General features: G+C 38.7%; 2 protein-coding genes across 4 annotated transcripts in view; both read left to right on the top strand.

Moving 5' to 3' along the window:
• IARS1 (isoleucyl-tRNA synthetase 1) overlaps nucleotides 1–25,913 on the top strand; it is an 81,127-nt gene extending 55,214 nt beyond the window's left edge. The window contains exons 23-34 of one of the 2 annotated variants that reach the window (XR_005721838.1): nucleotides 1–96; nucleotides 533–635; nucleotides 884–967; nucleotides 3,956–4,130; nucleotides 6,681–6,793; nucleotides 11,762–11,857; nucleotides 12,650–12,826; nucleotides 13,556–13,661; nucleotides 15,621–15,772; nucleotides 18,155–18,298; nucleotides 18,985–19,137; nucleotides 24,327–24,915. The exon at nucleotides 1–96 is cut by the window's left edge and continues 26 nt beyond it. Coding sequence is in view for 1 of the 2 variants with exons in the window: in XM_040245571.1 (XP_040101505.1) it covers nucleotides 1–96; nucleotides 533–635; nucleotides 884–967; nucleotides 3,956–4,130; nucleotides 6,681–6,793; nucleotides 11,762–11,857; nucleotides 12,650–12,826; nucleotides 13,556–13,661; nucleotides 15,647–15,772; nucleotides 18,155–18,298; nucleotides 18,985–19,137; nucleotides 24,327–24,409 (1,456 nt within the window). In the remaining variant the exon portion in view is untranslated. Of the gene's footprint in view, nucleotides 97–532; nucleotides 636–883; nucleotides 968–3,955; nucleotides 4,131–6,680; nucleotides 6,794–11,761; nucleotides 11,858–12,649; nucleotides 12,827–13,555; nucleotides 13,662–15,620; nucleotides 15,773–18,154; nucleotides 18,299–18,984; nucleotides 19,138–24,326 lie in introns of both variants that reach the window. The other variant, XM_040245571.1, reaches the window with a different exon arrangement.
• Nucleotides 25,914–40,057: 14,144 nt separating this feature from the next.
• On the top strand, nucleotides 40,058–67,224 carry ZNF484 (zinc finger protein 484). 2 transcript variants are annotated; one of them, XM_040245505.1, is made up of 5 exons: nucleotides 40,058–40,363; nucleotides 46,406–46,450; nucleotides 57,533–57,659; nucleotides 57,917–58,012; nucleotides 64,426–67,224. In XM_040245505.1, exons 1-5 carry the CDS (start codon nucleotides 40,349–40,351, stop codon nucleotides 66,741–66,743), a joined length of 2,601 nt encoding a protein of 866 aa, XP_040101439.1. In that variant the 5' UTR covers nucleotides 40,058–40,348; the 3' UTR covers nucleotides 66,744–67,224. The 2 variants fall into 2 exon arrangements, with proteins under 2 accessions (XP_040101439.1, XP_040101446.1); XM_040245512.1 differs by lacking the exon at nucleotides 40,058–40,363 and adding an exon at nucleotides 44,559–44,717.
• Nucleotides 67,225–72,089: the final 4,865 nt, after the last annotated feature.

Here is a 72,089-nt window from a genome sequence, read left to right as displayed (position 1 = left end):
ATTGATGTATCAGAATCTGAAGACACTGATTGACCCTGTTTCTGTCCAGGACAAGGACACATTAAGTATTCACTACCTCATGCTGCCCCACGTTCGGTAAGAATCAAATACACCTAAGCGTCACCTGGGCCATGGGAAGGAGAGTTGCTAGAGATGCACTCATGTGGGGGCCCCAGCTCCCTGCTCCAGCTCACCCATGCCATACCTTCCAGTTGAGCTGTTCCTCAGGCTACAGAATGAGTATAAGAGTATAAGAAGGGGGAATCCCCTGTAGAGCTGTGGCATGTAGGGTGTGGGTAGGCCTTTGGTATCGTTTGGGGGAGCTGGTATGCACTGAACATCAGGCTCAAGCTTGCCTCTCACTATAAGCCCCCAAAACAGTCATGCTGTGTTCCCAAGAGCCTCCCTTGGGAAGCCTAACCACACCATCACATCTCTCGTCCGACTTTCTTCCTCACTTAAGCATGTTTCTTCTTTGAGATTTTCTCTTTTTAAATCTAACATCTTTTATGTTCCTACATCTCCCAACCAGTGAGGAATTGATCGACAAGAAAACTGAGAGTGCAGTATCTAGAATGCAGTCTGTGATTGAACTTGGCCGAGTGATTCGAGACCGCAAAACTATTCCAATAAAGGTTTGAGATTTTATTTCTATTTTACATTGCACAGACCTAGAGAATTATGTCTTTGGAGTATTTTCTTAATATAAAGGGCTTCCAGCAGTGGCATAAATTTCTTTTTGCAGTAAGGCTGTGAATGACTTAATACTAGTTAAGCCTGCTTAGTCTAGAGCTTGAAATTCAGATAGAACCTGTAACATTTATATTTCTGCAGTGTAGAAGACTGGGTGCTTAGTGAACTTTCCCTTCCCTTTTCTTTCTAGTATCCTTTGAAAGAAATTGTTGTTATCCATCAAGATCAGGAGGCTCTTAATGAAGTTAAGTCTTTGGAGAAGTATATCATTGAGGTAAGACAGTTGATTTGTGTGATTTGGTCCAAACAGGCTTCTGTCCTTGGGAAGATTATTTTGATTAGTATTCTTTATCAGTATATACATAAATGTAAACTTCTGTGAAATTTTATGGTTTGCTTTTAGATTCATCATGAATTTTTTGCAATGTAATTAAGAAAACATTTTTTTAAGAATTTGTATTTATTTTTTGGCCATGCTGGGGGCATGTGGCATCTTAGCTCTTCCTACTGGGGATCAAACCCACACCCCCTGCATTGGAAGCACAGAGTCTTAACCAGTTGACCACCAAGGAAGTCCCTGTAATTATAATTCTTTAACAGTGATTTCAAGGTCCATGAATTTTTCACCTTCATTGGATTATTTATTCCTTCATCCACTTTTCTTCCCCAAGGTAATTTTTTATAATTAACAAAAAGAAAAAGCTTAGTTCCTTCAAATTACCCAAGTATCAAGTAAACACTGGTTGTAAGTAAACACTAGCATTGGGTACAAGACAGAGTCTCTTCTCACCCTGGCCACTCTGTGGTGTCTCATTTTCCACTTGCAGGGATGTTCACTATGGTATATCCTACTGGGTTGTTCTAGCATTTTACATAGACACATTTGTACATACATCTACACCCATGCAGGCTTCCTAGGTGGCCCAATGGTAAAGAATCCACCTGCCACTGCAGGAGACTTGAGTTTGATCCCTGGGTCGGGAAGATTCCTCTTGATAAGGAAATGGCAACCTACTCTGGTGTTTTCCCAACCTATGCCAGGATACTCCCATGTACAGAGGAGCCTGGCAGGCTACAGTCCATGGGGTTACAAAGAGTCAGGTATGACTCAGCAACTAAACATCAAATACACACATCACTGGTTTTATTTGTGAATAGAGATGATCATATATGTAGTTTTATACTTATTGTTTTCACTTTATAGTATTACTTAAACAACATTCCATGTTAAAACAGAGAGACCTAGAATTTGCCTGATGGTCCAGTGGCTACGACTCCACACTCCCAGTACGGGGGCTCAGGTTGAATCAGGGAATTAGATTCCATGTGCTGCAATTAATGATCCTGCATGCCACAAAGACCCAGCACAGCCAAATAAATAAATAAAATTTTTAAATAAATATTTTTAAAGAACTCTTCCTTTAAAAACAAAACATTAGAGATCTAATTTATTCTTTTTGCCAGCTTCATAGTGTTCACTTTCTGGCTGCATCATTATTTATTTAGTTACTCTAGTATTGTTGGAAATTTATGTTTCGGATTATAAATAAAAGTTGTGTGTGTGTGCGCGCTTGTGCAAATATGTTGTTAACTGTAGACTTAAAAAATGCAGAACATAAGAATTGCAAAGAGTTAAGTTTTATTTGGGGCAAAATGAAGGGGGAATACATGTAGTCAAGTACATTTTTTTCCAGAAGGTTTCTGCTAGTCTTGTGAAGCTTTGCTAGTCAGAAGGAACAGTTACCACCATGAAGGATTTTGGGGCCTTTCCATGGGGAGACTCAAGAATTGGGCTTATAAAATCAGCTCCTGAAAATACCTATGTGAAGACCTGTCCTGCCAGTTTTCCCCCAAGCACAGTATGTCTCATTTCTGCTGTCCACCCTGAACTCCTTTCAGGGGTTATTGAAGGTCAGCAACTGCAGCAACACGATTTAATCCTTGTACAGGTACAGGTAGATGCATGTGTGCTAAGTCACTTCAGTCATGTCCCACTCCTTGCTACCCTGTGGACTGTAGCCCACCAGGCTCACCTGTCCATGGGGTTCTCCAGGCAAGAATACTGGAGTGGGTTGCCATGCCCTCCTCCAGAGGGTCTTCCCAAGGGGATCGAACCTGTGACTCTTATGTCATCTCCTTTGTTGGCAGGCAGGTTCTTTACCACTAATACCACTGTGAAGCCCAGATAAGTAGATGGCAAGTGCCAGTTGCTAGTTGACAGTGTGGATGTTGGATAGGTCCTTAAAAGTGGAGTTTTGAGGTCAGAAGTTTAAACTGTCTTGTCAGTTGTCCTCCCAGAAAGCTTTATCCTGTGGTCTTTTTAAATGAAATATATATTTCAAATTTCATTTTTATTCCTTTCACAGATAATATTTAAGGATAGAAAATAATTTCTATATTTGGTTTTGAATTACTTGAGAATTCTGGATAAGTAGTGTTTATAAAACTCTTCAGAAATTTAAGAGGTTATAACTAAGGAGATATAAATTATGTAAAAAATGCTTAAGATATGGATAAAAATAGAATATACTTAAATATCTTGAGCACTCTGAGATCAAATAATATAGTAATGTATAATGGCAAAACATTTCCATATAATTTGCTTCAGTTGGCAGTTCCATGATACTTCATTTTCTTATTTCCTACTGTGTAGTCACCATTTCCTACTACATTAGTAATCCTTAACTTGCTAGCATGATGGAGACATGAAATACTATGATTAACTGATTCTTCTGGTTAATTGATAGTTAATTTGCTCGAGCAAAGGTTACCCCTGAGACATGAAGTCCGTATTTCTAATGCTACGGTCCTTGTTAATTGAGTTAGGGTTGTGCAGTCATCACCACAATTTTGTAGAATTTTCATCACCCCAGCTAGAGACCCCAAATTATCATTCATGCATCATTTCCCCTCAGGATCCTACAGTCCCCTGGCAAATACAAAACTGTTTTCTGTCTCTGGGTGTGCTCACTCTGGACATTTTCTGTAGATGAAGTCATACAATATGTGGGCTTCTGTGTCTGGCTTCTGTGACTTAGCACCAAGGGTCATTCATGTTACAGCACGTATTAATGCTTCTTTCCTTTATATTGCTAAATGATAGTCCACTAGGTGGATATACCACGTTATTTATCCTTTCATAGTCGATCAGCATTTGGGTTGTTTCCAGTTTTTGGTTATTGCTATAAATATTTGTATTCAAGTTTTTGTGGACATATTTTCATTTGTTTCATTTTTGTTTTTGTATGTCTATCAAATACAGGAGTTGAATGTTCGAAAAGTTACATTATCTACAGATAAAAACAAATATGGCATTCGCCTAAGGGCAGAGCCAGATCACATGGTCCTGGGGAAGCGTCTGAAAGGAGCTTTCAAGATGGTAATGACATCCATCAAACAGCTGAGCAATGAGGAGCTGGAGCGGTTCCAGGAAAATGGTGGGCATCTGTTTCATTGTGGGCACCACTTGTGTCCTCAACCTGCTGGATATCTCGTACTTAGCCTCCTCTTTGATTTCTACTGTTACAGCCTTCCCTTAAATTAGAACTTTTTTTTTCTGTTCATAAAAATATTTATGAATAATTCTGCTAATTTATTTAAAATGACCCATAACCCATCACCCATCCCTTTAATGTAGATTGAAATTCTGATTTAGTTCACTGTTAAAATTCTGATTTAGTTCCTCCTACATACATATGTAGTCATATAATTATAGCTTTACAAAATGGAAATCACCCTATAATTTATTTCACATTTTTCATTTTTTAATATTTACATTATTTGGTTTTCATTTACCTTTTTATTTTGCATTTTCACTTTACATTATAAACATTTCTGTGTTTTGTCAGTCTTTAAAATGCTATTTCAATAAGTGTTGCAAAAATTTTCCTTCCTGTGGATACCTGGTATTTTTTTAACCAGTCTTTTATTGTTGGTGCTTTCAGTGTTTCCATTCTTTTAACAGTATAACTAATATTTCAGTGAATGTTTTCACACGTAGATGTTTTGTGGAATTGATTCATTCTAGCTAGGTTTAGGGGCTTCCCTCATGGCTCAGTTGTTAAAGAATCCGCCTGGAGTGCAGGGGACCCCAGTTCCATTCCTGGTTCGGGAAGATCCACTGGAGAAGGGATAGGCTACCCACTCCAGTATTCTTGGGCTTCCCTTGTGGCTCAGCTGGTAAAGAATCGGCCCGCAGTACGGGAGACCTGGGTTTGAACCCTGGTTTGGAAAAATCCCCTGGAGAAGGAAAAGGCTACCCACTCCAGTATTCTGGCTTGGAGAATTCCATGGATTATACAGTCCATGGGGTCTCAAGAGTCGGACACAACTGAGTGGCTTTCACTTTCACCTTCAGCTAGGTTTGTGCTTGAAATCATTGAGTCAGATGGGTAAATTGTAAGTTACCATTAAATTCTATAAGTGCTAATATGGGCCTGGAAAAATCTACCCTAATGACAGAGCAAAACTCTTCAGATTCACCAGCCAGTGGTATAGAATGTTAACCCTTGTCAGATGCTGCTTGTAGAGAAAAAGATGACTAGAGTTGCCAGAATGAAGACCAGAAGATATTCAAAGAAGAAAGTTATGTTTTAATTTTAATTCAAAATTTTAATTTTTAAATACTTAAGTATTTTTAATGAAAGGGATTTAGCATTGAGGTTTGGAGCTTCTTCCAAAACTGTGTCAGAACTTAGAATGTTTCTCTAAAATATCTACATATTTTGTTCTCAATTGAGCAAGAGTGGAGTCATTCATTCAGCAAATATTTTTTAAAGCCCTTCTGTTTTGTTGACACTGAGAACACAGAGTTGAATAAGACAGACATTGTCCTTACCCTCATGGTGCTGGTAGACGCTAAAGATGTATGGATATAATCATATTTTTGATAAGTGTGCTGAAGGAAGTCTTTAGGAAGCTGTTCCAGGTGCCCAGGAGTTCTGACCTCTGCCATGATTAGAATCATATATGGTCTAATTACAGCTGTTTGACTTCCTGCAGCAATCCTAAGTTACAAGGTGTTTGATTGTTTGAGTTCCCTCTGAAATTGAAAATCATAAGCATGGAAGTGTCATGAAGAAAGATTTAAGGATTCATAACTCAGATGAGTAGTTATGGAAACTAGGGGAAGTGTCCATAAGATTCCCCAAATTTTTAGATATACAAAACATTAGAGACTAGCAACTAAAAGTTGAATCAGTACTAATTCAGCTTGATTTGTTAAATTAACAAAATCTTTGATCAGCCGTCAGATCATAAATCTCAAGTTGTTTCACCAATTAGGCAAAATATTAAAAAATTCCTGAAATAAGCTTTATTTGAAACTGAAAGCCTGTAGTTTTTAAACTGTAGTTTCTGAGTGAACTGTTCCATATTGATGGAAGGCAGTTTTTAGAATACAGAGACATAAAGTGAAGATGACAGCCCATTGCTCAAAGACCCAGAAGATTGTTTTGTGAATTACTATAGTAAATGGTATGGGAAATGGGAATTGCCATCCTCAGCTGTTTATATGTTCTGCCTACCATGAGTAGGTATGATGCTCAGACCTTCACACTGTCTACCTCTCTTTACCCTGACTGTACCTGGATAGGCAGATAGAAGAACACCAGGGTTTTACCACCTTTGAGTGGTAGGCCTAAGTCTAGTTTGACTCTATAGACTGTGCTTTCTTCATTATAGCTTGCTGCTTATGTTTATGATGGGGATTCATTTGTTGCCTCTGGCACATGTTTTTGAATCTAGGAGCTTATATACAGCAGTAGATATTGATGATTTAAATGGTCTTAAGATGGCATGGTGTAGTCTAAGGAAAGTTTATCTCATGCTTGACTACAACAGTGACATGAGTCAGAAAGACATAATCTCTTAAAGACTGTAGCTTGATGGTTTGAAGTTTTTATTAGAGTGTCACAGTATATTGGTAGCAGGGCAGCTTGAGGAGTGGGTTACTGATTGAGTAACAGTGACAGTTGCTTTTCCAATAGGGACCATTGTTGTGGAAGGCCATGAATTGCATGAAGAAGATATCCGTCTCATATACACCTTTGATCAGGCAACAGGTGGAACAACACAGTTTGAAGCACACTCGGATGCCCAGGTATTTTTCTAGTCCCTAGAACATTTACCAAAAGATAAGATCAGAGGAAAAAAATACTCACCTATGCTCCTCCTGACAGTATTGGCAGCTTGTCTCAGTGTAAAATAGCTTTTATTTTAGATTGGCCTTATTAAACTTCTCTATTACAGCTTCTTGACATATACATTTCTTTAATGGATATATAAATAGATATTTTGTGACTTTGCATGCCAATAAGTGCCAGGTCATACAAAAATGTGGAAGATGTAATCCTACCCTTCAAGGAATGGGTCAGTCATGGAGATAGAAAAGTTAAGTTTGTTCTTATTATTCTACTTGGTAAGTTATCTGGTAGAAATAAGTACAGGGAAGGGCTAAGTCTGGAGTAGAAGTGGGAGTGGTTAGAGAGCATCCCTTGAAGAGGATGCACAGACAGTTATGGATTCTGGGGTCTGGGTTTTTTTGTTGTGATGGATCACAGCATCTCTCTTCACTCTTGACCACTTCTCACTTCTCACTCTTCACTTCTCCAGACAGATAGATTTTAAGATCTCTAATGTGAGAGTAAGGGATCTGCTGGAGTTCCTCTGTGCTTAATATTCCACATATGGTGGATGATGGGAGAATACCTCGTATGAGTTTAGTCAGCCTTTACATGAGGTCTTTTTTTTTTTTGGCCGCACTGTGCAGCTTATGGGATCTTAATTCCTCAACGAAGGATTGAACCTGGGCCCCCAGCAGTGAAAGCACTGAGCTCTAACCACTGAATTGCTGGGGAATTGCCATACACAGAGTCTTAAATATGATGTAGACAGAACTCCACGTGGGCAGGCAATGTAAGGAGCTAAAGGTGAGAAAACTACAAAAGAAGGAATTGGGGCCAAGGAAGAAGTTTTGTAACCAGCAAGAAGATGTAGTCTGTTCTGATCACAGCCAAATACGAGAGGCCTGAAGAGATTGTCTGTACTTAAGGAAATGTCTTGTGATGCTTTTGAGTTTCTTAATGTAATTTGTATATTGTGGGCCATGGTTACCCTGCCGTGATTTATCCATTTTCAGTTTACCTCCTGTGCGTCTTCATAAAATGGAGCAAGTTTGTTATCTTTGAGTGTCCTCAAAAATGTAAATGGGGATGGTACCTAATTCATATATATATATTCTCCTCTATAGTAGAAGTGATACTGTCATTATTACCACATCATCATTGACAACCTTTATGACAGAGAAGATGAAATAGTGGATAAAGTTGACAGGAAGGTGGCATTTTAAAAAGTGTTGTGGCCCATTATAGAAATTGTGTCTTGAACTGCACAAACAAACCAGTGGATAGAATAGGTCATGGTTAAAGAAAACAACAGAGATGGCTGCTTTGAGGTCTTCAGTTCACTTGTTTGTGGTGAATCTATTATGAAAAGTTACGCTGCTGTAATAGCTTCATGATTGGTGATTTTATTTATTAGCAGAGTTGATATTACTTATTAGACAGAAAGCAGAGTTACATGTTGTTATTGTTGCTCAGTTGCTAAGTCATGTCTGATTGTTTGCAACCCATGAACTGCAGCATACCTGCTTTCCCTGTCCTTCACTGTCTCCCGAAATTTGACCAAAGTCATCTCCATTGAGTCAATGATGCCATCCAATCATCTCATCCTCTGTTGCCGATTTCTCCTCCTGCCCTCAACCTTTCCCAGATTCAGGATCTTTTCCAATGAGTAGGCTCTTTATCAGGTGGCCAAAGTACTGGAGCTTCAGCATCAGTACATTCAGTGAATATTCAAGGTTGATTTCCTTTTGGATTGACTGGTTTGATCTCCTTGCTGTCCAAAGGACTCTCAAGAGTCTTCTCCAGCACCACAGTTCAAAAGCATCAATTCTTTGGCACTCAGCCTTCTTTATGGTCCAGCTCTCACATCCATACGTGACTGCGGTCCAGCTCTCACATCCGTACGTGACTGCTAGAAAAACCATAGCTTTGAGTATACAGAATTTTGTCAGCCAAGTGGTGTCTCTACTTTTTAATATGCTCTCTTGGTTTGTCATAGCTTTTCTTCCAAAGAGCAAGTGTCTCTTAATTTTGTGGCTGCTGTCACCGTGCACAGTGATTTTGGAGCTCAAAAAAATAAAATCTGCCACTCTTTCCACTTTTTCCTCATCTGTTTGCCAGGAAGTGATGGGACTGGATGCCATGATCTTTATTTTTTGAATGTTGAATTTTAAGCCAGCTTTTCACCCTCTTTCTCCATCATTAAGAGGTTCTTTACTTCCTCTTTTTCAGCCTTTACAGTGATGTCATCTGTGGTTGTTGGTATTTCTGCTGGCTATCTTGATTCCAGCTTGTAAGTCAGCTGGCCCAGCATTTCACATGATGTACTCTACATAAGTTAAATAAGCAGTTTGACAATATATAGCCTTGACATATTCCTTTCCCAATTTGGAACCAATCCACTGTTCCATGTCCTGTTCTAACTGCTACTTTTTGACCTGCATATAGGTTTTTCAGGAGGCAGCTAAGATGGTCTGGTAGTCCCATCTATTTAAGATTTCTCACAGTTTGTTGTGATAAACACAGTCAAAGGATTTAGCATAGTTAATGAAACAGAAGTAGATGGTTTCCTGGAATTCCCTTGCTTTCTTTATGATCCAGCATATGTCAACAATTTGATCTGTTGCTTCCTCTGCCTTTTCTAAATCCAGGCTGTACATCTGAAATTTCTTGGTTCATATACTGTGGAAGCCTGTCTTGCAGGATTTTGAGTATTACCTTTCTAGAAGAGTCGGACACGACTGAGCGACTTCACTTTTCACTTTCATGCATTGGAGAAGGAAATGGCAACCCACTCCAGTGTTCTTGTCTGGAGAACCCCAGGGACAGTGGAGCCGGTGGGCTGCCATCTATGAGGTCACACAGAGTCGGACACGACAGAAGCGACTTAGCAGCAGCAGCAGCAGCATGTGAAATGAGCACAATTGTATGGTAGTTTGAACATTCTTTGGCATTGCACTTCTTTGGTATTGGAATGAAAACCGACCTTTTCCAGTCTTGTGGCCACTGCTGAGTTTTCCAAATTTGCTGCCATATTGAGTGCAGCACTTTCATAGCATCATCTTTTAGGATTTGAAATAGCTCAACTGGAGTTCCGTCACCTCCACTAGCTTTGTTCTTAATGATCCTTCCTAAGACCCACTTGACTTCACACTCCAGGATTTCTGGCTGTAGGTGAGTGATCATACCATCATGGTTATCCAGGTCATTAATATCTTTTTTCTATAGTTCTTCTGTGTATTCTTGCCACCTCTTCTTAATCTCTTCTGTTTCAGTTAGGTCCTTACCATTTCTGTCCTTTATTGTACCCATCTTTGCATGAAGTGTTCCCTTGGTACTTAATTTTTTGGAGTTCTCTAGTCTTTCCCATTCTATTATTTTCCTCTGTTTCATGGTATTGTTCTTTTTTAAAGGCGTTCTTATCTCCATGCTATTCTTTGGAATTCTGCATTCAGTTGGGTATATCTTTCCCTTTCTACTTTGCCTTTTGCTTCTCTTTTTCTCAGCTATTTGTAAGTCCTCCTCAGACAACCACTTGCCTTCTTGCATTTCTTTTCCTTGGGGATGGTTTTCGTTATCACCTCCTGTACAGTGTTACAAACCTTCATCCATAGTGTATGAGGCACTCTGTCTACCAGATCTAGGCCCTTCAATCTATTTGTCACTGCCACTGTATAATCATAAGGGATTTGATTAAGTCATACCTGAATGGTCTTGTGGTTTTTCCTACTTTCTTCAATTTAAGTCTGAATTTGGCAATAAGGAGCTCATGATCTGAGCCACAGTTTACTTCAGGGCTTGTTTTTGCTAACTGTAAAGAACTTCTCCATCCTTGGCAACAAAGAATATGATTAATCTGATTTCAGTGTTGACCGTTTGTTGATATCCATGTGTAGAGTTGTCTCTTGTGTTGTTGGAAGAGGGTATTTGCTATGACCAGTGTGTTCTCTTGACAAAATTCTGTTAGCCTTTGCCCTGCTTCATTTTCTACTCTAAGGCCTAACTTGCCTGTTACTCCAGGTATCTCTTGACTTCCTACTTTTGCTTTCTGGCCCCCTGTGATGAAAAGGCCCTCTTTTTTTGGTGTTTGTTCTAGAGGTTTTATAGGTCTTCATAGAAGCAGTCAACTTCAGCTTCTTTGACAGTAGTGGTAGGGCATAGACTTGGATTACTGTAATGTTGAATGATTTGCCTTAGAAGGGAACCAAGATCATTCTGTCGTTTTTGAGATTGCACCCAAGTACTGCATTTTGGACTCTTATTGACCATGAGGGCTACTCCATTTCTTCCAAGGGATTCTTGCCCACAGTATAGATATAATGATCATCTGAATTAAATTCTCCCATTCCCATCCATTGTACTTCCCTGATTCCTAATATGTCAGTGTTCACTTTTGCCATCTACTGTTTTACCACGTCCAGTTTACCTTGACCTCTGGATCAAACTTTCCAGATTCCTCTTTACAGCATCAGACTTTATTTTCACCATCAGACACATTCACAACTAAGCATTGTTTCTGCTTTGGCACAGCCTCTTCATTCTTTCTAGAGCTATTTCTCTCTTCTTCCCTATTAGTATATTGGACACCTACTGACCTGGAGGGCTCATCTTCCGGTGTTAAATCTTTTTTGCCTTTTCATACTGTCCATGGGGTTCTCAAGGCAAGAATACTGAAATGGTTTAAGTTGGTCTCAGGACATCTCCTGTGAGCAACATCCTTCAGAAAAAAAATGAAAAGTTGCACCTTTTCCTCCAGATGAGAAAATAACTGTTTACAACAGAGGACTCAAATTATAAAGAGACTAATTTTATGTCTTTGGCTCAGTTTTGTGATTGAATGGTGCTGCATTATAGACTTCTAAGAATTTAAACACCATTTTGCTGAGTTTGAAAGAACTGTTTTTTCTATATTTGATTGTCATGGTGTACACTGTTCATTCCTACAGGTTTTGGTTCTTTTAGATGTCACCCCTGACCAGTCAATGGTGGATGAAGGAATGGCTCGGGAAGTCATCAATCGTATTCAGAAACTTCGCAAAAAGGTCAGTTTGTGAGATTAAAGATAAGCTACTGTTTAGAGTTTTGTTTGGGTTTTTGTTTTGCTTGCTGGGAGAGAGACACAGGTAATATAAACCACGGTAGTTTATTATTGATTGTCACTGATCTATGATCCATTCAGATTATACTTCTTAGGCCTCTTTTCCCTTTCCTTGTTCGCTCCCAAGCTAATTGTGACTCTTGTTTCTCTGATCGGAAGCTTTCTGTTGACATGTGCTCCTTGTCTTCCTTTTTCAGTTCCTTAGGGCATCCACAAAACCATCTTCTGGATAGATAGTCCCCCTGACTGGCACATACGGTTATCAGAGATGACAGCAAACACCTCTGAGGAAGAGTAGAAGTGCACTCAGTGTGGAAGGGTTCTTAGCTCAGGGGAGAGAGAGATTGTTGGATCTGGATGGAATGAGGTGGTTCTTCCTCATTCAAGAAGCTGAGAGCCAGAGCAAGTGCACAAAACCCATTGCCTTTCCTTACTGGGTGAGAGAGCCAGAGAGTTTCTGTCTCAGGGAGGGCCCCCCACAAGTTGTCCTCATCTGGTCAGGTTTTTGAGACTGAGTTCAGGGTCTGAGGTAGCCACTCCAGCAGATAATGGTATGCTTATGAACTATGTCTCAATTAAAAGCTTTGTGAATTCTTGCTTTTTTTTCAGAGAATTTGTCAGGATATCGTACCCTTCCATAATGATTCAGTGTGGGATCGTCAGCTCTATTTAACAGTGTTTTATGTTTTAATTGACAAGTGTGCTTCCCTTTTAAATTTTCTTTATGTGCTTTCAGTGCAGTCTGGTTCCAACTGATGAAATATCAGTTTATTATAAAGCAACTTCTGAGGGAAAGTATCTGAATAATGTTATCGAAAGCCACACAGACTTCATATTTGCCACCATAAAGTCTCCTTTGAAGCCATATCCAGTTCCTATATCAGATGAAATACTTATTCAAGAAAAAATGCAGGTAAGTTCTGAATTCTGTTGAACTAGTAAGTGATTTAAGGTTAAGTTTTTGTAGTCATATATTGATGGTTTCTCCCCTGGTAGCAATTAGTATAGTACTTAGTCTTGAAGTGTTGCTCTAGAGAATAGTGAATAGGATTGGAAGGTGAGGTCTAAAAGAGAAGAAAGAAAATTAGAGCTATTCTCTTGGAAAAGGTAACCAGGACATACATAAGAATTGTTAGATGACTTTATGATGCTGTCTTATCTAAAACCATAAAAATTAGTATTTTGTAAACAGCAATTGACTTGAAAAGCAGTTTACTTTTATGGTAGTAAGTTATACATAGAATTATAATTGAATTTCTTGTTGGTACATTTTAGATATAATTGTGAAAATCTGACCAAGATATGAAAGATATTGGCCAGTAATTCAGAAATATGTCTGAAAGAAAAAAAATCTTTTCTATATCAGTTAGTCATTTATTCAGTCATATGTACCTTGTATTGATCCTATTTTGTATGGGACAAATGGAACAGACAAGCAGGCCCTGAATGTGACTGTCTTTTCAATGGGAAAGAACAAGATAAAAGTGAGGGGAAATGTAGCTCTTGGCTGTTTTAGTAATTAGATTAAATATGCTCTCAGAATTGTGTAGAGCTCTTATTCTTGCTGAATAGTTGCTATCTTAGTTGGTGACACTGTGATCAGATGCTATAGTTACCCAGTCACATTTTCTCATATGCTTAGTTAAAAGGGTCTGACCTGGAAATTACACTCACCAAAGGATCTTCCACGCCTGGCCCTGCTTGTGCATATGTCAATCTTAACGTTTGTACAAGTGGCAGTGAGCAAGGTAAGAGTAAATGAATTCCATAGTTTGTATTTTACTTTTTAGTTAAACTTACGAATGTTTTTAAGGCTATTATAATTGGTAAAATCGAGTAACTTTTTCTAATTATCATGTAATGAATCCACAAAAGTAAATGATTGAACTTCCACTTCTAGGAAGATGAAGTAGACATACTTTTCCCTGTTCTTCCTACAAAGTACAGCTAAACACCCTAGACATGATACATAAAAACAAACATAAGAAGACTCTTAATGGTGGAGGGAGGAAGGCAGACCAACTAAGGATCTTGGGATCAAGTAAGAAGATGGAGAATTCTCTGGTTTTTCTTTTTGCTTCATGCATCCCAGACTCGAAGCTGAAGAAGCTGGCAACCATGAAAGACCAACGGGCATGAATATAAACACTCCAACAAAATGTTCACAGGTGGCACTAGTGGTAAAGAACCCTGTGGTCAATGCAGGAAGCATAAGAGATGCAGGTTCGATCCCTGAGTCAGAAAGATCCCCTAGAGGAGGGCGTGGCAACCCATTCCAGTTCTTGCCTAGAGAATCCCATGGACAGAAGAGCCTCTCTGGTATAGTCCATGAGGTCACAAAGAGTCAGACATGACTGAAACGACTAAGCACACACACACACACACACACACAGAAAATTGTGCTCTCTCTTCAGGGGGGACCAGGAGAGTGGCGACCTCGCAAGACAAGAAAACTTCTAGACCATAACTGCTCTACTCCAACCAATTAAACAGAATAAACTAGGCTCTAGGACCACGCACTCCTTATTGCAAAATTTAGACTTAAATTGAAGTAAGGAAAACCACTAAACCATTCAGGTATGACCTAAATTAAATCCCTTATGATTATACAGTGGAAGTGACAAATAGATTCAAGGGATTAGATCTGTTAGAGTGCCTGAAGAACTGTGCACAGAGGATTGTAACATTGTGCAGTAGGTGCTGATCAAAACTATCCCCAAGAAAAAGAAATGCAGAGGCAAAATCCTTGTCTGAGGAGGCCTTACAAATAGCTGAGAAGAGAAGAGAAGTGAAAGGCAAAGGAGAAAAGGAAAGATAAACCCAACTGAATGCAGAAATCCAGAGAATAGCAAGGAGAAATAAGAAAGCCTTCTTAAGTGAACAGATCCCAATGGAATATTTCATGCAAAGGTGGACATGATAAAGGACAGAAACAGTATGGACCTAACAATGCAGAAGATATTAAGAAGAGATGGCAAGAATACACAGAAGAACTGTACAAAACATGTCTTAATGACCCAGATAACCACAACAGTGTAATCACTCACCTAGAGCCAGACATCCTGGAGTGTGAAGTCAAGTGGGCCTTAGGAAACATTACTGCAAACAAAGTTAGTGGAGATGGTGGAATTCCAGCTGAGCTGTTTCAAATTCAAAAAGATGATGCTGTTATAATGCTGCACTCAATAGGCCAGCAAAAGTGATTTAATTGACTAGTCTTTTCATTATGTGGTACCAGGCAGTTAGACATCCATCTGCAAAAATTGTCCTAGACCTGTGTATTACACCTTAATCCAGAGAGTAAATTAAAAGGGATTACAGACATAAGTATAATACTATAAAACATTTAGGAGAAAACAAAATTTTTAGGATTCAGGATTAGGCAAAGAGTTCTTAAGACTTAGTCCAATTCATAAAAAGAAAAACTGGGAAGTCGAACTTCTTCTGAATTTTAAATCCTGCTTTGTGAAAGATCCTGTGAAAATGATTAAAAAAAAAAAAAAAAGCTACAGACTAGTAGAAGATCTTTGCAAACCACATATACAACAAAGGATGTATGTATGTAGAATATATAAAGAACTCTCAAAACTCAGCAGTTTTTTAAACTTTAATTAAAAAATGGGAAGACGTAAATAGACATTGATCAAAGAAAATATATAGATGATGTTCCCCTTGACTTTTTATTCAAATTTAACTTTTTTTTTCAGTTTCACTTACATTTGTGGCTTTTTAGGTGGAGTATTACTTCTGGAAAATCCAAAAGGAGATAATAGGTTGGACCTTGTAAAACTGAAGAATGTTGTTACTAGCATTTTTGGTGTAAAAAATACAGAGCTGGCTGTCTTCCATGGTGAAACAGGTATGTGGGAAGTCAAAGGTATTCACCTGTGTCCTTTGACATGAGGTGAATCAGTGAAGATCTTAATTTGGTAACAGTTATCGTACATAACCTTTGCCTTTTTCCTAACTGAGTCAGGGCTAGCCTCTACAGTAGTTCTGCCTGCTGTGTCTCTTTGTGCCTCCTTTGTGTGATATGGCTGATAGAACACTGAACTTAATAGGAGATAAAGATTCTAATCCTGCTGTCTTTCCTGTTAGCCATGTGATGTATTCTAGGCTTCAGAGACTTCCCTTTTGAGTTTTAACTTTATTAAACATAGTATCTGCATCTTAAGTCCAAATTCTCAAGAAGACAAGCCTACATAAATTTGTGAAGAATTATAAGTACATTTCCTCCTACCGTCATGGGTTTAACTGTGATACTATACCCCACCATCTCTACCCAAAAAAAGATATGTTGAAGTCCTCTTATTTACCCTCAGTGCACTCAAATGTGACCTTTGAAAAATAGGTTCATTGCATATGTATTAGAATTAGTTAACATAATACTGGAGTAAAGGTGGGCACTACCCCAGTATGTGTCCTTGTAAGAAAAGGGCCATGTGAAGACAGAGAGAAGGCTGTGTGGTGACAGAGGCAGCAATTGGAATTGGGCAAACCTGCAAGCCAAGAAACATCAAAGACTGCTGAGAACCTCTAGAAGTTAGGGAGAAAAGAAAGACTTCCTTTACAGGCTTAAGAGGGAGCATGGCCTTATTGACAGATTTTTAACGTGTCACCTTCAGGAAACTGAGATGATACATTTTTGTTGTTTTAAGCTGTCTTGCTTACCTAACCCTCCACCACTCCCCTCCTCGGTTTGTGATTTCTGCAGCAGCCATGGGTAACTAATACACTCAATTAACAAATTTGAATGTTCATTTTGTGAAATGTCTAAATAGCTTAAAAGAAGAAATCTAAGTGGCCAATAAAGAAAACACTGTTCTACCTCAATAGTAGAAACCACAATTAGATAGTGTTACATGCAACTAGATTGGCAAAAAAACAGAAAAATTTCATAATATCGGATGTTATCAGAGATATTATGTAATAGGAACTGTCATTTACTGTTGGATTATAAATTGATAGAAGCAACATGAAAACCATTTGTTGTTGTATCATTTAAGGGCTGAGTAAGGGACACAAACTTGATATGGGAAAAACTTGGAAAATTAAGATCTGAAAGATGTTTCATTGGAGGATCTGGGAAAAAATCTCTGACTCAGATCCACCAAGGGAAGCTGGTAAATCAGTCAGTGGACAGCTTGGATCTCTGTCTCAAGTCGTTGTAGAATAAGAAAGAAAAAGACTGGAACACATCTGTCTAGCCACATCTAACATTGACAGTCAGTGGACTTGCAGAAGAGCTTTGCCAGAGAGTTGCTCTTGTACCTGGCTCGAAAGTTGGGAGGTTACAGGAAAGGTTAGTGTGGGCTGCTTGCTGTCCCCTCTGACCCAGCAAGTGGCAGCCTATGAAAGCCGAGGAGTGCCTAGGCCCCACATTGACCTTTAGGAGCATAGTAACTATAACTAATCTTCTACCTTAAGCAGTGTTTAGCATGGCTGTGCTCAATTGTGTCCAGTTCCTTGTGTCCAACTCCCCTTTCCTTCTCCAGGGATCTTCCCGCCTCGGGTTGAACCCACGTCTCTTGCGTCTCCTGCCTTGGCAGGCGGGTTCTTTACCATTGAAACAATATTTAATTGTATTTGAATGAAATTACACTCTGTCTGTTCTGTGTGTCTTGCTATGGTTGACTATATTCATTAGTTAGTTTACCTTCTGACCATAATCTTTTTGACGTAAGGTTTCTTTTCATGGTAAGTTTATATAGGAAGACATTTTAAAAGGAACCTATACTGTGGGCCTTCCCAGGTGGCACAGTGATAAAAAAATCCACCTACCAGTGCAGGAGACAAAAGAATCTTGGGTTTAATCCCTGGATTGGGAAGATCCTCTGGAGTAGGAAATGGCAGCCCCTTCCGGATTCTTGCCTGGAAAAGTCCATGGACAGAGGAGCCTGGCGGGCTACCCTCCATGGGGTCACAAAGAGACCCAGCTGAGCGACTGAGCATGTGCATAGTATGGAGGGAAAAATACTAAAGGGGGAAATTAATTTGCCTTATTTATAAGTTATGAATATTATTCTATTTTGCAGCATTAAGATTTCCTACTATGTGCATGTCATTAATGTCTAATTTATAGAAAAGGCAGTGTTCTTTAATAAATATAAATTAAGTGGAAAGCATCACTGTAAAGGTACATAGTAGTTTAATAAGTAAGAAAAAGTGAATGACTTCAGCTCTGAACTCCCTAAAAGAATGATTGTTTTTTTGTTGTTGTTACTTTTGCTGTTATTTTTAGAAATAAAAAACCAAACCGACTTACTGAGTCTTAGTGGAAAAACACTGTGTGTGACCGCAGGATCAGCGCTGTCTGTGAGTGACAGTCCTAGTACTCTTCTCTGTCAGTATATCAACCTACAGCTCTTGAATGCAGATCCACAAGGTGCGTACCTCCTCCAGTTGTGAACACTCACCAGGCAGGTAATGGAATGCTAGGTGTTAAGCTTCCTTTAATGTTCAATCTTTCTGATTTACATGGATTTTTCGTCAGTTTCAACTTAGTAATTTAAAATGTAGACTCCCACATTTCTTTGGGGGACATTCATGGCTTGTTTCTTTGGTGTGTTTATATAGAACACCCATCCATCTAACATGGTTAGGAAATAAGATAAATTGATTAGGTAAAAATTACAGCTAAATTGTTTAAATGCCAAACCATTGTAATTTTTAATTTTTCCCCCTTTTCTCTTGAAATATATTCTGAGAACTGTTGTAAGTATCCACATAATCAGCAGACGAGATCGGTACTTGTTTTTCCTTGATATTCTAAGATCCTCATTGTGCACATTTATTACTGTCTTCGCGTGCTTAGTTTGACTGTTTACTGAATATCTCTTCCCTAAACTCCTGGGCTCTTATACTAATTGTTTTTTCTTCCATTTCTCCTTTCCCCCAGTGGAATATTTAAGATTGTTTCTATTTCTACAATTAATCCCACTGTTGTACCCACTTCCGGCTTTCAAGCCTGTTGCTGTGCCCACTAGAGCTATCTGGTCACCACCTCCAGTAGGGATCCACCAGCGAGAGGGTGAACTCTCAGGATTTAAGTCTTTTTTTATTTTTCTGTAGAGTGTTTAATGGGAACAGTAGGCACTCTTCTGCTTGAAAATCCACTTGGACAGAATGGGCTCACCCACCAAGGTCTTCTGTATGAAGCAGCCAAGATGTTTGGCCTCCGGAGCAGGAAGCTAAAGCTGTTTCTGAATGAGACTCAAACAGAAGGTGAGGAGATTTTAGAACATGCTACTCTTTTTCATTTTTGTTTTTATTTTCTTGAAAATAGATTTTGATGCCATCAATCATTTGTAGATTATATGTGTAAGAGATAATGCTATTGTTTTCTTTTACTTTTTTGCTATCTCCAGAAATCTGCCATATTGTGAATGTTAATAATAATTAAAAGGATGATTACTTTTTGCTTTGGAAATAATCTAAAAATATATAATGGTATATTATTAAAAATATACGCTTCTAGATAAGTTAGCTTGTTTGCTAATCCCAAAATTGTCCTCTTCCCCGAGATTCGAAATGATCACTGTATCTTAAAATAACAGCTTGAAGGAAACATAACTGACTTTATGTGCTTCCTCCTTTACAGCTTATAAAGCATGCCTTTTCTCAGTGAGCTGCATAAAAATATGAAGAGTTAGGCCATTAGTTGACATTCTCCATTCCATAATTGAGAAGACAGAGAGTCAGGACAAGACACAGGCTAGTGTCTCTAAAGATAGGTTTTCTCTTACTCCCACTTAGATCATCTGCTTCTGTGATTTCAGCTTCTGTGGCTGTTCCGGCAATTTCTCTGTTGACTTTTTAGCCCTCCCGTTGTGTTCTGTTCTATAATCCTGTTTCACATGGGTGTTCATTTTAATGCTAATGCTACTGGAATCATTTCCTCAAGTAGCTTCCCTTAATGGGATCTGTTTTTTTTCTGATTAATAGCCATCCTTCTTGTCATCCCCAAAACCCTTTGTCATTTCATCCTTTTATTTTTACAGCCTTATAGCGTGGGATCTTTTGGAGTTTCTAAATCAAGATTTGCGTCTCCCAGCACTTGTGGAAAGTTACTAGACATTGTCTTTCCCAAAATAGTCATATCTTTGATTTTTTTGAAGTTTGAATATGCTGTTCTTGAGTATAAATTTTTTGGTATAATGCATTCTTCATTTCTGTTACAGTGTTTTGATTTCTAACATTTCCTTTTAATTCTTCCTTAGAATTTCCATCTTTATGCTTACATACCCATCTGTTCTTCAACATTGTCCACCCTTTCTATTAGCATCCTTAACATTAATCCTAGTTATTTTCAATTCCCAATCTGATACTTTGAAGATCTCTGCCACATCTGAGTCTAGTGGTGATGGCTTGCTTCATCTCTTCCTACTGTGTTCCCTTTTAGAATAACTTGTGATATTTGGTTGATAGCAGTACATGATGTTTTGGGGAGAGGGAACTGAGGTAAGGTAGGCCTTCATTGTAAAGTTTTATGTTTATCTTCTAGGAATTAGGCTATAATTGTTTATTGTTGCTATAGGCTCCAGAGGCTCCAATTTCCTTCTGTTGTTTTATGGTTTCCCTTGAGATTCCTTTTTAAATATGGTCAGAGCTTTGCACATCCCTTCAGCTGTAATACGCTATTATACAGGAGCCCTTATGATGTTGTAGTAGAGTATGTGGGGAGGAGAAGTGTTCTATAATTTTAAAGTTAGTTTTCAGTCTTTAGTGAGCCTATGCCTCTGAGCTGTGACCTTCACAGGTGTTTACTCAGCTTTTTAATTTTTCCTCTTTAGGTGAGAAAGGAAGGCTGAAGGGGCCTAGAGATGGGTATTTCTCTTTCTCTAGGTCAGTTAGGCTCTGGTTAAAAAGAAAAGTAATAGTTACTGATAAGGAAGAAGCTCTCACATTTTACTGGGAAATTTTTTCTCGGAGCCTTGTACCTTTTTTATCTTCATTTCCTCCATTATTGTCACCTTTTGTGTTTAGTTTATTTTTTGTATTGTACTATTTTCTCACTTCCTTTTGTGTTTTTTTTTTTTTTTTTTTCTGTTAAGATGCTAGTGTTTACCATGGGGGTTACAACTAACATCTTAAATTTGTAACAGTCTAGTTTGAATTGATGCCAGTTTGACTTTTATAACATACAAAAACTCTGCTTCTATATAGCTCTGTCCCCATTTGTATTCTTATCAGGATTTATATCTTTAATTATGTGCCCCCAAACATAAATTCTTAATTGTGTTTTATGTATTTACTTTTAAATCATGTAGGAAACAAAAAGTGGGGTTGAAAATTAAAAGCAGCAGCAATATGACTTTGATTCGCTGTCTGGCACCCTTTCTTTTCAACCTGAACAATCCATGTAGCGTTTCTTTGTGGTCAGAGCTGGTAGTAATGATCTCCTCCCTCAATTTTTGTTTACTTGGAAATGTCTTAATTGTTCCTTAATTTTTGAAGAAAAAATTAAGAAGAAGAAAAACTCTGTTTTGTTAAATGGAGAATTCTTTGTTGATAGTTTTTTCTTTTAGCACTTTAAATATATTACTCCTTTGCCTTGTTGTTCCCATGGTTTCTGATTAGAAATTAATCTTTTAATCTTATTGAAGATCCCCGGGACTTCCCTGGTGGCTCAGACGGTAAAAGCGTCTGCCTACAATGTGGGAGACCCGGGTTCAATCCCTGGGTCGGGAAGATCCCCTGGAGAAGGAAATGGCAGCCCACTCCAGTACTCTTGCCTGGAAAATCCCATGGACGGAGGAGCCTGGTGGGTTGTAGTCCATGGGGTCACAAAGAGTCAGACACAACTGAGTGACTTCACTGGTATTTTGCCTCTCTTTTGCTGCTTTCATGATTTGGTTTTTATTTTTTCAAATATTCTCTATATTCTTTTCTTCCTGAAACTCCCATAATGTGTATGTTGGTCACTTGGCCTGTATCTCACAGGCTTCTTAGGTTCTGTCCACTTTTCTTCATTCTCTTTTCTTCTCCTTCAGACTGGATGATTTCACATGTCCTAGCTTAAAGTTCACTGATTCTTCTGTCTGCTAAACTATGTTGTTAAACTTCTCTAGTGACTTTTTTTAAAAGAATTTTTTGATGTGAACCATTTAAAAATCTTTATTGGAATTGTTACAGTATGTCTTATGTTTTTTGGGGTTTTTTGGCCATGAGGCATGTGGGATCTTATCTCCCTGACCAGGGATTGAACCCTCACCCACTGCACCAGAAGGGACCAGGGGCCTGCTAGGGAAGTCCCTTAAGTGACTTTTAATTTCAGTTATTGTACTTTTCATTTCCACTATTTCTGTTTAATTCCTTTTTATAATTTCTCTATTGATATTCTCATTTTGTTGATAGTTTTCGTGGCTTTTTAGTTCTTTGTCTGTGGTTCCCATTGGCCTTTCCATTAGTGTGTTGTTTTCCATTTAAGACAGTTGATTAAGACAGTCTGTCTATTAAGTTAAGGTATCTGCATTTTCTCAGGGACAGATTCTGTTAATTATGTTTTCCTGTGAATGGGCTGTACTTTCCTATATTTTGTATGCCTTGTAATTTTTTGGTTGTTGAGAACTGGATATTTGAATGTGGTGACTCTGGAAATCAGGTTCTCCTCCCCAGGGTTTGCTGTTTTTGATGGTTGAAGGCTATAGCCATCTATTTATGACTTTTCCAAACTATTTAAAAAATAGTTCCTTTATTAATATCTTGACAAGAGTTTTTTTGACCTCCAGGAACTAAAAGTTTAAAAACGAAGTACCCACTTCTCCTAGTCTTTGAAGATTGGCTCTTTTCTGGGCCACTCCTTCAACTCTGCCAGGCCCTGCTGTAGGCTTCTCTTTTTTTTCCACACTGAGTCCTGAAAGTCAGCCACCTTTGGCCAAAAAAGCCTTTTATCTTTATCAGAATCGAATGCCTAGGGTCTTCTCAGGTCTCTCTATGTGTACAGACTGCTCTGGGCATGCGTGTGGCTTTCTAAATTATCCAGTATACAGGGACACTTTGTTTGTTTTTAATTTAGCTGTGTTGGGTTTTAGTTGCAGCACACAGACATTCTAGTTGTGGCACACAAGCTCAGTAGTTGCCCTGCATGGGCTCTTTCATTGTGGCCTGTGGGCTCCGATGCTCATAGGCTCAGTAGTTGTAGCTTTCTTTTTTTCTCTCTCTCTTTCTCTTTGTCTCTCTCCTTCTTTCTCTCCCCATTTTCTTTGAGCTTTTATGTATTCAGTGTGTTTTGACTTATAACATCTGTGTTATACTTTTGGATGCTCAAATTTTTTATCTTTAGTCGTATTGTCTCTTGTATCTTTTGACCTGAGCCTTCAGTCTTTGATAACTTTTTGCTTTCTAACATTGTAAGTGTCCTTGGTTTATCATGTACTCTTTCTCCCCTAAGCTTGGAACTGACTGTCCTTCCTATTGTAAGGTGTTAGTATTTAGAAACCACAACTCTGAGCTACTTGCTTAGAATTGAGTCTAGGCCTTTTCTGTAGACATAGAAAATACTGTTTGACAATATTGTCCAATCAGACATATATAGCCCTTCATTTATGGATATTGAGTGTATGTAATGCAGTGCTAGCCCAATATTTTCAATAAAGGAATTCATGCATTAAAAAAAAAAGAAAATACTATTTGATGAGGGTCTAGGTACATCTTGGTCAGTACTCAGATTAGTTAAGATTAGTTAAGTTAAGGGCACAGTCCTCTAGAAATCTGCCTAAAACTTCTAACCCCAAGTATTAGGAGTTAGGCAGACACAAGATTTCAGACGAGGCTCTGGTCGCTCTGGCACCAACTGCACATTCCAGAGAGTTTCTAAGAATCACCCTCAGGTTTGATAATTACAAACAGGATTCACAGAACTTATGGAAGCTGCTGTACTCATGACTACATTTATTATAGGGAAAGGAAAAAAAAACTAGAATCAGGCAAAGAGAAGAGATGCACAGGGCCAAATCTGGAAGGGACTCCAAGTATGTAACTTCAGATCGTCTCTCCCAAAGGAGACATGGACAGTGTTACCTCCTCCTAGCCCCAGAGCATGACAGTAGTATGTACAGTGTATTACCAACCAGAGAAGCTCACCTGAGCCTTGGTGTCCAGAGTTTATATTAAGACTTCATTACATAGGTATAATTGCTCATATGATTGTTCTTTCTGGTGTGGCCAGCTCCACCCTGAGTCATCTCATTGTCATCTCATTAGCATAAACTACTAGGTGTGTTCACAATATATAACAAAAGATACTCTGGTCATTCAGGAAAAAGTACCCCCCCAGTAGTGGAGACAAAGTTTAGGCTTCCCTTAAGGTAAGGACGAATATCTTGCTAGCCAGGCAGTTAACTTTTTTTTTTAATGTTCATCCAGAATAGATAGAAAAATTATTTCCTTAAAACTTCTTCTTTCCATTCTAGAAATTACAGAAGAAATCCCTATGAAGACTTTGAATACGAAGACTGTGTATGTTTCTGTGTTACCAACTACAGCAGACTTCTAAATTTCAGTTATCTGTGGTTCAGTCAACGTTTCCCTGGCATATACCTGTTCTTCCCCCCTCCACTGAAACAGACACATGGACACAGACATATTGAAGATGTTTCATTCAGATGCATGTATAATATATTGCTTTTTACCTAAAATCAAAATGGAATTGATCAGGTGACTTGAGACTTCACAGTAGTATTCATACTTAACCTTAAACACCTATGCAGTTATGTTGAGGGAAAGTTGGTGTTACCTCAGCTCTAAAAAGTAGGCTGCTGTACTTGAAATTTTAAGTATAGAATATAGAAGTAGTTTAAATGGTATAGTGTGTGTGTCCACACACACACACACTCATATATTTATATATAGTTCTGTGGCCTTTTAAAACTTGTTTGAAATCTCTTAAAGGAATGGACAGTGTTATATATTTTTTGCTACCTGGATTTTCCTGGGTAATTTAATGGAATATTTTAAGTTTCAGTAAATCAGAACAATAAACTTTCTCTCAGATAATAAATATGTTAGAAGTAATTCATTCTTCCATCTTTAAAGAACTCAAAACTTAATAGTCACTTCCATATTAAGACACTAGACTAAATATCTTTTTTTTCTTTTCATTGAAAGAAATTTATTTCTAAAACTCTTCAGATTACTTTTGAAACACATTTGACACCAAATCATTTCCAGAGCTATGACCATGTTAACGTCAGCAAGCTAAAGAGGGTGATTTGAAGCAATTGTCCTAATAGTTAAATTATGGTAGTAAACTAAATATCTAATTTTACTTCTTCCCAAAAATGGCTGTGTCAGAGAAGTAGATGCCAAGACAAAATTAGATGTGCAAGAATCTATTAGGGGAAGGGTATCTTTCTCATATACAAAAGATAAAGGGAAGGGTTTAAGACAAAGGCAGAGCCTTCAGGAGGAGTCCAGAGTTAGGCAGAAATGACCTGACTTTGGACCATGTCTTACTGAGTCAGTGGCTGAAGGGGACTGTGGCCTCAGCACAAATGTATCCACTGATCTGAAAATCTAGTAGCTAGATGAGCCAGCTATACTCCCTACCTCAGATTCTCCTGAAAGGAACTCTGAATCATGTGGCTCTAGCCACTAGAATAAATGCATTCAAATCCAAACCCACAGAGGTGGAGGAAACCACACAAGGTAACAAGTGTTGGCAAGGGTCAGAGAAACTAGCATCCTTGTGCACTGTTGGTGGGAATGTAGAATGTTGCAGTCACTATGGAAAAGAGTATAGAGGTTCCTCGAAAATTAAAAGTAGAACAGGTATTGATGTCTATGATCCAGCAATCCACTTCTGGGTATATATCCAAAAGAATTAAAAGCAGGGTCTTGAAGAAATATTTGCATACCCAGGTTCATTGCAACATATTCACAGTAGCCAAGAGGTGGAGCAACTCAAATGTCCACTAAGGGATGAATGAAGCAAGAAAATGTAATGTATACATACAATTGAACATTATGCAGTCCTGAAAAAGAAGGATGAACCTTGAGGACATTAAGCAAAGTGAAATAAGCCAGTCAGAAAAAGATAAATGCTGTGTGATTCCACTTGTATGAGATTAGATCTAGAGTAGTCAAATTCATTGAAATGCAACACAGTGATGGTTACCAGGTGCTACAGAGAGGGAGAAATGGGAATAGTTTTGCAAGTTTTGAAAAGTTCTAGAGGTCTTTTGCACAATGTGAATATAATTAACATACTAAGCTTGATCCTTAAAAATAGCTAAGTTGTTTTTTGCATGTCAGAGGGTCAGAAGCCAATCTGAAAGAGCCTCCAGTGGCCAAAGCTGGAACAGTTTGAACAAAACTGTAATTTAGGATTGAATTAAAATCCAAAGTATAAAATAAACATCAGTGAGTACATGCCGATATAAATGATTGAGTGAATAAATGAGAGAGGTGAGACAGATCTTGGTAAAATTCCACATAATTGATATAGATGTTCCCCCTCAAGGTGGTACGCCTTAACTCCCCATACCCTGGGAGTGGGCTGTACTTCATGATTGACATCAAAAAAGTATAAAGTATGGAAAGGGGACAAAAAGCAACTTCGCAGTTAGAAAACGGGCACACACTGCCTCGGACAGGTCAGCATCATCAGTTTGATGGCATATACTCTTAATAGGACTTGATGAGACTGTTACTTTACTTCTGTTGTCTTCCCAAGCACTTAGAACCCCAGACTAACCATGAGAAAAACATAAACTGAGAGACATTCTGACAGTACCTGGCTCTTCAAAACTGTCAAGGTCATCAAAAACAAGGAATATCTGAGATATTCACAGATCAAAGGGGACAAAGCAGACAAAGGCTAAATATGACGTGACGTCCTGGATGTGATCCAGGAACCAGAAAAAATCTGAAGGGGGAAACTCAATGCAATCCAAATAAAGTATGGAGTTTAGACAACAGTATTGTATCATTGTTGGTTCAATAACTGTGAAAATGTACCATGATAAATGTAAGATGTAAGTTAACAATAGGGTAAACTGGATGTAGCGTGTATGGAAACTCTGTTAAGAAGTGGAAGAAAATGAAATTTAAAATTATTTGTAATAGCATCAAACACTGTGAAATACTTCAAGGACAAATTTGACCAAAGATGTGTAGTACCTGTATCCTGAAAATTATATTGCTTAGAGATAATAAAGCCTTAACAAAATACCACAGACCAGTGACTTAAACAGCAGAAGTTTATTTTCTCACCGTTTTGGAGTTTAGAAGTCCAATATCACCAAGTCTGCAGGTTTAGTCTGTCCTGAGGGCTCTTACGTTTTCACTGCGTCCTCACATGGCCTCTTTGTGTGTGTGAACTCCCGGTGTCTCTTGTTAGGACACTAGTCCTATGGGATTTAGGGACCCACCCCCGTGACCGCGGCTTCCTAGTTGTTGCTAGTGGTAAAGAACCAGACTGCCAGTTCAGGAAAAGCCAGACTGCCAATTCAGGAGACAAAAGTAAGAGATGAAGTTCTACCCCTGAGTCAGAGAGATCCGCTGGAGTAGGAAATGGCAACCTACCCCGTATTCTTGCCTGGAGAATTCCGTACACAGAGGAGCCTGGCGGGCTACAATCCATAGGGTTGCAAAGAGTCGGACACAACTGAAGCTACTTGGCACCTGTGACCTTAATTAACTTTATAATATAAATGCAATCACATGGGCATTAGAACGTCAACATTTGAATTTCAAGAAAACAACTCATTTTATAATTTTCATAGATCTGAAGATAATATTAAGCTGACAATTATCCCAAGTTAATCTAAAGATTCAATGTAATACTGATCAAAATCCCAGCAGGATTTTTTTATAACCTTAACTAGCTGGTTTTAAATTTTATATGGAAATACAGAGGATTTAAGATGTAAGTTTTCAAAGAGAAGTATAAACTTGGAGGATTTAAATAATTATAGGATTTATGAAACTATATAATTAAGACTGGAATTGGCAGAAAGATAAGAAATAGAGCATTAGGGCAGAAGAGAGAATCCAGAAGTAGATCTATATATTTTCAGTTAATTTTTTTTAAATGATGGCAAGGACATCAATGGGAAAGGGATAATGTTTTCTCCAAAATGGTGCTGTAACAAGTGGATTGTAATAGACACACATACACAGAACCTTGTTCTATACCTCTCCATTTACAAAAGGACTCATTCAAAAACATATAAATACAACAAATATAAGACAGGCAAAATATATTTTACCACAATGTATAACAGAAGTAAAAGCTAAAATTATAAACCTAGAAGAAAACCTTAGTGACTTTGTATGGTAAGTAAAATGACCCCCCAAAGAGTCCTCAGCTTAATCTCTGGAACCTGTAAGTATATTAAATACCCAGGGTCACATCTTTGCAGGTGTGATTAAGGTTGTAGACTTTAAAGAGATTATCCTGGTTTATCTGAGTGGGCCCAGTCTAATCACAGCTTTTAAAAACATAGAACTTTCTGGAGGCAAGAGAAATTGATAGAAGGGGAGGTAATAAATTCCAAACATGACAAGTGAAGAAAGAGAAAAACATATATTTAAGCATATTGGGGGCTTCCCTGGTGGGTCAGACGGTAAAGAATCTGGTATGCAGGAGACCCAGGTTTGATTGCTGGGTTGGGAAGATTGCCTGAAGAAAGGAATGGCTACCCACTCCAGTATTCTTGCCTGGGAATTCCATGGACAGAGGAGCCTGGGGAGCTACAGTCTATGCAGTCACAGAGAGTCAGACCCAACTGAGCAACAAACAAGGCATATATATGGAATCTATAAAAATGGTACTGATGAACCTATTTCCAGGGCAGGAATAGAGACACAGACGTAAAGAACTGACTTGAGGACATAGCAGGGGAAGATGGGACAAATTGAGAGAGTAGCATTGAAATATATACATTACCATGTTTAAAATAGCTAGCTAGTGGGAAGCTGCTGTATAACAGGGAGCTCGGCCTGATGCTGAGCTGGGATGGGGGTGGGTGGGAGGGAAGCTCAAAAAGGAGGGAATATATGTATGCTTATGGCTGATTCATGTTGTACAGCGCAATTATCCTCCAATTAAAAAAAAATCCAAATATGAGAATTTGTTCTGCTGTTGCTGGCTCAATGATGTCAGGTCCATGTGCAAGAACTGGGGAAGGGCCTCTAGAGCTAAGGTCAGCCCCAGATGATAGCAAGGAATCAGAGACCTCAGTCCTGCAGCAGAAAGGAACTAGAATCTGCCAGTAGCCTGACCAACTTTAGAAATAGATTCTTCCCAGAAGGCCCTGATAAGAGCCTAGACAGTCAACACCTTCACTTTGGCTTTGTGAGGCTCAAGGCAAAGAAGTCATCAAAGTCCACCAGACTTCTGACCTACCAACTTACATGAAATAATAAGTTTGTGTTGTTTTGACCTAAGTTTGTGATAATTTATTAGAGCAAGGCAAAAGTTTTCTTAAATAGGTTACAAAAAGCAAAAACTATAAAGGAAAATATGAGTAAGTAGGACTTAGAAAACTAAAGACTTCACTTCTCCAAAAGATATTTTATAGATAATAGAAAGCAAACCACAGACTAAGAATATTTGCAAAATATATCTGAAAAGGACTTGAACCTGGAATATATAAAGATCTCTTAAACAATGGTAAGACAAACTGCCCAGTTTTTTTAAAATTTGGCTAAAGATGAATAGGCATTTCACTGTAGAAGGGATACAAATGGCAAATAACCACATGAATATTGTTCAGCATCATTAGTCATCAGGTAATTGGAAATTAAAGCTATAATGGGAATCATTACAAACCCACTAGAATGACTAAAAGTTAAAAGTCTGACAATATCCTGTGTTGGCAAGGATGTTGAAGAAACTAGACCTCATACACTGTCATTGGGAATATAAAATGATACCATTAATTTGGAAAATATCAGTTTCTTAAAAGTGAAACAGACTTCCGGTCCGTACAAGAGTGCATAGACCTGTTTGTTTTTGTTTGTTTGTTTGTTTTTGCTCCTTTTAACTGTGAACTATGGAAATAACTAAGGAGGCAACCAAAGGAAAACTCTCAAAAATGTTAAGAGGGAGGTGAATTGATTTGGAACCTCATGACTGGAAAGACAGCCTAAGTGGTAGGATTTAATTTCCCCACCTAACAGAAGGTGGTGATCCAACCTAGCCATAGAAGAGAGTCAAGTAGTCCATTCCTCTCACAGATCAAACAGAAGTCCCTCAAACTACAATTAGTCCCCTACATACAAACCTTTGAGTTGTAAACTTTCAGAGATACAACACATATTTGCATGTCCAACCATGCTAGTTCATGGGTCTGGCATACATTGTCCCTTGCACGCATGCTCTATGAGTGGCTGTGCTTTTCTGTACTTTACAGTACTGTTGTGCAGCATGAGGAGCTTACTAATTCCTTGAGGAGGCAGTTACTTTTTGAGACACAGGAACATAGGATGGAACATGAAAATTGCAGCAGCCATTCAGAATGCAACCCATGCTACCTTGCCATTTATGATGAGGAAAAGAGAGCTATCACCCAGACATTACTGCATCATTTTTTCAGGAGAGTAGATAAAATTGAATCCTGCAAGGAACCAGAACCTGTGCCAGCAACACCAGCTGTGAGTGAAACTGCAGCTTGCCCTCCATCTCCTGTTGCTGACAATCCTTCAGCTTTACCATTTCCCACCTCCTCTCCTTCCAGTCAGTAACCCTTCGTGAGTTGACAGATCCTGTATGCCAGCCAAATTATTTGTGTGAAAAGTATTATAAACTTATTATGGTATAGTACTATATAGCCTACTGTGTTAGTTAGGTACCCAGTCTAACTTCATTGCACTTAAAAACAAATTGGACATATGAACAAGTTCTCTGAATGAAAATCATTTGTATGTAGGGGACTTACTGTGTATGAGACAAACCCATCAACAAGGGAGTTCTGGAACATTAAGCAGTAAACAACAAGCCCCACTTCCTCCCAGAGACCTGGTATTACAAGGGGTAACCAGTAGAGGGCATCCTACCATAAGCACCGAGACAAAACAGCCTCTTGCTTTGATTGGCTTGAATAACCCATCTCTTGCCAGAGACACCAGGGTGACTAGGGTACCTAGTGTGTGTGGGAGGGGAGAGACGGCCAGGGTTTGGGGCGAGAGGAATGTCTCACGGTAATAAGCACCTGGCCTGTAGCACAAAGATAAGGCAGCTCTAGAACAGAGAAGCTTCTTAGTTCCTTGAGGCCAAAAATCTCTCATCCCAGAGAGAGACCCAGCATCCCAAACCTAGGAAGACTCCTTTTATCCCCCCAGGCAGCACTAGCAGAGAGCCCCAGGGGCACCAGTTAAAGCAGACTGAAAGTGAAGTTGCTCAGCCGTGTCCAACTCTTTGCTACCCCATGGACTGTAGCCCACCAGGCTCCTCCATCTATGGAATTTTCTAGGCAAGGGTACTAGAGTGGGTTGCCATTTTCTTTTCCAAAAGCTGACCTAAATGATACCACAAACCTGCTAAAATTTAAACTGTCAGTGGAACCACTATCTACAAAAGGAGGTTAAGACCTGCACACTAAACAGAACAGGATACCTGCCTGCTAAAATAAAAGATTTAAATAGGAACAAACGCTGGACTGGAAGAAACACAAGCTGGAATCAAGATTGCCGGGAGAAATATCAATAACCTCAGATATGCAGATGACATCACCCTTATGGCAGAAAGTGAAGAGGAGCTAAAAAGCCTCTTGATGAAAGTGAAAGTGGAGAGTGAAAAAATTGGCTTAAAACTCAACATTCAGAAAATGAAGATCATGGCATCCAGTCCCATCACTTCATGGGAAATAGATGGGGAAACGGTGGAAACAGTGTCAGACTTTATTTTGCGGGGCTCCAAAATCACTGCAGGTGGTGACTGCAGCCATGAAATTAAAAGACGCTTACTCCTTGGAAGAAAAGTTATGACCAACCTAGATAGTATATTCAAAAGCAGAGACATTACTTTGCCGACTAAGGTCCGTCTAGTCAAGGCTATGGTTTTTCCTGTGGTCATGTATGGATGTGAGAGTTGGACTGTGAAGAAGGCTGAGCACCGAAGAACTGATGCTTTTGAACTGTGGTGTTGGAGAAGACTCTTGAGAGTCCCTTGGACTGCAAGGAGATCCAACCAGTCCATTCTGAAGGAGATCAGCCCTGGGATTTCTTTGGAAGGAATGATGCTAAAGCTGAAAATCCAGTACTTTGGCCACCTCCTGCAAAGAGTTGACTCATTGGAAAAGACTGATGCTGGGAGGGATTGGGGGCAGGAGAAGAAGGGGACGACAGAGGATGAGATGGCTGGATGGCATCACAGACTCGATGGACGTGAGTCTGAGTGAACTCCGGGAGTTGGTGATGGACAGGGAGGCCTGGTGTGCTGCGATTCATAGGGTCGCAAAGAGTTGGACATGACTGAGCGACTGAACTGAACTGAAGCCTCCTAACAACAGAAAATCTTTATTCTAAGAACTAAGAAAATCACAACTCACGACAAAAGAATCACTGACACCAAGACCAAGTTTAGGAATTTCTGACAAGAAAATCCTAAGGACTCCACCCAGACACTACTAGATCCAATCAGTGACTTCCGTAAAGTTACAGGATACAAAATTAACATACACAAATTGCTAGCATTTCTATAAGCTGATGAATTATATGAAAAAGAAATAAAGAAAATGACCATATTTATAATAGTATCAAAACCAATAAAGTATTTAAGAATAAATTTATGTATAAAATAGATGATTAGTGAAAACCTATATAGCACAAGGAACTCTATCTATACAATGCTCTGTGGTAACTTAGAAGGGAAGGAAATCCAAAAATGAGGAAGTATAGGTATATGTATGGCTGATTCGCTTTACTATACAATAGAAACTAACACAACATTGTCAAGCAACTATATTCCAATAAAAATGAAGAATGAAAAAAAAGAATAAATTTTACCAAGGAGTTGAAAGAAATAAACCCTAACCCTACTCAGCCTTCTCTGACACCATCCTCGTAAGTCAGGAAAGGGGATGATTGGGAATACTTTGTTATAACAAAATGATTTGAGGGTAGAAGTCTGGACTTCGCTGGTGTGGTGGGATGCAGCCACAGTAAACTGAAAGTGAAGTCACTCAGCTGAGTCCGACTCTTTGTGACCCCACGGACTGTAGCCTACCAGGCTCCTCCATCCATGGGATTTTCCAGAAAAGAGTACTGGAGTGGGTTGCCATTTTCTTCTCCAGGATGTCTTCCTGACCCAGGGGTCTCCTGCATTGCAGGCAGACGCTTTACCATCTGAACCACCAGGAAGCCCCTAGTAAAGGTAATTTACGGTATTTTGCTGCAATAGAGAGGTTATTCTCTAAAAGTTCTCTGTCTTGCTAGGCTTTCTCTTTTCTGGTCCTTTGGCTAGAGCTTTTGTGTTTTTTGTTTGTTTGTTTGTTTGTCTGCACTCTCTGGCATCCCTGAGTTGTTGGCCTCTTCAGTTCTAAGTGCAGGATGTACAACACAAAAAGAAAACCCAAAGAACCAACCACCATTTTGTCACTTAAGTCTCGTGGTATTATGATTTATAGTCAACATATATTTAGCCTTTGTTCCTATTTCTGGAACCTCTGCTTTGCTGATTTCCTCCAGCCTCTGCCCAGATGGTACCCACCCATCTGGGCCTTCATGGCCGCTCTGTGTAAAGCAAAAGCTCATTCTTGCTCTGCCCATTCTGTTCTCTTCTCTTCTTTTTTCCATAGATCTGAGTGCAATCTTGAATGCTCATTTATTTTCCTATATTCTAAATACAGGTGTCAGGTGAGGTAAGTCAGAAAAGTAGAAATGTCATATGACTCCTCCAATTAAAATAAATTAATAAAAAAGAAAAAAGAAATATGTGACTCCCCTTATATGTGGAATGGAAAAAGAAATGATACAAATGAACTCACAAAACAGAATCAGAACCACAAACTTAGAAAATAAACTTATAGTTGCCTGAGAGAAGTATGGGAGGAAGGATATTTAGGGAGTTTGAAATGGACATGTACACACTGATCTAACATCTCAAAAAGGAAGAAATATTCTTCAGAAATTCCCATTTTTGTGGTTTCAAGTCTAAATTCTTCATCTGAAAGAAGAAGGGAGATTAAATTGATTCAACAGGACATATAAAATCAGACAGAAACCAAGCTCTATAGCCCACAATGAGATGTTCTACTCTGACTGCTTGTCTAGAGCTTGGCACATAGTTGGTGCTTAATAAGCAATTGTGAAGAACATCACAGTCTTATTCTATTAAGCACCTATTAGTTGAATCTGTATTGGTCATTATTTCCTTCCCCTATTGTACGCATCCCTAGGTACTTCTTGTCTTGCCACTGAAGCTACACTTCCCTTTCAGTTCCGTTCAGTCGCTCAGTCATGTCCAACTATTTGTAACCCCATGAACCGCAGCACACCAGGCCTCCCTGTCCATCACTAACTCCCAGAGTCCACCCAAACCTATATCCATTGTGTCGGTGATGCCATCCAACCATCTCATCCTCTGTCGTCCCTTTCTACTCCAGCCCTCAGTCTTTCCCAGCATCAGGGTCTTTTCAAATAAGTCCACTCTTCACATCAGGTGGCCAAATTATTGGAGTTTCAGCTTCAACATCAATCCCTCCAATGAACACCCAGGACTGATCTCCTTTAGGATGGACTGGTTGGATCTCCTTGCAGTCCAAGGGACTCTCAAGAGTCTTCTCCAACACCACAGTTCAAAAGCATCAATTCTTCAGTACTGAGCTTTCTTTATAGTCCAACTCTCACATCCCTACATGGCCACTGGAAAAACCATAGCCTTGACTAGATGGACCTTTGTTGGCAAAGTAATGTCTCTGCTATTTAATATGCTGTCTAGGTTGGTCATAACTTTCCTTCCAAGGAGTAAGTGTCTTTTAATTTCATGGCTGCAATCACCATCCGCAGTGATTTTGAAGCCCAGAAAAATAAAGTCAGCCACTGTTTCCCCATCTGTTTGCCACGAAGTGATGGGACCAGATGCCATGATCTTAGTTTTCTGAATGTTGAACTTTAAGCCAACTTTTTCATTCTCCTCTTTCACTTTCATCAAGAGGCTCTTTAGTTCCTCTTCACTTTCTGCCATAAGTGAGTGAGTGAAGTTGCTCAGTCGTGTCTGATTCTTTGCAACCCGGTGGATTGTACCCTACCAGGCTTCTCCGTCCATGGGATTCTCCAGGCAAGAATACTGGAGTGGGTTACCGTTTCCTTCTCCAGGGGATCTTCCTGACCGAGGGATCGAACCCGGATCTCCCGCATTGGAGGCAGACGCTTTAACCTCTGAGCCATCAGGGAAGCCTGTGGCTTCTGCCATAAGGGTGGTATCATTTCCATATCTGAGGTGATTGATATTTCTCCCAGCAATATGGATTCCAGCTTGTGCTTCCTTCGGCCCAGCGTTTCTCATGATGTACTCTGCATATAAGTTAAATAAGCAGGGTGACAATATACAGCCTTGACATACTCCTTTTCCTATTTGGAACCAGTCTGTTGTTCCATGTCCAGTCCTAACACTTCCCTTTAACTCTAATGTTAAATCTTAGCACTTAAGGCTTACATTTACTGGGACATTATAAACTTAAGCTTTTCTCAAATTTTATTCTCATTTCCTCAAAACAAACAAAACAAATCAACCAATGTAACCTTATAGACAATGCTGCAATAATGTTCAAATTATATATGTAATTCTTGTGCTCAAAGCACACATGTAACACTCTTAGGCCAACAGATCCAATTATCTACAGTATTTCACTAGTACCCACAAATATATTCTGTTCCAGTAGGATCAGTTCAGTTAAGTTCAGTCAGTCACTCGTGTCCGACTCTCTGCAACCCTATGGGCTGCAGCAAGCCAGGCCTCCCTGTCCATCACTAACTCCCAGAGTTCACCCAAACTCATGTCCAGTGAGTCAGTGATGCCATCCAACCATCTCATCCTCTATAGTCCTCTTCTCCTCCGGCCCTCAATCTTTACCAGCATCATGGTCTTTTCAAATGAGTTAGCTCTTCACATCAGGCAGCCAAAGTATTGAAGTTAACAGCTTCAGCATCAGTCCTTCCAAGGTACACTCAGGACTAATCTCCTTTAGGATGGACTGGTTGGATGTCCTTGCAGTCAAGGGACTCTCAAGAGTCTTCTCCAACACCACAGTTCAAAAGCATCAATTCTTTGGCACTCAGCTTTCTTCATAGTCCAACTCTCACGTTCATACATGACTACTGGAGAAACCATAGCCTTGACTAGATAGACCCTTGTTGGCAAAGTAATATCTCTGCTTTTTAATATGCTGTCTAGGTTGGTCATAACTTTTCTTCCAAGGAGTAAGCGTCTTTTGATTCCATGGTTGCAGTTAACTTGACCATCTGCAGTGACTGTGGAGCACCCCCTGCCAAATAAAGTCAGCCACTGTTTCCACTGTTTCCCTATTTGCCATGAAGTGATGGGACCAGATGCCATGATCTTCTTTTTCTGAATGTTGAGCTTTAAGCCAACTTTTTCACTCTCCTTTTTCACTTTTATCAAGAGGCTTTTTAGTTCTTCTTCACTTTCTGCCATAGGGGTGGTGTCATCTTCATATCTGAGGTAATTGATATTTCTCCCAGCAATATTGATTCCAGCTTATGCTTTATCCAGCCCAGAGTTTCTCATGATGTACTCTGCATATAAGTTAATTAAGCAGGGTGACAATATATAGCCTTGACGTACTCCTTTCCCAATTTGGAACCAGTCTGTTGTTCCATGTCCAGTTCTAACTGTTGCTTCCTGACCTGCATACAGATTTCTCAAGAGGCAGGTCAGGTGGTCTGGTATTCCCATCTCTTTCAGAATTTTCCACAGTTTATTGTGATCCACAGCCAAAGACTTCGGCATAGTCAATAAAGCAGAAATAGATGTTTTTCTGGAACTCTCTTGCTTTTTTGATGATCCAGTGGATGTTGGCAATTTGATCTCTGGTTCCTCTGCCTTTTCTAAAACCAGCTTGAACATCTGGAAGTTCACGGTACACATATTGCTGAAACCTGGCTTGGAAAATTTTGAGCATTACTTCACTAGCATGTGAGATGAATGCAACTGTGTGATAGGTTGAGCATTCTTTGTTATTGCCTTTCTTTGGGATTGGAATGAAAACTGACCTGTTCCAGTCCTGTGGCCACTGCTGAGTTTTCCAAATTTGCTGATATATTGAGTGAAGCACTTGAACAGCATCGTCTTTTAGGATTTGAAATAGCTCAACTGGAATTCCATCACCTCCACTAGCTTGGTTCATAGTGATGCTTCCTAAGGCCCACTTGACTTCACATTCCAGGATGTCTGGCTCTAGGTTGGTGATCACACCATTGTGATTATCTGGGTCGTGAAGTTTTTTTTGTACAGTTCTTCTGTGTATTTTTGCCACCTCTTCTTAATATCTTCTGCTTCTGTTAGGTTCATATCACTTCTGTCCTTTATTGAGCCCATCTTGCTTGAAATGTTCCCTTGGTATCTCTAATTTTCTTGAAGAGATCTCTAGCCTTTCCCATTCTAATGTTTTCTTCTATTTCTTTGCACTGATCACTGAGGAGGGCTTTCATATCTCTCTTTGCTATTCTTTGGAACTCTGCATTCAAATGGTTGTATCTTATCTTTTATCCTTTTTTTTGGCTTCTCTTCTTTTCACAGCTATTTGTAAGGCCTCCTCAGACAGCCATTTTGCTTTTTTGCATTTCTTTTTCTTGAGGATGATCTTGATCCTTGTCTTCTGTACAATGTCACAAACCTCTGTCCATAGTTCATCAGGCATTCTGTCTATCAGATCTAGTCCCTTAAATCTATTTGTCACTTCCACTGTATAATAATAAGAGATTTGATTTAGGTCATACCTGTATGGTCTAGTGGTTTTCCAGTGATAAAATGTGGCCCACTGGAGAATGGAGTGGCAAACCACTTCAGTATTCTTGCCTTTAGAACCCCATGAATAGTATGAAAAGGCAAAAAAATAGGACACAGTGAACTCCCCAGGTCGGTAGTTGCCCAATATGCTACTGGAGATCAGTGGAGAAATAACTCCAGAAAGAATGAAGGGACGGAGCCAATGCAAAAAAAAACACCCAGCTGTGGATGTGACTGGTGATAGAAGCAAGCTCAGATTCTGTAAAGAGCAGTATCCTATAGGAACCTGGAATGTTAGGTCCATGAATCAAGGCAAATTGGAAGTGGTCAAACAGGAGATGGCAAGAGGGAACATCGACATTCTAGGAATCAGCAAACTAAAATGGACTGGAATGGGTGAATTTAACTCAGATGACCATTATATCTACTACTGTGGGCAGGAATCCCTTAGAAGAAACAGAGTAGCCATCATAGTCAACAAAAGAGTCTGAAATGCAGTACTTGGATGCAATCTCAAAAACGACAGAATGATCTCTGTTCAGTTCCAAGGCAAACCATTTAATATCACGGTAATCCAAGTCTATGCCCTGACCAGTAACTCTGAAGAAGCTGAAGTTGAATGGTTCTATGAAGACCTACAAGACCTTCTAGACCTAATACCCAAAAAAGATGCCCTTTTCATTATAGGGGACTGAGATGCAAAAGTAGGAAGTCAAGAAATACCTGAAGTAACAAGCAAATCTGTCCTTGGAATACAGAATGAAGCAGGAGAAAGGCTAATAGAGTTTTACAAAAAGAACGCACTGATCTTAGCAAACACTCTCTTCCAACAGCACAAGAGAAGACTCTACACATGGACATCACCAGATGGCCAACACTGAAATCAAATTGATTATATTGTTTGCAGCTAAAGACAGAGAAACTCTATACAGTCAGCAAAAAAAAGACCAGGAGCTCACTGTGGCTCAGAACATGAAATCCTTATTGCAAAATCAGACTTAAACTGAAGAAAGTGGGGGAAACCACTAGACCATTCAGGTATGACCTAAATCAAATCCAGTAGGATCAGAATGCTAATCATTCTGTACAAAGACATGTTTATTGCTAGTTTGTGTATATATACGTGCCCCTCTGCTTGTATTGCTTTTCTTGGCTTGCTTTTCTTCTTGCCTACTTATTGAAAATGTATGTGTGTGAGGATATGTATCTGGGAGAAACTAGTGTAACATGCTCTGAAACAATACTTTTTTCCAACCTTTTCACACTACCTTCAAAGGCCTTTTTTTCCCCATGAATTCCTAGTGCATTCACAGTAACACTGATTTTGACAGTTTCATATTCTCGAAGATATTTATTCTGAGCTGTTCAGATCTGCAATGAAAGCTCTCTAGAACTCCTGCACAGCTGTGATTTTTTGCTGGATCCTGCTATTTTGATTTCATGTTTCTTTCTCCAGTAGTTTCCTAAGAAAAGTATGAATAGGAGAGCAATTACTTTGAGACCATGCATGTCTGAAAATGTTGGTATTCTATACCAAAACGTAATTGATAATTTTGTATAGTATAAAAGTTCCAAGTTGGAAACAATTTCCCCACAAATTTTTGAATGTATTACTCTTATCCTGTAGGTTCTGTTATTGTTGTTCAAGTCCAAAGCCAATTTGGTTACAGGTCTCTCATTCATGTTCTTTTCAAACCTACATCTCATTGTGTCTCCTGCACTGGCAGGCGGGTTCTCTATCACTGATGCCACCAGGGAAGCACACAGATTATAGTATCCCTTGGTAAATGCTCTCTAGATGCTTGGATAGAATGTTTATTCTGTTACTTGGGGACGGAGTGCTTAATAATTGCTGCTTAGATATTATTGTTTGAGGTGCTTCAAATCCACAGGAATAGGGAAGATGCCTGGGGCTGCTTTGGGTGATCAGCTCTGGTTGTTCCTGGCTTAATTCCAGGATACATCCCTCGGTTTCCCCTTTCCTCCTGACATCTCTTTACTACACAAGTCTACCTCACTTCAACATGGCGGCCCACAGGCCTGAGTGACTACATGGGCGCCGCCATACTGAACCGAATTTAAATCATTTAGAGAAGGGCAGAGTTCAGCAGAGCGCCATGTTGAATACTGGCAAATTTCCGCAGAGAAGCCACTGTTGAGCTTGGGCATATGGAGGCGGAGTCTAAGAAATTCCACAAGGGCAAGGAGGGAATCCAGAAAAAGGAAGTAGGTGGAGTTGTATTTCCTGTGACTGTGTGTGCGCGCGCGTGCGCGTGTGTGTGTGTGCGCGCGCGGGCGGGCGCGCGCTCAGTCGCTCAGTTGCGTCCGATTCTTTGCGACCCCATGGATTGTAGCCCTCCAGGCTCCTGTGTCCCTGGAATTTTCTGGAGCGGGTTGCCATTTCCTTCTCTAGGGGATCTTTGCCACCCAGGGATCCAACCAATGCCACTTGCACCTTCTGCATTGGCAGGCAGATTCTTTACCACTGCGACATCTAAATGACCACTGTCTGGAAAGAGCATGGGTGAGGGGCTGGTGAGTGCAGGGAGCATTGGGGTGGGGATTTAGTGAAGAGGTGTCGCTGCTGTCCGTGATGAACAATGGGGTCAGAGATGGAGGCCGCCAGTGGATGGAATAATAGGGGTCCGTGTGGTCTTGATGGTGGCTTCCGGCGGGATTGGTGGGGTCTGGAATGGTGAATCCCTGGAGACATGGGCTGGGAGTGAGAGTGGATGGTGGAACTCCAGGCGGAGTGATGGGATCTGTGGGATCTTTGTTGTTGGATCGGTGGGCAGGTTCCTGGATTCTGTGGGGGAGGGTAACTGTGGGGCCTGAGAAATGAAGGATCTGAAGGGGAGAGATGGTAGATGGTCATTAATAGCCTCTCTTTTTTCTGCTTACTAGGTTGTTTCTATTTCTGATTTTTAAAAAATTATTGATGGAAATAATAAATAATCATAATAGGAGTAGAAAAGAGTTTTGTTAGTATTATTTGAGCCAAACTGAGGACTGTAGCCCAGGAGACAGCTAGGAGGCTCTGAGGAATTGCTGGGTTGGAGTATGGTTTTCAGCTTAGCCTTATAAACTTATCAGAACAAAGATCATATATCAAACACGACAGGGATACATTCCTTCGACCTTTTAAAGCAGCTAGATTTAATACATATACAGTGAGACTGCAGGACCATGATTCCCGTTAAGGGGATGCTATAAGAAGGGAGTTACGTATTCTTATCTTCCAACCACCTTAATGGTTAAAGCAGATATGCTGTGTATGTTCACACAAAGTTCAGTCTGAACCATGTGTAAGCTAAAACGACTTCTCCATGCCTCAATATGTGAAAGTTTTCTTCATGGTACACTTTGCTAGAGATTTAAAAATATATCGCCATGTGCTTTGTATCCCGGTTAGGAGCTACATTGTCATTCCTGGTTATTTATGTATCATTTTTCTTATTTTTATTAGGAATATCAAGATTTATTTTATTGGTCATTTTGAAGTATTCATTATGTTTATACTCTCTACTATATTTATATTAATTTTATCTTTTTAAAAAATGTTTTCTCCCCACTCCCCCATTTCCCCCCATTTTATGTAACTGTCATTCTTTTCCTTATTTTCCTAATTTTATACTGGATACATTTAGGGGTATGATATTTCTTTTATATACATCTTTATTTTTGAAATGTATAATTTCAGTTTGATGTTCCACTTTGATCCTGAGTTGAGTTTCTTTATTCCTGAATTATTGATATGTTTTGTTTATTTTTAATTTTATTGTATTTTCATAGACTGTAGACTGCAAAGTCTCAACTTTTAACAATTTATCAAGCTTTTCCTTTTTTTAAATTTTATTTTTTATTGAAGGATAATTGCTTTACATAATTGTGTTGTTTTCTGCCACACCTCAACATGAATCAGCTATAGGTATACATATATCCCCTCCCTTTTGAAACTCCCTCCCCTCTCCATACCCATCCCACTGCTCTAGGTTGATACAGAACCCCTGTTTGAGTTTCCTGAGCCATATAGCAAATTCCCATTGGCTATCTATTTTAAACATGGTAATGTAAGTTTCCATATTATGCTTTCCATACATTTCACCTTCTCCTCCCCTCTCCCCATGTCCATAAGTCTATTCTCTATGTCTGTTTCTCCATTGCTACCTTTTAAATAAATTCTTCAGAGCCATTTTTCTAGATTCTTTATATGTGTGTTCAGTCAGTTCAGTTCAGTTCAGTCTCTCAGTCATGTCCAACTCTTTGCCACCCCATGAATTGCAGCATGCCAGGCCTCCCTGTGTGCTAGAATACAATATTTCTCTTTCTCTTTGTGACTTGAAGGCAAGCTACTCAGGTTACAGTGAGCTTTGTTCAATGGATATAAGAGAAAGCATATTTTCTGTTTGTGTGGTATAAACTTCTCCTAATGTATGTTAAATATAGCTTGTTGGTATTTTTCAAGTCTTTCTTTTCTTATTTTTGGTCTGCTTGATTCATCATATTTCTAAAGAGTTGCAGTAATAATTTTTTACTAATAATTCACTTTGTAGTTCTATGTGCTTTTTTACTAGTTTTGTTTACATGTATTTGGGGGAAAGGCATGCATAAATCTAATGGTTAATGCATTTTGTATTTTTTTTAATTTATTAGATGCTATTATTATAGGATCTCTCTTTTCAGTGAAAAGCAATTTCAAAGAATTGATGCTTTTGAACTGTGGTGTTGGAGAAGACTCTTGAGAGTCCCTTGGACTGCAAGGAGATCCAACCAGTCCATTCTGATGGAGATCAGCCCTGGGATTTCTTTGGAGGTAATGATGCTGAAGCTGAAACGCCAGTACTTTGGCCTCCTCATGTGAAGAGTTGACTCTGGAAAAGACTCTGATGCTGGGAGGGATTGGGGGCAGGAGGAGAAGGGGACAACTGAGGATGAGATGGCTGGATGGCATCACTGACTCGATGGACGTGAGTCTGAGTGAACTCTGGGAGTTGGTGATGGACAGGGAGGCCTGGTGTGCTGCGATTCATGGGGTCACAAAGACTCGGACACGATTGAGCAACTGAACTGAACTGAACTGAATCTTTTGATATTCCAAATACTTGGTGTTTGTTTTGTTGCAAAAGCTCCCGTTTAGTCTGGCTCCTCCCTTATCTCTTCAGAACAGTCCCTTTTAGCTGTCTAAGGGGCTGTATCCTGGACTTAAGTCCTCAGTAAGTCTACTGAATAAAAATAATCCTCACTTTTTAGGGTAAGAAGTTTTTTTCAGTCAACAGTAGTAATAAAGGTGTGGATGCCAGTTATTGATGCATGCGGGATTGTGATATAATAAATTTGTATTTTGATTTTCATCCACAGTTCCCAGCACAAAGCTCCTAACACCTTTCTAATTTCCTAAGTGATAAGAGTTATAGGGGCCTCTTTTATTTTTGTCTCTTGACTTAGCACCAGAGAGATAAAGGTGAAATTAGTGGGGTTTTTGTTGTTGTTATTATAAATAATAAGTTCCTTTGAAACACCCCTGAGTTTATTTTAATGAAATGATGTTTGAAAAGCCCCTAGTGAATCACTCAATGGGGGCTGTTTGCCAGGGGAACCAAGCAAGTTCTTAAAGTTTTAGAGCTTGAAGTTGAGTAGGAAGTTGAATCACCAATGGCTAGTTATTTAATCAGCCCTCTGTACATAGTGAAGTCTTCATAAAAACTCAAAAGAATGGAGTTTGGAGAGTTTCTAGATTGAACATGTGGAGATTCTGGGAGAGCAATGCACTCCTTCTGACATATCTTGCATATCCATCTCTTCTACCTGGCTGTTTCTAAATTATATTCTCTTATAATAAATTGGTAATCTAATAAGTAAAATATTTTCTTGAGTTCTATGAGCTACTCTAGAAAATTAGTGTAATATGAGGGAACCTCGTGGGATCATCTGATTGTAGCCAGCTGGTCAGAAGCACAAGTAAGAGCCTGAACTTGTGGTTGGCATCTGAAATTGGGGTGGGGACAGTCTTATAGGACTGAGTCCCTAACTTGTGTGAATAATGCTAAACCTCTAAGTAGATGATGTGAGAATAGAAGAAGAACACACAGGAGGAGTTTTTCCTTTTCAGCGCATGGGATTGATTGACTGATGTAGAGTCAGGACCATGGGGTACAGTTATTGGAGGCTCTGTGATCAGGGACTATAGAATGAATGATTATGATCTTGTAGAGAGAACAGTGGTGGCTTGAAGTGAGATCTTTGTTCCCTGGCCAAGAATTGAACCTGGGTGAAAACCAGGAATCCTATCCACTCCACCAGCAAGAGCCAGAAGCAGAGTTTCTCTGGCTTTTGCCCTATTTGAAAGCAAAAATGTTTTCAGGAGGCAAAAACTGTAAAAAACAAAACAAAAACAGGTATAAAGTTTATTATTAGAGACACAGCATAACATGTGGTAGAGTTTGTTTAGTTAAGACATAGCAAGGTAGAGATACATACCTGGAGAGAAAGAGTGTCGGCATCCCCACTAGTGAGGAGGAGCATGGTAAAGAGACAGTTAAATCTTTTATATAGCGCAGTTCTTCTAGGTTTTTATCTGTCTTTGGCCAGTTATCTCACTTTTTTCCCTCATAACTGACCTGACCTAGGTCCTCCCTCATATATGTGCATATCTTTTTGCCAAGGTGGGTTCCAGTGCAGCAACCTATGGGAAGGGTGACACCACCTCTTATGGGGTGGTGCTCCCTACCTTTTTGACTGCTGAGGAAACCTTCTGTGCATGTATAGATAGGGAGGTGTCCTTGACCTCAAGAATGAGAAATATGTGGTCTCTTTATCTGAGCAGGACTCAGCTCCTCTCTGCCACGGCCAGGACTGCTATCTTAAAGTATCCACTGGAGGCAAAGTACAGGTATTTAACTTGTTCCTATTGTTATTTCTATCTGGAAGTGTAAATAGGAGGCTGGCTGTAAATGTTTAAGCTGGAGCCCATCTATCTCATGCCTCAGTTGGGGCCTGTGAGCAGTAGAACATGGGAACCAGTGATTCTGATCTGTGAGTAATGGCTGCTGGGGTGAGGTCAGTGTGCAACGATTGGCAGTTGGAAAAGAAAATTTAGGAGTGGGAGTGAGGAATTGAGTGCCAGGGATGGGGATGAAAGCTAACCAATCTGATCACATGGACCACAGCCTTGTCTAACTGAATGAAAGGGCATGCCACGTAGGGCCACCCAAGATGGATGGGTCATGGAGGAGAGTTCTGACAAAACATGGTCCACTAGGGAAGGGAATGTCAGACCACTTCAGTATTCTTGCCTTGAGAACCCCATGAACAGTATGAAAAGGCAAAAAGATAGGAAACTGAAAGATGAACTCCCCGGGTCGGTAGGTGCCCAATATGCTACTGGATCAGTAGAGAAATAACTCCAGAAAGAATGAAGAGACAGAGCCAAAGCAAAAACAACACCCAGCTGTGGATGTGACTGGTGATGGAAGTGAAGTCTGATGCTGTAAAGAGCAATATTGCATAGACACCTGGAATGTTAAGTACATGAATCAAGGCAAATTGGAAATGGTCAAACAGGAGATGGCAAGATTGACTGTTGACATTCTAGGAATCAGCAAACTAAAATGGACTGGAATGGGTGAATTTAACTCAGATGATCATTATATCTACTACTGTGGGCAGGAATCCCTTAGAAGAAATGGAGTAGCCGTCATGTCAACAAAAGAGTCTGAAATGCAGTACTTGGATGCAAACTCAAAAAGGACAGAATGATCTCTCTTCATTTCCAAGGGAGACCATTCAGTACCACAGTTATCCAAGTCTATGCCCCGACCAGTAATGCTAAAGAAGCTGAAGTTGAATGGTTCTATGAAGACCTACAAGACCTTCTAGAACTAACACCCAAAAAAGATGCCCTTTTCTTTATAGGGGACTGGAATGCAAAAGAAGGAAGTCAAAAAATACCTGGAGTAACAGGCAAATTTGTCCTTGGAGCACAGAATGAAGCAGGGCAAAGGCTAATAGTATTTTGCCAAGAGAACACACTGGTCTTAGCAAACACCCTTTCCAACAACACAAGAGAAGACCTACACATGGACATCACCAGATGGTCTATACCGGAAATTACCTATAATTTTCCCATCATCCAAATGTTATATCTGTTAACATTAATATATTTCTTTCAGATGATTTTCTCTGTGTGCATGAATGCATTCATATATGTGTTCATGTGTACATACACACATTATTCAATGAAAATGGACTCATACTGTTTGGTACATCTTTTTATTTTTACTTACCATTTTATTTTTCTATAGTACTTTAATTTTACATAATATTGTATCCTATGGATGCCCTGTAAAGTATTTAAGCTGTTCATAATTATTGGGTATCAAGATGTTTCTAACTTTCTTTTTCTTTTTTTGGTATTAGCCATGCTGTGGTAAAACTCCTGCATTTAAATCTTTGTACAGTACAGGATGATTTTTTTTGTGATATGGTTCTACAAGTAAGTTTTGGGGTCAGGTTCATGGACTGTAAATGACATTGACGCAGTTCCTTCTCTTGTGTCCCTCTGTTAATCTGTTTTCTCAGATCTCTGCCCCTTTCCCAGAAGAGCCAGAAATGACCAAGTCCCGGGTAAGTTCTTATTTGTTCATTTATTTATTTGCTGCTTTCCTTACTTTTCAGTGAGTTGTAGAAGGTATCTCTTAACCCATATAGTGAATGGACAAGTATAAATAAATAAAAACTAAGATCAAAGACAGTAAAAAGAGACAATCAACTCCAAGTCAAACTTGGATTATAGGTATATGTGAGTTGTGTGACTTAACAGTTATGAACTTTGAACTACAAAATTGTCTCTGATCTTCATGAAAGACATAGCAATAATAGAAATGAAATACATACTTTATATTGTTAAGAAGTAATTTATTTCATCTACAATAACTATTTCCTGGTTCTTGATGTTTGAGAAAATTTTTGATAGATTTTTTTTTTTTACTTTATATTTTATATTGAAGTATAGCCAGTTAACAATGATGTGATAGTTTCAGGTGGACAGCAAAGGGACCCAGTCGTACATATACCTGTATGCATTCTCCCCCAAATGCATTCTCCCCCAAACTTTGCTCCCATCCTGGCTGCAACATAACATAGAGCAGACTTCCTTGGCCTATACAGTAGGACCTTGTTGGTTATCCATTTTAAATATAGCAATGTGTATATGTCAATCACAAACTTCCTAACTGTTCCTTCCCCATATTCTTCCCCCCATCCCACCCTGCCCTGGCATCTAGGTTTGTTCTCTAAATCTGTGAGTCTGTTTCTGTTTTGTAAATAAGTTCATGTGTACCAATTCTTTTTAGATTCTTAGAAGGGGTATCATACACTGTTTATCCTTCTATGTCTAACTTACTTCACTAAGTATGACAGTCTTTAGATTCATCCATGCTGCTGCAAATGGCATTATTTCATTCTTTTTAATGGCTGAGTAATATTCCATTGTGTATATATACACCATATTTTCTTTCTCCGTTCCTCTGTAGATGGACATTTAGGTTGCTTCCATGTCTTAGCTATTATAAACATCACTGAAACAAACTCTGGGGTGCATATATCCTTTTGGACCATGATTTTCTTCAGGAATATGCCGAGGGATGGGATTGCAAAGTCATATGGTAGCTGTATTTTTAGGTTTTTAGAGAAGCCACCATATTGTTCTCCATAGTGGCTATGCCAATTTGCATTCCCACCAACATTGTAGGAGGGTTCCCTTATCTCCACACTCTCTCCAGCGTTTATTCTTTGCGGATTTTTTTGATGATAGCCATGTTGACTGGTGTGAATGATATCTCATTGTAGTTTTGATTTACATTTGTATATTAATTAGTGATGTTGAGCATCTTTTCATGTGCCTCTTGGTCATCTGTATGTCTTCTTTGAAGTAATGTCTATTTAGGTCTTCTGCCCATTTTTTGTGTGGGATGTTTGTTTTGATTATGTTAAACCTCATGAGCTGTTTGTAAAGTTTGGAGACTAATCCCATGTCAGTCACATCATTTGCAAACATTTTATCCCAATCGTGGGTTTTCTTTTCATTCTGTTTTTTGTTTTCTTTGTTGTGCAAAATCTTTTAAGTTTAAGTAGGCCCCATTTGTGCATTTTTGTTTTTATTTCCATTATTTGGGGAGACCGATAAAAAAGATATTGCTACATTTATGTTGAAGATTGTACTGCTTATTTTTTCCTCTAGGAGTGTTACAGTGTCTGGTCTCATATTTAGGTCTTTAATCCATTTTGAGCTTATTTTTGTGTATGGTATTAAAGAATGATCTTTTTTTTTTTTTTTTACAGGTAGCTGTCTAGTTCCCCCAGTACCATTTGTTGACGAGACTGTCTGTCCAGCATTGTATTTTCTTGCCTTCTTTGTCATAGATTAACTGACCAAAGGTGTATGAATTTACTTCTGGGCTTTCCATTCAGTTCCATTGATCTATATTTCTACTTTTGTCAGGAAGTCTGATTCCTCCAGCTTTGTTTTCCTTTCTTAAGATTGCTTTGGCTATTCAAGGTCTTTTGTGTCTCCAGACAGATTTTGAGATTTTTTTGTTCTGTGCTGTGCTGTGCTTAGTTGCTCAGTTGTGTCTGACTCTGCGACACCATGGACTGTACCCACCAGGCTCGTCTGTCCATAGGGATTCTCCAGGCAAGAACACTGGCGAGGGTTGCATTCCTTGAACCTGGGGATCTTCCCAACCCAGGGATCAAACCCAGGTCTCCTGCATTACACGCAGATTCTTTACTGTCTGAGCCACCAGGAAAGCCATAGTTCTGTGAAAAATGCCATTGGTCATTTGATCAGGATTGAATTAGATCTGTAGATTGCTTTGGGTAGTATATTCATTTTGACAATATTAATTTTTCCAGTCCATGAAAATGATATATCTTTTCATCTGTTTGAGTCTTCTTCAGTTTCCTTCATCGAAACCTTATAATTTTCAGAGTATAGGTCTTTCTTTAGTCTCTTTAGGTAGGTTTATTCATAGGTAGTTTATCCTTTTGATATGATTTTAAATGAAGTTGTTTCTTGAGTTTCTCTTTCTGATCTTTTGATGTTATTGTATAGAAATGCAACAGTTATTTTGTGTGTATTCATTGTGTTACCTGCAACTTTACTAGATTCACTGATGAGATTTAATAGTTTTGTAGTAGCATCTTTAGGGTCTGCTATGAACAGTATCATGTCATTTGCAAACAGTGACAGTTTAACTTCTTCATTTTCAATTTGGATTCCATTTGTTTCTTTTTCTTCTCTGATTGCTGTAACTAGGACATCCAGAACTATGCTGAATAATAGTGGTGAGAGCGAACATCCTTGTCTTATTCCTGATCTTAGAGAAAATGCTTTCAGCATTTCAACATTGAGTACGACGTTAAGCGGTAGATTTGTCATATATGGCTTTTATTATGTTGAGGAATGTTCCCCCATGCCCACTTTCTGGAGAGCTTTTATCATAAAAGGGGGCTGAATTTTGTCTTTCTGCATCTACTGAGATAATCGTATGGTTTTTATTCTTAGTTTGTGTGTCACATCGATTGGTTTTCAGATATTGAAAAATCCTTGCATCCGTACATGAGTCCCACTTGATCATAGTAAATGATCTTTTTAATGTATTGTTGGACTTGGATTGTTAGTATTGTGTTGAGGATTTATGCCTCTAACATTCAACATTGATATTGGCCTGTAATTTTCTTTTTTTGTGGTGTCTTTGTCTGAGGGTGATGGTGGCATCAGAGAATGAGTTTGGAAGTTTTCCTACAGCTGTAATTTTGTGGAACACTTTCAGAAGGTTAGGTGTTTTGTTGCTATTGTTTTTCAGTCAGTAGGTCATATCCGACTCTTTGTAACCCCATGGACTGCAGCACCCAATCTCCTTTGTCCTTCACTATTTCCCGGGGCTGGCTCAAATTCATGTCCATTGAGTTGGTGATGCTAGCTAATCATCTCATCTTCTGTTGACTGCTTCTCCTCCTGCCCTCAATCTTTCCAGCATCAGGGTCTTTTCCAATGAGTCATCTCTTTGCATCAGGTGGCCAAAGTATTGGAACTTCAGCATCAGTCATTCCATTGAATATTCAGGGTTGATTTCCTTCAGGATTGACTGGTTTGATCACCTTGCAGTCAAAGGGACTCTCAAGAGTCTTCTCCAGCTCTACAATTCAAAAGCATCAGTTCTTTGGCACTCCCTCTTCTTTACGGTTCAGCTCTCCCATCTGTCCATGACTACTGGAAAAATCATAGCTTTGACTAAAGGACCTTTGTTGGCAAAGTGATATCTCTGCTTTTTAATATGCTGTCTAGGTTGGTCATAGCTTTCCTTCCAAGGAGCAAGAGTCTTGTAATTTCATGGCTGCACTCATTGTCCACAGTGATTTTGGAGCCCAAGAAAATAAAACCTGTCCTTGTTTCCACTTTTTCCCCTTCTATTTGCTGTGAAGTGATGGGACCAGATGCCATGATTTTAGCTTTTTGATGTTGAGTTTCAAGCCAGCTTTTTCAGTCTCTTTCACCTTTATCAAGAGGTTCTTTAGTCCTCTTTACTTTCCACCATTAGAGTGGTATCATCTGCATATCTGGGGTTGTTGATAATTCTCCCAGCAGTGTTGATTCCAGCTTGTGATTCATCCAGCCCAGCATTTCACATAATGTACTCTGCATATAAGTTATACACACAGGGTGAACATAGCCTTGCCATATTCCTTTCCTAATTTTGAACCGATCAGTTGTTCTATGTCTGGTTCTAATGACTGCTTCCTGATCTACATACAGATTTCTCAGGAGACAGATAAGGTGATGTGGTATTCCCATGTCTTTAAGAATTTTTCACAGTTTGTTGTGATCTATGCAGTCAAAGTGTTTAGTGTAGAACAGAAGTAGATATTTTTTGGAATTCTCTTGCTTTCTTCATGATCCAGTGAATGCTGGCAATTTGGACTCTGGTTCCCCTGCCTTTTCTAAACCCAGTTTTTATGTCTGGAAGTTCTTGGTTCATGAACTGCTGAAACCTAGCTTGAAGGATTTTGAGCATAACCTTGCTAGCATGTGAAATGAGTGCAGTAGTATGATAGTTTGAACATAGTCTGGCATTGCCCTTCTTTGTGACCGGAATGAAAACTGACCTTTTTCAGTCTTGTGGTCACCACTGTGTTTTCCAGATTTGCTGACATATTGAGTGCAGCACTTTACCAGCATCATCCTTTAGGATTTGAAATAGCTTAGTTGGGATTCCATCACCTCCACTAGGTTTGTTCTTAGTAATACTTCTAAGGCCCACTTGACTTCACACCCCAGATGTTTGGCTCTAGGAGAATGACCACACCTTTGTGGTTATCTGGGTCATTAAGACCTTTCTTGTATAGCTCTTCTGTGTCTTCTTGCCACCTCTTCTTTATCTCTTCTGCTTCTGTTAGGTCCTTTCCCTTTCTGTCCTTTATTGTGCCCATCCTAACATGAGATATTCCCTTGATAGTGCCAGTTTTCTTGAAGAAGTCTCGTCTTTCCCATTCTATTGTTTTCCTCTATTTTGTTGCATTGTTCATTTAAGAAGGCCTTCTTATCTCTCCTTCCTATTCTCTAGTGCTCTGCATTCAGTTGGGTATGGTTCTCTCTTTGTTTCTTGCCTTTTACTTTTCTTTTTCCCTCAGATTCCAGCTTCTCAAAGGTAATCACTCTAAACTCAATCAAACTAATTCTTTTGGTATTTACAGTCCTATGTCTAAATCACATGTTTACATTGGCATCTCTTGATTTTCAGTTTTAGGTAGTATCTACTGACTTAGCACAATGGAAAATAAGGATTTAACTCTCAGACATTTAAGGCTTCAGCACTTATATGGACATTTCTTCTTCCCCTCCTTCTAATATAGGTATATCATAATTTGGGGTAAATCAATAGACTGTATTTATTAATATGTTTATTTTAATTATATTCACAGTTGAACCATTTCTTTTATCTTTTATGCACTGTTTTTTATTTTACTTGGAATTAATTATTGTTTGGTTTAATCATTTGTTTCATTTTCCATATCTGGATCACTAAATCAACTCCACAGTCTTCCCATGTATATAAATATCTTTACAATATGTTAAAATATATTAGATAATGACAGTTAACACCAATCATTAATATAGTGCTTACTGTATGCTAGGCATTGTAAACACACACACTCTCTCTCTCAACTGATTTAATCACATCCCCTTTGAGGTATCTATAATCATTATCCTCATTTTACAGAGAAGGAAGTAGGTCCACAGAGAAGTTAAGTAAATTGCTCTGGGTTGCACTGCTAGTAAGTGGTGAAACCAGGAGTAAGACCCAAGCAATTTGGCTCCAGAATACAGGCTATTTATTTCAGCAGTTGAAAGAAACTTCCCTTGGAGTTCTTGACATTACCAAAGTTGTTCTCTATTTGATTCTCATGCACTGACTTGGGGGTATTCCTTTGGCATGCTGCTAGGAATTCCTTTCATGTCTCCCAAGTATTGGATCTCTTGTTTTTTGGCTCTTTCTTGAGTCATGCTTTCATTTTTAGAAAATATTATCCAGAAGGTATTGTATGGCAATTAGGTTTTTTGAGACCTTGCATGTCTAAAAGTATTTTTATTTGACCCTCAGTAATTTTGTAGCTATTTCTAGATTGTAAGTCATTTTTACTCAGAAATTGTAAGAAATTCTTTCTACTTTAATCATCCCACCTTTTCTTACTGCCTGTGATAGGAAGATCCAGATAATAAATTTGTGTTGCTTTAAGTTTGCAGTAATTTGTTGCAGCAGCAATAGGAAACCATTACAGATTTTGGTACCTGGACATGGAATGATGCTGTAACAAATACCCCAAAATGTCAAAAGACTTTGGAATTTGATAATGAATAAAAACTGTAAAAAATTTGAAGCATATAATAGCAAGAGCCTAGATTTTCTTGAACAGACTGGTAATAGAAATATTGTTGTTAACTCTGCTAGAGAACTCAGGGAAAAACTAGGTTGTTTTAGAGAATATCTCATTATTTTAAACAGACTGTTGACAGGAATATGGGTGTTAAAGGTGCTTCTGGTGAAGACTCAAGAAGGAACTGAGAAAGTAGGGGAGGGAGCATCTCTGGTATATAGTAGCAGAAAGCTTAGCTGGATTTTGTCCTGTAGTTATATGGAAAGCAGATTTGTCAGTGATGGACTTGTGTTTTTCTCTGAGGTGATTTCAAGTAAAGGATTGGAGATGTGACATGGTTTCTTTTTCCTGCTTACAATAAAATATGAATATTAAGCAATAGATTGGAGGAAGAACTGTTAAGCAAAAAGGAACTAGACTTGATGATTTGGGGTATTTGGGGGCTATCAAGATTACAAAAGATGCCATAATTAGTTTCACTGTAGGAAAGTATGTTCTTGAGAGAAAGTCAAGGGTGTAGATAGATGCTTTATATATGAATATTTTTCTAGGTTTTTAGGTGTCTAGCAAGGTGAACAGGGTAGAATGCACCTTACTAAATTTTTTTAGCTGGATGTCTCAGTCTTTGGTGTTAACTTGATTGTTTAGTTTATTTACATTTAATGCAATTATGATATATTTGAATTTATATCCAGTTTTATTAGTTTCATATTTGAATTGTCTGTTTAATACTATCTTTCCACTCTTTTCTTGACTTTCTTTTAGATTAGTCAAGTTTTAATTTTTATTTTGTTACCTTGTTTGTGATGCATTCTTTTGTTTCCCTAGATATTATAATATCCATCTTTAACTCATTACTATCTTACCCCCTTCTTAATAGATGCTAAAGCATCTTAATTCCATTTACTGCTTCTCATTTTTATATTATTATTTTTATGCATTTGAATTCTACATATGTTTTAAATTTCACAAGATATTATTGTTTTTGCATAGTCTGTATTTACAGTTTTATAAAGTGGGACTTGAGAAACTTTTTGAGTCTTTGAGTTGATGTCATTCACCTTTTCTTTTCAAATTTTGCTTCTGCCTCATATTCTTCCTCTTTATTGTCTCAGACAACAGTATGTTTTTTCTTTCCAAGGTGCTGTACATGTGATACATCACGTGCTCTTGTGCTTATTTTTATTTTAAAAAACCTGTGTGGTTCAGTTTGGATATCTTCTGTTTGCTTGTCTTCCATTTTAGTAATTCTGTTATTCTGCTATTAAACCCCTCTCAGTTCTTAATTTTAGATACTGAATTTTTCAATTTAAAAATTTTTTAGTATAAGTTCCATTTCTCTGATGAAATTTTCCACCTTTTCATCTAACTCCAAAATCCTGTAAGACTGTTTCTATTGAATTTTTCCCCCTGTGGTTTTAGATATTTTGTTCTGTTTTTTGATAGGCATTTCTTTTATTGTATCAAAACACATATAAAGCATTGTCAAAGATCTAGAGTATGGTATCTTTCTCAGTTATTTAACTTATATGCAGAGTACACCATACGAAATGCTGGGCTGGATGAAGCTCAAGCTGGAATCAAGATTACTGGGAGAAATATCAATAACCTCAGCTATGCAGATGACACCACCCTAATGGCAGAAAGCAGAGGAACTAAAGAGCCTCTTGATGAAGGTGAAAGAGGAGAGTGAAAAAGCTGGCTTAAAACTCAACATTCAAAAAACTAAGATCATGGCATGTGGTTCCATCACTTCATGGCAAATAGATGAGAAAAAATGGATACAGTGACAGATTTTATTTCTTGGGCTCCAGAATCACTGCAGCTGGTGATTGAAGCCTTGAAATTTGGAAAGCTATGACAGACCTAAACAGCGTGTTAAAAAGCAGAGACATTATTTTGCCGACAAAGGTCCAAATAGTCAAAGCTGTGATTTTTCCATTAGTCATATATGGATGTAAGAGTTGGACCATAAAGAAGGCTGAGCACCAAAGAATGTTGCTTTTGAGTGGTGGTGGTAGAGAAGACTCTCGAGAGTCCCTTGCACTGCAAGGAGATCAAACCAGTCAATCCTAAAGGAAATCAGTCTTGAATATTCATTGGGAAAGATTAAGGGCAGGAGGAGAAGGGGATGACAGAGGATGAGATGGTTGGATGGCATCACTGACTCAATGAACATGAGTTTGAGCATACTCCAGGAGATAGCAAAGGACAGGGAAGCCTAGTTTGCTGCAGTCCATGGGGTCACAAAGGGTCAGACACGACTTAGTGACTGAACAATAACAAACTTTCTCAAGAGAGGATCCTTGTTTCCCTTAGCAGATAGAGTGGAGGATGAACACCTTTATCTAGTCAGGCATAGTGTTATGTTGAATCAAGACTTAAGTTGAAGCCCTGATATTAGTCTACCTCTGGTTCACTCTTGACTATCCAGGATTTTCAGCTGAGAGGCCAGTTTGCCCTCTGTGGACCCTCCTCTTGATAGGTGCCAACAGTGTTTTCTTATCAGACTGCTAACATTTTGCCTTGCTTTTCAGAGGCTATTTGCTTAAGTGTTTAGTCTTCTGCTCATACAGCCCTAGAATTTGGCAGATGTCTTAGGGGAAAAACTGTCCATGTGTTTGAATTTTGGTTTCTCTATCACCCAACTTGAGCCTTCTACTGGTTCAAAGCCTGGGTTTTCACCTTTTACCACACCCAGAATTGATAAATACTCCTAGTGTAAAAGTGGTTATGTACATCAACTCAAACTTTAAATGTTGTCTGTAGAGTCTTAGCACCTAACTGCTTCCAGTATTTTCAGTATTTCAGTATTATAAACAGACAATTTCAGTATTTCATCTGGCATGTACTTCTTCCTGGAAGAAACCCTGGACTGTCACAAACCCTTGTATGCCATCTGGATATGACAGTGCCTCAAAAGGTTCACCTAAACATATCATATGTACTGTCCATTTAAAGTGTACATTCAATCATTTTTAGTATATTCCTGGAGTTGTGCAGTCTTTATCCAATTTTAGAACACTTTCTTTCCCTCCCCTGTCCAAAGTCATACCTTTTAGCTGTTGCTACCTCCCTCCCCACCACATCCTTCCATTACCCCATTCCTGGGCAACCAGCAATCTTCTTACTGTCCTAATAGGTTTGCCCATCCTGGACATCTCATGTAAATGGAATTGTGTAATATGTGGTCTTTTGTGATTGGCTTATTTCACTTAGCATATTTTCAAAATTCATTCACAGTGTAGCATAAATCAGTATTTCTTTCCTCTCTATGGATGAATAATTTCTTTTATGAATATGCCACATTTTGAAATTCATCATTGGCTGATACCCTGGGTTGTTTCTGTTTTTGACTATTAAGAATATTGCTACTATGAACATTGTTGATCTCTCTTGGGTATCTGCCTAGAAGTGGAACCATTAGCTCATATTACTCCTTTTGAGGAAGTGCCAGACTGTTTTAGATTCCCACCTTTACTATTTGAGGGTTCCAATTTCTCCACTTCCCCACTGGCACTTGATATTATGTGTCCTTTGGTTTTTTATTATTATAGCCATCCTAGTAGGTGCACTTTCCTGATGACTAATGATTGGAGCATTTTTTAAATTTCAGAATTCAAGATTTAATTGCATTTATTATTTTGCTACAAAAATAATAAAAATACAAATACACACAAGCAGAGCATTTTTTTTATTTTATAATCATCTTAGTGACTTTGAAGGGGTATCTCTTTGAATTTTGATATCCCTTTTGACTATATTGACCTGTATTGAGAACCTTTCATGCTTTTTGGCCATTTGTATATCTTCCTTGGATGTATGTATATTCTGCTTGGTCCATTTGTTTATTTGACTGTGCCAGGTCTTAGCTGTGGCATGAGGGATGTTTGAGCTTTGTAGCAGAATCCAGGATCTTTTGTTATAGCATGTGGAATCTAGCTCCCTGACCAGGGATCAATCCCAGGCCCCCTGCATTGGGAGCATGGAGTTTTAGCCACTGGACCACCAGGGAAGTCCCCTTGGTCCATTTTTAATTGCATCATTTATCTTTTTATTGAGTTGTAAGAGTTCTTTATATATTCTTTACACAAGTCCTTTATCAGATATATAATTGCAGACATTTCCCCATAATCTTTGAGTTTTTACTTTAAGTAAACACTTTGTTCTGTTTGTTGTTGTTATTGTTGTTTCTTTTTCATTTTGGGCCATTGGGTATAGCATGGGGATCTTAGTTCCCCTCCCAGGCGTTGAACCCATGCCCCCTGAAGTGGTGGTGCAGAGACCTAACACTGGACTGCCAGCAAATTCCCTTATCTTATCACTTTCTTAATGGTATCTTTTTTAGCACAAAGTTTTAAATTTTGATAAAGTCCAATTTATCTATTTTTTCTTTGGTTGCTTGTGCTTCTGATTTTATATCTGAAAAAATCATTGCTTTTCTAACTGAAGTAAGTGTTAATGAAATATGGCATACATGGAAACGAATGCAGAAATCAGGTTTGCAGCTTGATGACTTATCAGTTTATTCTTTTGTAACCAGCACACAGATAAAAACAAAACTTCAGAATGTTATTAGAGCCACAGAAAGAATGACCTAATACTTTTAATATTTATTTTTCCCTTGAAATAATAATGTCCAATTTAGGTATTTAGTGAGAATCTTATATGTTGTATCATGTTAAAAATTATTAAAAATAAGTTCATAAATATCTTGCTCTTATCCTACAGTCCTGATGCTTTTCATTGAATAAACATGTGTTTTTCCAGGGATCAGTGTCCTTCAAAGATGTATCTGTAGACTTCAGCAGGGAGGAGTGGCAACAATTGGACCTTGCTCAGAAAAGTCTATACAGGGATGTAATGCTGGAAAACTATTTCAACTTGATCTCAGTGGGTAAGCACAGCTCTGCTGGGTAAGGCTGTACCTAACTGAGTGGTTTTTTTTTTTTTCATAGTGGAATTTCTGAAATTTGGTGTTTCTAAGGTATGTGGGACTTCTAAAGACTGTAGGACATCTGAAGTGTGTAATAGTTTTGTCCTTATTTTGTTCTATGTTCTTAACAGTCTCTTTTGGACATTAAGAATATACTTCTGTTCCCCATGAACTTTTCTGAAAAGTAAATGGAGGGCTTTTTTGTTTCCTATCATCAGGGTGTCAAGTTCCCAAAGCAGAAATCATTTTCAACTTGGAGTGGGGAGAAGAACCATTTACGTGGAATGGCAAAATCTCAAGCCAGAGCTGTCTAGGTGAGTAGGAACCAAAAGCATAGGAGATTGTATAACCAAATCACAGTTTTACTGGCAGAGTTGGGCAACTTTGAAGTGCTTTTATTCTTTTTCTTTTTTTTTTTGAGGTGCTTTTAATATGATATTTCCCTAACATTCTGAACTTTTGAAACTGCATGGATAGAGCTGATATTGGTCTCTTACACATCTAAATCCCATTCCCACTTAGTGATGTCACTCAGTCGTGTCCGACTCTTTGCGACCCCATGGACTGTAGCCCACAGGCTTCTCCGTCCATGGGATTTTCCAGGCAAGAATACTGGAGTGGGTTGCCATTTCCTTCTCCAGGGGATCTTCCCAACCCAGGGATCGAACTCCAGTCTCCCACATTCCAGGCAGACGCTTTAACCTCTGAACCACCAGGGAAGCCATTCCCACTTAAGGCCCCTTCCAATATCAGTGTCTTCTTTGCTTGACTCTTTAAGAGGGATATGCTACAGTTACTGGTACATTGGCTGTAGGATCCTGCTGTTTTGCTTTTTCTCCCTTTTTATAGCATTAAAATTTTTTTTTAAAAAATCTCTGTCAATGTCTTAAATCCTTTCCTTACACATTCAGGTACTCAAAATTGCCTTTAAAAAAAAATTACTTTGGGTCACTCACCTGCTTATTTCTCTTCATTTTCTTTCTTTTCCCTTAAGGTGCTTCAGAATTGTCATCTAGAGATGGCTGTATTATATCATCTCCCATGCCTCTCCCTCAACTGTTGGCTTTGAGATTTCCATTACTTACATTTGGGGATAGCTTCTTATTTTAAGTCTGTAATTTTGGGGGACCACACTCCACAGCATGTGGGATCTTAGTTCCTCTGGCCAGGGATTGAACCTGCACGCCCTGCAGTGGAAACTCAGAGTCCTAACCAGTGGATAGCCAGGGAATCACCTATTTTACAATTTTTAAAAAAGTTTTATTTTATTTTTTTATTTATCCCTTTTAATCCTCACTCCCTACTTCATTTTTATTCTTCCCAGAGGCAGTTGCTCTACTGTATTTTATATGTTTGCTTGCAATTTATTCTTGAATTTGTCAGGTATTTGTAAAATTCAAATTGTTGGTCATTTTAATTTCTAAAAATGGTACTATTCTGTGAAAGTGAAGTTGCTCAGTTGTGTCCGACTCTTTGCGACCCGTGGACTGTAGCCCACCAAGCTCCTCTGTCCATGGGATTCTCCAGGCAAGAATACTGGAGTGGGTTGCCATTTCCTTCTCCAGGGAATCTTCCCAACCCAGGGATTGAACCCAGGTCTCCCACATTGCAGGCAGACGCTTTAACCTCTGCACCACCAGGGAAGCCCCACTGTGCCATATATCCTACTTAGTTTATTTTTTTTCCTCTCAGCACTAAATTGGTTCATGTTACACTGTTTTTCTAGCTCATTGCTTCTAATTGATGCTTACATTCCATAGTATATATATATGCCAGATTTACTTTCCAGCTTTCTAGCTACTATAGCTAGTACTATAATAAATTTCTTCAAGAACTATTCTTTTAGGAAACAAGAATTTCTTGAGGAAGAGTAGTGGGAGTGTTTTATTAATGAATATACTAATGCTTTATTTCACTAAGTATAGCCATATTGTTTTTCAGATTGGATGTATTGGTCTACAGTCCTCTAAACATACAAAAGCATCAGTTTCTCCACATCCTTGCCCATATTTCTAATAATTTCTCATAATCTAGTGGATTTTAATTTCTATTTGTTTTAATTTGTGTTTCTCTAATAACAAAATGTTTTGAACATCTTATCATGTATCTGGTAATAGATTCTGATTTCATTTTTGGTATTTGACTACTGACACCTTCCAAACGTCACCACTCTCTCTTCATCTTCTGCCCCACATCTGGACAAACTACAAGAAAACCCAGATGCTCTTTCCATTAGTGCTAGTGGCAAGTTGCTCTGTACCAGTCAGCTTAGCACCATCCCCCAACTACTATAAAAAACCCAAGCCAGTTTCCTTTTCTCACTGTTAAGCCACTTTTAGACCTGCTTGGGAACTTTCCCTTCAAAAGCCTCATTAAATGAGTAATGAACTTTTTCATATCTTATTGGTTGTGTGTCAAATCATCACTCTTGACATCTGAACCAAATTTGGTGTGGGAGTCCATTGCTTCTCTGCAGGTGACTTAACAGTTTAGGTAGTAAGCAGGATCTTTGGATGATGACCACCACCAAGGGGGCTTTCTTCTCTTGTTCTCTGGATTTACTGCCTGCTCCTGAGTACATACTTTGAGCTGTGCTACTTTATGCTGCATTTGCTGATTCCCACAAGTCTGTGTCATATATTTAACCAATTGAAATTGGAAGTTATAGTTGGTATTCTGGGACAGATATAAGGAGTAGGCCCTCCTTAAAGTGGCCTAAGACCTATGTATGTGTCTCAAATTGAATCATTTGTCTCAATTCTGGCATAAGCCATGAATGACACCAGAATTAAGGAAACAGATCAGATTGGTTCTCATTGTATAAGCTTTCAGGGGAACAATTGATACCTTATGCATATAAGGGCCCATCAGGCAGCTACTTGTGTGAAGGAAGAGCAGTTACAATGTAGCATGGTAAAGCAAGTGGCACACCTTTCTAAATGTTGTCATATTTTATTGTTTATTGTTTTAATGTTGTCATATTTTTGCTTTTCCCTGTGACTCATCTTCTCAAACAATTCTTTATGCTCTTTCTACTATTTTTTCTCTTTTAGAAAGTATCATTTAGATGCCCTCCTCCTTTTCCTTTCCAGTGAAAAATAAAACCTAAAACCATGTCTGCATTCACTTATGCTTGAATTATTCTAACTCTGTTTTGATGTTTAAAAAAAATTTTTTCCTAGGTGCTACTGGTTAAAATATTGTACTTATCTTGTCATAGCTATATGATGCAAAATATTACCTAACATATGAGAAATTCTCTCAATGGATTAATAAACTAAAGGAAGAACATGCCTCATATTTGCAATTCACATTTATCTTTGTTTAGTTTCCATAATCATTTTTGCTTCATTTTAACATTTTCTTTAATTATTCTCCTGTATCTGACCCTTTATTTTCTGATCTGTCTCCCTATTCAGATAATCTACATACTTATACTTTGCTCTCATGTTTTACTTACTTCTCTTATTGGATGTATTATGGTATACATTGCTTTTTCCCTTTTCTAATTCTCTGACCCACAGAAACTCAGAGAAAATGACATTAATTTGAATGACAACTGAGTCTTTTATCTATTTCAAAAATGTTTCTCTAGAGAATATTTAGTGAAATTAAATTCTTTAGGTGATATTTTGCTCTATTGCAGAGGGATTTGAAATTTTTTCTGCTAAGAGTAATTTAAAGGACCAATAATTGTAATTGGAAAGGGAAGACAACTGAAAAAAATGTTTAAAATTTAAGGCTTTGAGCATTAAGCATTTATTTTTGTGTACATCTATGCCAATTAAATATGACTTTGTAAGGCTCAGAATATCTGTGTTTATTTTTAAGTTAAGAGAAACGAGAGCCTTCCTAGAGTTTTGCTGAGGTTTGAGATTCATTTTTAGATCATAGAACCCTATGAATTTTGAAAAGGAATAAAGGATCAGGAAAAGGAAGCTTAGTGGGGAAAAGGAAAAGAATATACGTTTAGATTCAGTAATAAAATAGACTTTAGTGACTGGTGGAAAGATAGCTTACATACATTCATTTTATTGGCCTGAATTATGACTTTGTATTTTATTGAATTGGTAATTCAGTTTGTGACAGAGGAATTATGAATAATTAAACTTTTTACCACAGGAGCAAATTCTTTACATTGAACATCATTGATAATAATGTAAATACTGTCAAGCATAGCAGTGGGTTTATAAGCTAAAGAAAGTGAAAAGTTGCAAAAGATGAAAGCCATGTCTAGGAATCTAGTATTAGAGGTCCTCAGGCTTAATGAAAACATTAATATGTGTGAGTAAAACTGTAATGTGTGCCAAGTCACTTCAGTTATGTCCGACTCTGTGCAACCCCATGGACTGTATAGCCCATCAGGCTGCTCTGTCCATGGAATTCTCCAGGCAAGAATACTGCAATGGGTTGCTGTTTCCTTCTCCAGGGGCTCTTCCCAATCCAAGGATTGAACCCATGTCTCTTAAGTCTCCTGCATTGGTAGGTGGGTTCTTTACCACTAGCCCCACATGGGAAGCTCAAAAATATAAAAGTTAAAAGAATGTGTTTGGGGATATTACAAACATTGTACGGTCCTGGAGATAGAATGAAGTGGATACAAGGTTAGACTGTGTCTTAAAGAGTAATCTGATTTTTATGTAAGTTTTTACTGAGAATCTACTATGTCTTTAAAAATACTTTTTTTAATTGAAGGATAATTGCTTTACAGAATTTTGTTGTTTTCTGTCAAGCCTCAACATGAATCAGCCATAGGAATACATATATCCCCTCCCTTTTGAACCTCCCTCCCATCTCCCTCCCCATCCCACCCCTGTTACAGAACCCCTGTTTGAGTTTCCTGAGCCATACAGCAAATTCCCATTGGCTATCTATTTTACACATGGTAATGTAAGTTTCCGTGTTACTCTTTCCATACATCTCACCCTCTCCTCCCCTCTCCCTGTGTCCATTAAGTTTATTCTCTATGTCTGTTTCTCCATTGTTGCCCTGTGAATAAATTCTTCAGAACCATTTTTCTAGATTCTGTATATATGCATTAGAATACGATATTTATCTTTCTCTAACTCACTTCACTCTGTATAATAGGTTCTAGGTTCATCCACCTCATCAGAACTGACTCTGCTATGTCTTATACACTATTCCACAGTTGGGGATATTAGTGATTCTTATTGTAGGTAAGAATGGTATATTGGAGTAAAACCCACCTCCTGTCATTGATAGACCCCAAGAAACAGTGACTTAGAGAACATAAACATTAACCTGGCCTGGATTTAGCCTGAGGGCTGTAGTTTTTCTAATCTCTTGTCTCGGGCATCATCAGCAACATAGAACTGAGCTAGCAAGTCTGTAATATAGCCAGTGGGAAGAGTTATGGGAGACATACTTACTTCCTTAAAACATTGACCTGATTACAACAAATATAATTCATACTCTTATTTGAATGGTGATAGGTGAGTTACCTGGATTTACCTACAAATGAGGCTGTATATGCCTGTGTTTTGAGACAGACACATGCTTGGCTACAAGCTTAATACTGTTGAAGGAAGAGGACAGCTTTTCTTTTTTTAATTTTTATTTTTACTTTACTTTACAATACTATATTGGTTTTGCCATACATTGACATGAATCCACCAGGGGTGCACATGAGTTCCCAATCCTGAACCCCTCTCCCACCTCCCACCCCATATCATCTCTCTGGATCATCCCTGTGCACCAGCCCCAAGCATCCTGTATCCTGTGTTGAACATAGACTGGCAATTCATTTCTTACATGATAGTATACATGTTTCAGTGCCAATCTCCCAAATCATCCCACCCTCTCCCTCCCTCAGAGTCCAAAAGTCCGTTCTATACATCTGTGTCTCTTTTGCTGTCTCACATACAGGGTTATCATTACCGTCTTTCTAAATTCCATATATATGTGTTAGTATACTATATTGGTGTTTTTCTTAAGCTTAACACTGTTGAAAGAAGGGGACAGCTTTTAATGAACAAATTCTGTCTCTGCTTCAGAGTTGGCCCTTTTTGCTGTTACATTCTTCCTTATTAAGTGTGTGTATCTGCACCGTAAAACCAGGCATAAAGAATTGAATCATAGATATATATTTACTGTTTGTAATGGTAAAGCTAATTCAGGATGACTGAGGCTACAATATATTTCTGTACATAAATATATTTAGGGCACAGTGGTTAATAGAGAAAGCAGAGAGATTAAGATTTATAGATGAAGGATAATAAGAATCTAGACTCAGAAATATTTTTTAGCCACATGGTTTGTCACTTTGTTCTTCTAACACCTATTATGTAGTTCTGCTACATGTTCAGAACAGCATATTTCAGTTTGAATCTCATCTTCCCCAATTACTAAGCATGATTTGGGCACATTACTTAACTCTTCTGTGGCTCAGTTTCCTCATCTGTAAAGTAGGGACAATAATAACATTAATAGCAAAAAGTTATGTTGATGTTGAAATGAGTTAGAACAATGGCTGAGACATCTAAATTCTATTGTTTATCAGACAGTAAATGTAATGTAAGGGCTTATTTTATTATTGCATATTATTTCATATAAAGAGATTATTATATATATTCTTATTTTATATATTTATCTATATTTATTATTACATTTATATAGAACCTCTCCCATTTCTCTGTGTTCATCTTGTATCCACTCTATCATCCCTTCTGTGTTTTGCTAACTGTTCTTTGTGTATTTTATTTTCTAGATCAGCATATTGGTTTTGAAACATCAAAACAGGGAATATCTGAAGATGTTTCAGTCTGGTTTGAGGGAATTCGTCTCTTCCCAAGAGATGACCTATATTCCATTTTAGAAGAATTTTGGCAAGATGATAAACAGACAGGAAGAGATAAGGAAAACCAGAACAAACATTTAAGTCCTATCATCTTCACCAACAAGGATACACTAGCTAATAAGGGGAACTGTGACTATGATAAAGACATTGGGAAAAAATTTCATGTAAACACAAACCTTGTTCCTTCAAGAAAAAGACTCCATAACTATGACTCATTTCAAAAGAGTTTGAAGCCTATTGTAAGCTTATGTAATTGTAATAGAAACAATGCAACAGAAAATTTTGATAAGGTTATTGGATATGGTAATACTTTTACTCATATGAATTCTCATACAGAAATGAATGCTTGTGAATATAATCAATGTAAGAAACTTCTGAGTAAGCAAGCTCTCATTCAGCATCAAAAACATCATAGTAGGGAGGACTTCCATTTATTTTCTGATTGTGTAAAACTCTCTACCCATAAGACACACCTTTTTGCACATCAAAGGATTTATACTGAAGAGAAACATCATGAGTGCACCAAATGTGACATGATCTTCACTCAGAAGTCCCAATCTGCTGTGCCTCAGGTTTATACAAGAGAAAAATCCTATGTAAGCATTGAATATGGGAAGACATTTTCCCTCAACTCAAACCATGAGAAAACTCCTCATACTGAGGAGACTGACTATAAATGCAGTTTACATGGAAAAGCCTTTTTCAAGAAGTTAGATCTGTTCAGACTCCAGAGAATTCCTACTGGAGGAAAAAACTCCTGTGATTACAGTGAATGTGGAAAAAATGTCTCTCGCAATTCAAATCTCAGTATACACAAAAAAGCTCATACTGGCAAGAAACACTTTGAATGTATTGAGTGTGGAAAATCTTTCACAAGAAAATCAACACTAAGTATGCATCAGAAAATTCACACAGGAGAAAAACCATATGTATGTACTGAATGTGGGAAAGCCTTTATCCGAAAGTCACATTTTATTACACATGAGAGAATTCATACTGGAGAGAAACCTTATGAATGCAATGACTGTGGGAAGTCCTTTATAAAGAAGTCACAACTCCATGTGCATCAGCGAATTCACACAGGGGAGAATCCCTTCATATGTTCAGAATGTGGGAAAATCTTCACTCACAGGACAAATCTCATTATACACCAGAAAATTCATACTGGTGAGAGACCCTATGTATGTACTGAATGTGGGAAGGCCTTTACTGACAGGTCAAATCTCATTAAACATCAAAAAATTCATACTGGAGAGAAACCCTATAAATGCAGTGACTGTGGGAAATCATTCACCTGGAAGTCACGGCTCAGGATACATCAGAAATGTCACACTGGAGAGAGACATTATGAATGCAATGAGTGTGGGAAAGCATTTATTCAGAAATCAACACTGAGTATGCACCAGAGAATTCATAAAGGAGAAAAGCCCTATGTTTGCACTGAATGTGGGAAGGCCTTCTTCCACAAGTCACATTTTATTACACATGAGAGAATTCATACTGGAGAGAAACCTTACGAATGCAGTGACTGTGGCAAGTCTTTCACAAAGAAGTCACAACTTCATGTACATCAGCAAATTCACACAGGAGAGAAACCCTACAGATGTGCTGAATGTGGCAAGGCTTTCACGGACAGATCAAATCTCTTTACACACCAGAAAATTCATACTGGCGAGAAACCCTATAAATGTGGTGACTGTGGAAGAGCCTTCACTCGAAAGTCAGGCCTCCATATACATCAGCAGTCTCATACTGGAGAAAGACATTATGAGTGTAGTGAATGTGGGAAGGCCTTTGCACGAAAATCAACACTCATTATGCATCAGAGAATCCATACAGGAGAGAAACCTTATATTTGTACTGAATGTGGGAAGTCGTTCATCCAGAAGTCACATTTAAATCGACATAGGAGAATTCATACTGGAGAAAAACCCTATAAATGCAGTGACTGTGGGAAGGCTTTTATTAAGAAGTCACAACTCCTTGAACATCACCGAATTCACACAGGAGAGAAACCTTATATGTGTACTGAATGTGGAAAGGCCTTCTCCATCAGATCAAATCTTATTAAACACCAGAAAATTCATACTAAACAGAAACCTTATAAATCTAGTGACTTTAGGAAAGACTTTAACTGGAAAGCACAATTCAGTGTACATCAGAAATCTAATACTGAGGAAGTAGAATGCCCAGTGCCACAATCATGGGGTAGGGATACAAAGTTGTGAGGAGCTATAGCTTGACTAAGAAGCAAGGGGTAACCCAATACAATTTTCCTCTAGTCAGAAGTATGAATATCTGGATCTCATAGCTTATGTCCAGTTTTATACATATGGGCAGACACTTTGGAGAAAGTGTTTAAGCAGTGATTAAGGGCATGCTTGTTTACTTGACAGATGCTGGGATTTTTAAGCACCTGCAGATAATAGTACATGTGCAAGGAGATGACTTGCCAATAGTTCTTATTTCATGTTTTGGATAAGCAGCTTTATAAATCAGGGCTGTTGAGTTGTTCATGCCCTGTATAAGCAAAAATATTCAATGTTGACCAAAGGAATTTCTTGAGTAGATTTCCAAGAAAATTTTTCGTTGTCCAAGCACTCTATGGACACTGAAATCAAGGCAACAGTGTAGACAATTCAGATGTATAATAAAAAGAATCTAGACGTTTTTGTGAAAATTACATTAAAGATACAAAGATGGACTCTACTTTTTTCTTTGGGACATCACTATTATTTATAGCTTACAATGTTTATTAGTGTGTGGAAATTTGGATTAATAAGTTTAAAATTTATAATTTGACTTCGAGATTGGCAAAAACCACAGACTTACTTGAATATTCACAGGCATCTTTAGGTAACTAACATGTTCCCTTGTTTATTAATTCCCTACCATGGCAGCAGGTAACTCATGCCCAAGAGGTGTAAAGTGCTCCCAGACTATATCTCAAAAGTGATCAATGATGTAAGCAGCAGCTCCAAAGATTACCTGTTACACTATAGCTGGTTCTGAGATCATGAAAGTCAGCCACAAGTTACAGATTTGGCACTCTGGATTCTCATTGTCTTTTACAGAAACCTCTTCTTTTTGAATTATTTCTTTTTCTAAAGAGACAAGAAAGTGAGTTTTAAAACCTAGAATTCTTTCCTTCCAATTTTGTTAATGCATCCTCTGCTTATTTATTACATACTAAGTTTATTGTGGTGGTGGTTCAGTCATGTCCCACTCTCTGCAACTGCATGGACTAGAGCACACCAGGCTCCACTCTCTCCCATTATCTTCCAGAATGGGCTAAACTTCATGTCCATTGAGTTGAGGATGCTAGCTAACTATCTCTGTCAACCCATTCTCCTTTTGCCTTCAGTCTTTCCAGCATCAGGGTCTTTTCCAGTGAGTCAGCTCTTCATATCAAATGACCAAAGTACTAGAACTTCAACTTCAGCATCAGTCCTTCCAATGAATCTTCAGGGTTGGTTTTCTTTAGGATTGACTGGTTTGATCTTCTTGCTGTCCAAGGGACCCTCAAGATTGAGTCTTCTCCAGCACCACAGTTCAAAAGCATCAATTCTTTGGCGCTCAGCCTTTTTTATGGTTCAACTCTCGTATCTGTACATGACTACTGGAAAAACCATAGCTTTGGCTGAGCAGACCTTTGTTGGCAAAGTGATGTCTCTGCTTTTTAATATGCTGTCTAGATTTGTCATAGCTTTCTTTCCAGGAGCAAGTGTCTTAACTTCATGGTTGCAGTCACCGTCTGCAGTTATTTAGGAGCCCAAGAAAATAGAATCTGTTATTGCTTCCATTTTATCCCCTTCTAATTGCCATGAAATGATGGGACAAGATACCATGATGTTAGTTTTTTGAATGTTGAGTTCAGGCTAGATTGAAACCTTTCACCCTCATCAAGAGGCTCTTTAGTTTCTCATCATTTTCTGTCATTAGAGTGGTATCTGCATGTCTGAGATTGTTGGTATTTCTCCAACCAGTCTTGATTCCAGCTTGTGATTCATCCCATCTGGCATTTCACATCATGTACCCTGCATGCATATGAGTTAAATAAGCGGGGTGACAATATACAACCTTGTCATACTCTTCTGAATTTTGAACCAGTTGTTCCATGTCTAACTGTTGCTTCCTGGCCCACATACAGGTTTCTCAGGAGACAGGTAAGGTGGTCAGGAAATCCCATCTCTTTAAGAATTTTCCAGTGTGTTGTGTTGTGATCCACACAAACAAAGGCTTTAGTGTACTCCATAAAGCAGAAATAGATGTTTTTTCTGGAATTCCCTTGCTTTCTCCATGATCCAATGGATGCTGGCAATTTGATCTCTGGTTCCTCTACTTCTTCAAAACCCAACTTGGACATCTGGAAATTCTCAGTTCATGCACTGCTGAAGCCTAGCTTGAAGAATTTTGAATATAACCTTACTAACATGTGAAATGAGTACAATTGTATCATAGTTTAAGCATTGTTTGGCATTGCCCTTCTTTGTGATTAGGCTAGACGGTAAAGAATCTGCCTGCAATGCAGGAGACCTGGGTTTGATCTCGGGGTTGGGAAGATCCCCTGGAGAAGGGAAGGGCTACCCACTCCAGTACTCTTCTCTGGTGAATTCCGTGGACAGAGGTGGACTATAGGCCATCGCATTGCAAAGAGTCAGACACGACTGTGCAACTGACACTTTCATACACACTTTCTTTGTGATTGGAATAAAAGTTGACCTTTTCCAGTACCATGGCCACTGCTAAGTATTCCAAATTTGCTGACATGTTGAATGCAGCACTTTAACAGCATCATCTTTTAGGATTTGAAATAGCTCAGCTGGAATTCTGTCACTTCCACTAGCTTTGTTTATAATAATGCTTCCTAAGGCCCACTAGACTTCACACTCCAGGATGTCCTGCTCTAGGTGAGTCACCACACCATTGTGATTATCCAGGTAATTAAGACCTTTCTTGTATGATTCTGTGCATTTTTGCCACTTCTCAACCTCTTCTGCTTCTGTTAGGTCCTTACATTTTCTGTCCTTTATAGTGCCCATCTTTGCATGAAATGTTCCCTTGATATCTCCAGTTTTCTTGAGATCTCTAGTCTTTCCCATTTTATTGTTTTCCTCTATTTCTTTGCATTGTTCATTTAAGAAAGCCTTCTTATCTCTTCTTGATATTCTCTGCATTGAATTGGGTATATCTTTGCCTTTCTTGCCTTTCACTTCTCTTCTTTCCTCAGCTATTTGTAATACCTCCTCAGACAACCATTTTGCCTTCTTGAATTTCTTTTTCATTGGGATTGGTGTGATCACAGCTTCCTGACCAGTGTTAGAAACCTCTATCCTTAGTTCTTCAGGCACTCTGTCTACCAGAGCTAATCCCTTGAGTTTATTTGCCTCCTCCATTGTATAATCATAAGGGATTTGATTTAGGGATTTGATTAACCACTTAAATGGCCTAGTGGTTTTTCCCTACTTTCTTCAATTTAAGTCTGAATTTTGCAATTAGGAGCTCATGATCTGAGTCACAGTCAGCTCCATGTCTTGATTTTGCTGACTGTATAGAGCTTCTCCATCTTTGGCTGCATAATCAATCGGATTTCAGTATTAATCATCTGGTGATGTCCATGTGTAGTGTTATCTCTTAGGTTTTTGGGAAAGGGTCTTTTCTATGACCAGCGTGTTCTCTTGATAAAACTGTTAAGCTTTGCCCTGCCTCCTTTTGTGCTCCAAGGCCAAACTTGCCTGTTATTCTGGTTATCTGTTGACTTCCTACTTTTGTATTCCAGTGCCCTATGATAAAAAGGACATCTTTTTTGATATTAGTTTTAAGGTCTTGTTGGTTTTCATAGAATCAGTGAACCTCAGCTTCTTTGGCATTAGTGATTGAGGCATAGCCTTGTGTTACTGTGATGTTGAATGGTTTTTCTTGGACACAATGGACATCATTCTATCATTTTTGAGGCTGCACCCAAAATGCAGACTGTTCTGTTTCAGACTGTTCTGTTGACTATGAGAGCTACTGTATTTCTTCTTCCTGTCCATTTTAGTTCACTGATTCCTAAGGTGTTGATGTTCACTCTTGCCATTTCCTACCTGACCATGGCCAATTTATCTTGATTCATGGACCTAATACTCCAGGTTGCTATGCAATATTTACTGTTCTTACAGCGTTGGACTTCATTTTACCACCAGGCTCATCCACAGCTAAGCATGGTTCCTCCTTTGGCCCAGCCATTTCATTCTTTCTGGAGCTATTAGTAATTGCCCTCTGCTTTCCCCCTATAGCATATTGAACACCTTTTAACCTGGGGGACTCATCTTCCCATGTCATACCTTATTGCCTTTTCATACTGTCCATGGGGTTCTCTGGCAAGAATACTGGAATGAGTTGCCCTTTTCTTCTCCAGTGGACCGTGTTTTGTCAGAACTTTTCACTATGGCTCATCCATCTTGGGTGGCTCTGCATGGCATGTTTCATAGCTTCATTCAGTTATGCAAGCCCCGTCATCACAACAAGGCTATGATTCATGAAGAGGATATATTAGGTTCAGTTCAGTTCAGTTCAGTTCAGTCGCTCAGTCGTGTCCTACTCTTTGCGACCCCATGAATTGCAGCATGCCAGGCCTCCCTGTCCACCAACTCCTGGAGTTCACTCAGACTCACGTCCATCGAGTCCGTGATGCCATCCAGCCATCTCATCCTCGGTCGTCCCCGTCTCCTCCTGCCCCCAATCCCTCCCAGCATCAGAGTCTTTTCCAATGAGTCAACTCTTCACATGAGATGGCCAAAGTACTGGAGTTTCAGCTTTAGCATCATTCCTTCCAAAGAAATCCCAGGGCTGATCTCCTTTAGAATGGACGGGTTGGATCTCCTTGCAGTCCAAGGGACTCTCAAGAGTCTTCTCCAACACCACAGTTCAAAAGCATCAATTCTTTGGCACTCAGCCTTCTTCACAGTCCAACTCTCACATCCATACATGACCACAGGAAAAACCATAGCCTTGACTAGACGGACCTTAGTCGGCAAAGTAATGTCTCTGCTTTTGAATATGCTATCTAGGTTGGTCATAACTTTCCTTCCAAGGAATAAGTGTCTTTTAATTTCATGGCTGCAGTCACCATCTGCAGTGATTACCATGAGGCAATTGTCTTGCATTTGAGTTTGTGTTCTTAGAAGAAAGTTGCAATGGCAACCCACTCCATCACTCTTGCCTGGAGAATCCCATGGATGGAGGAGCCTGGTGGGCTGCAGTCCATGGGGTTGCAAAGAGTTGGACTCGACTGAGCAACTTCACTTTCACTTTTCACTTTCACACATTGGAGAAGGAAATGGCAACCCACTCCAGTGTTCTTGCCTGGAGAATCCCAGGGACGGTGGAGCCTGGTGGGGTGCCATCTGTGGGATCTCACAGTCGGACACGACCGAAGTGACTTAGCAGCACATTTGAAAGAGTATTCCTATCTCCTCTTAATCTCTACAAATTGATTTTAATTAATTTTATCTCAAATCCTCTATTTCTAAAAAACTTTTTTTGTTTTTTTATTCTATTAAGTACTGAATGAAGTGTGTTCTAGTCTTCCA

This window comes from Oryx dammah, unplaced genomic scaffold (assembly GCF_014754425.2).
Source record: "Oryx dammah isolate SB20612 unplaced genomic scaffold, SCBI_Odam_1.1 HiC_scaffold_1, whole genome shotgun sequence".
Classification (NCBI taxonomy): domain Eukaryota; kingdom Metazoa; phylum Chordata; class Mammalia; order Artiodactyla; family Bovidae; genus Oryx; species Oryx dammah.
This window is presented reverse-complemented; position numbering and strand designations above follow the sequence as displayed.

Bases quoted from the DNA above. Each gene is read 5' to 3' on its own strand.
- ZNF484 (XM_040245505.1), top strand. The intron at 57,660-57,916 runs GTAAGCACAGCT...TCCTATCATCAG, and splicing joins TTTCAACTTGATCTCAGTGG to GGTGTCAAGTTCCCAAAGCA. The intron at 58,013-64,425 runs GTGAGTAGGAAC...TTTATTTTCTAG, and splicing joins CTCAAGCCAGAGCTGTCTAG to ATCAGCATATTGGTTTTGAA.